The sequence below is a fragment of the Abramis brama genome, assembly GCF_963993115.1.
Source record: "Abramis brama genome assembly, chromosome: 2".
Classification (NCBI taxonomy): Eukaryota; Metazoa; Chordata; class Actinopteri; order Cypriniformes; family Leuciscidae; genus Abramis; species Abramis brama.
Genome location: NC_139964.1, coordinates 62,559,371 through 62,621,121, shown reverse-complemented (window position 1 = coordinate 62,621,121; position 61,751 = coordinate 62,559,371). Strand labels below are relative to the sequence as shown.

Below are 61,751 nucleotides of genomic sequence, written 5' to 3'. Positions count from 1 at the left end.
AGAGTATTTAGTATGGGTGTGCACTTGTCATGATTTACTCATGCTTTTACAAAACCCATATGACTATCCTTTTTTTTCCCCTGAAGAATGTATTCATTGCTGTTTGCCGTACAATTACAATATAATATGAGCTTCAAGCTTCAAAATAGACAGAAAAGCACCATAGACGTATCCTACAAGTATCCTATCACAAATGCTATATTTCAAGTCTTCTGCTGTCAATTTAAGACATTTTTCACTGAAAATCTTTCCTTACAGTGAGCTTTTAACCTCTGCAATCATTCATCAAAAAGAACTTTCAAAAGAATGATTTGTTCACGAATTACTACATCTTTCTTGAACTATGATGAATGCACCAAGGAGAGCAAACCCAGGCGTCAAAATTTCCAGTGAATAATGACAATTTTGCTCTGTTTCGCACACAAAGCTATTGTAAGACTTGGGACTTAGAATATACCAAATTCTTATATATCACACCACCTTTATGACACTGTTATGGTGTCATACTTTTATTGGTCTCATTTCGGAGCTTGACAGCACCAGTCCTCATGCGCTTTGATAATATCCTAAATGTTCTGAAATCCTTTGTGTTCCACAGAAGAAAGATAGTCTTGTGGGTTTGAAATAGCATGATGAGTAACTGATGCCATTTTTGGGGAAATATTCTTTAAGATTCTACACCAATCAAATCTAAACCTAGCCGTGTTAACAATATTTCTCTACAGATGTCATTAAAATGTGATGTTTATGATCCTTGCTTGTGTTCATATGCCGTATCTGATATATGGTTTTCATTTGTCTCTCTCTCTCTCTCTCTCTCTCTCTCTCTCTCTCTCTCTCTCTCTCTCTCTCTCTCTGTCTGTCTGTCTGCGCTGTAGTTATGCAAGTTCCACTGTACCGTCTGATCTCGATCATATTTTATCTCCCGAGTTTCATTGCTTTCTCTTCTGTTTCTTAATTTCTCCATCTGTCTTTGTTTCTTTCTCTCCATTCTCTGTATCTGATAATTGGATCCATATTAAACCATCGCACAGCAATTTAACAAAATGGCTTTACTCTGTCAAAAGCAAACCACTTGTGGTGAAATTGAAAGCATAAAATGTAAACTTATTTTAATTTTTCAAAAGTTCAAACTAAGTGATCTTTTTAAATGCAGCATCTACTGTTAATGTTCTTTTTTCAGGAAAATACAGTGGTGTGCCATGGCATTAGATGCAATGGCATAGTACATTGATATGTAGTATATAACATGAGACTGATTAATTACCACATTTATGTACTATGGTATTTACTTTAAAACGTGGTATTGTGATGGGTCAGTGTCTATTGACTGCCCTACAGACACAGCGAGACAGCTTGTGGCTGTGTACGGGATGATTTTGGCAGTGGTATAGAAAGGTCTTGTGTTTGGTCGGTGGCCAGGACGTGCTGAGGAAAGCTGGGCATGCCACATCGCTCGCTGTTTCACACCCTTATGGAAACCTGCACAGACAACTCAAGCAGAAAGAGCTAATTTAGGAGCTGCACGCTTATCTAAGCTTGAAAGGAGGGCTGACTGTGAGAGAGATGTTGTGAGGGAAAATGGGAGAAGAATGGTGATATACAGTAAGAAAGAGGTTTACAGTAGGATTACACAGTGATGCCGATGGGCAGTATTTCGATTTTTTTTTTTTTTTTTTTTGTCAATCAATATGAATCTTTTTGCTGTTACCATTGATTTTGAAATTTAACCAAATTAAAATATATTTATTGTTGGCTTGACTACAAGATTTAATATACACTACTGTTCAAAAACTTGGGGTCTGTATGATTTTTGTTTTTTGTTTTGTTTTTGAAAGTTATCTTATGCACAACAAGACCAGAAATACAATTAAAACTGTAATATTGTGAAATATTATTACAATTTCTATTTTAATATATTTTAAAATACAGTTTATTCTTGTTATGGGAGAGCTAAGTTTTCAGCATCATTACTCCAGTCTTCAGTGTCACATGATCCTTCAGAAATCATTCTAATATGCGGGTTTTCTGCTCAGGAAACATTTCTTATTAATATTATCAGTATTGAAAACAGTTGTGCTGCTTGCTTTATATTTTTTGTGGATTCTTTGATGAATAGAAAGTTTAAAATAACAGCATTCATTTGAAATAGAAATCTTTACTGTCAATTCTAATCAATTTCTGATCCCAACATTTTTAATGGTAGTGTAGGTTTTTTTGATGCTGATATTAAGAAAGCAGATTCGTTATGAATACAAATGCACCTGTCTTTTGTCCATCATAAATTGATCGGATTGTGAAAAGTGGTCTATATGTGAAAAAGGAGAGGGTTTGGCAACAGCAAGTTGTTACAATTTGGTGATAGACCATGCAACAAATTTTTAGCTTATGTTAAACTGATGAATCATTGTCCTCAACTTCATTGTGATAAATGTATAATTTATAAACACAATCTGTTTTTCTACCCATTTACCCCTCTTGCTTTTTTCCCTTTTCTTTTAGGGATCATTTGTCCTCCACTTACGGCCGCTGACGTATGTCCCATTAACCAAACCCCAACGTGGACTCGAACCCTGTCTCAATCCATCTCCTGGACCTGAAGGCAAAGCGGAGATCAGATTCCTTACATCACAAATCCAGTTCTTACTACCATCTTGACTACTACAAATGGACAGGAAAAATCCACCCTGCATTAAACGAAAGGAAGTAGTAATGCCCATAGCAGATGATTTGGATGGAAACTGCTATGATACTGAGAAATATGTTATATTCAGTTCATTTTTGTTTTTCAATGCTTTAATCCCTCTGAGACTCTAAATATGGACCTTTGAGATTCCTGACTGGTATCCGGCAGCTTTTCTTTTCTGGTTTGGATGCTTATTTTATACCTCAACGGTGTAAACTCAAGGCTGTTGGGTATTTTAGAAGTGGGTTATGTAATCGCCTTTTTAGATGCCAAAACCCAGAGAACTTGAAGAAGGAGAAAACATCATCAGCTAGTGCTGTGAGTGGGTTTGTCGGCCCATTTGGGCCTAAACCCAAACCTCAGCTTTTTTTTTTTTTAAGGCCATTTGCCACCCAGAAACAATCTCTGCATGATCTACACCATTCATTGATTGTGGACTTTTGAAAGATCTGACTGGCATTAAATGCTCTTTGAGTTGAGATTTGGAGGCCCAGCAAATCCTCAATTCTCTGGATTGGATGTGACAAGATATCTTAAGGTCGCAAACCCAAGATTGTTATGAATTTCGGAAATCAAGTTTATATAGTCATTTTAGATGCCACTGCCGCTTCTAGAGAATTTAAGGAAGAAGAGAACTTGCACTGACTAGGGCTTGTTGGTGTTTCTTGGGCCTAACCCAAATCTAACCTTGTTTTAAGGCCATTTTCCACCCAGAAACTAACTCCGTATGACCTCCACCATTCCTCAAAGACTTTGAAAATTAACTCTTGAGAGATCTGACTGGCATTAGATGCTGTTTGAGTTGAGTTTGAGGCCCAGCAAACCCTCAATCTTTTTGGATTAGATGTGCTTAAAATACCTTGAGGTCGTAACCCAAGTTTGTTATGAATATCTTAAGTTAAATTCTGTGTCTTTACTTCATATTAGATGCCACCACCACTTCCAGAGAACTTAAGGGAGGAGAAAGCTTCCACCAACTAGGGCTTGTTGGCACGTCTTGAGCCCAAACCCAATCCCACCCCCTTTCCCCCCTTTTTGGCCATTTGGCTCCTATTTCTTACCTCCATCTCATCCCGACCTCCACCATTCGCCCCTCGCTGGCCACGGCAGTCCTCCCTCCCCGTTCCCGCCCCCACCATCCCCCTCCTCATCACCCAACCTCTTCACCACACCACACTCCCCATCACCAAACCTCTTCACCACACCACACTCCCCATCACCCAACCTCTTCACCACACCACACTCCCCATCACCCAACCTCTTCACCACACCACACTCCCCACCCCTCCACCCAAGTCACCATGGCAACCGGCACTACCACCACCGCCCGTGAACATCTCCTAGTGGTGCGGAGGCGCACCCCTCACATGCGCTACACGCTGAGCCCGGAAAACCTCCGCAGCCTTTCGTCGCATGGTGGCTCTGCCAATGGGGCGAGCTCTAGAGGAGGAGCACCTGAACCGATGGGCCTGCAGCGGGCCAACAGTGACACCGACCTGGTGACGTCGGATAGTCGTTCCTCTTTAACCGCCTCTACGTACCAGTTCACACTTGGGCGAGGGCAAAACCTGGTCATCTCTTGGGACATCAAGGAGGAGGTGGATGCCACTGACTGGATTGGGCTGTACCAAATTGGTAAGATGTTTTGGGGTGTGGGGAAACTCTCTATTGAAAGTATTTAATTATATTACTTTTAAGGAAGGTAAACTCATATTTACTTACTGTTACTTCCCTTATTCCATCATTTTAGACAATCAGGTTGTTCAAAACTAACGACTTTGGTTGAGCTAATGTTGTGACGCTCAAACAAGCAGATTGCAGTTCCATTTGTTGCCACTAGAAGTGCAGAAATTGCAGAATTGCAGCTTGAAGTGAAGTGATGTGGAGAAGGCTTTGTCTCCTCAAAATAGCAGGCCTAATTTTTCATGCAGAGAATGTAGCCTGTAGACATTGTGATTGCAGTTTAGACAGTTTTGTGTCAAAAGAGACCTTAGTTTGACACATTGCACCGCTCATTTGTGTGGACTAGATGTCATGCACACTGTTAGGCCCAGCATGACTACATATAGTGTACATTTTGAAGTCAGCATGAAATGTTGTTTGCAACACATTTTACTTCCATAATCTGAAGTATTTCTGACTAAAACCAAGCACAATTGTGCTAATTTTGATTTAAAGTCACATTACATAATTTGTAATGCGTTATCCCCATAATTTGCTTTGAATGTTCTCTAGTTAATCTTATGATCTCCAAAGTTTTTTTCTTTTCTTTTCTTCATCATTTAAGATATTTGCTTCTTAGTTTTTCCATCAGGGGTTCATTTTGATTGGGTTAAAGGTCAGATTTGTCTGTGTTAAAATCCTGTTTTGACAGATGCATGAATAGGGTTTGGAAATAGCTGAGTGAAAGAAAACCATATCTGGTCTGAAAAGATGGATGAATGATGGAAAAAGATTATTCTCTCTGTTGCCGCTCCATTGAGCTGGACAGGCTGTAACCCAGAGGTGGGCGGTATGACCAAACTCTTATTGTGTCATATGAGTAATTTTATATAATAGTAGCGGTATAGTATATTGCAATATTTAAATATTTTATATTTATATAGCCCCAATTTATATGAATATTTATATGTATTTTTATATGTAATTAAATATTAAACATATGAATGCTTCTTCATATCATTTGATTTACTTTTTTTTGCTTTATTTGGACTTCATTTATTTAACTCTTATCTGTCTTACTCTTATCTGTATGACATTAAATGAGTATTTAGTTAGTTAGTTATGAGCATCCCTACTCCCATTATAATCAACAAAGCTGTGTATCACATCATAAGTAATATAGCAGAAACCAGACATTTCTATCATTGCATGGTAAATACTGTCACAAAGACTGCAAGTGAATGAGCAAATGAAAACTGCTGACTCTGTTATACACTGGCTTAATTGCACCATGTCATCAGCTACATTTTATCTCGTCTTCTCCTCCGCACTTGCACTGATGGTTGAATCTAATTACTCAGCATTATTGTAGATGCTTTTGAGAGCCCATAACCGCCGTAGTTTTGATTTGTAGAGGAGAAGTGGGAGGATTAGCGTCCCATGAGAATGATGAGATGCCAACCAACCATGAAAAAGCTCAACCCACCAGTATCCCTAGATACAGACTAGCTGAGCAACTGCAATACAATTAACCATTCACTGACTTGCAATGAACTATACCCACATTTGTTACGTTTGGAGACATTACTCTTTTATCATTTTGGATAATTGCAGGTAAAGTGGACACATTTGATTTCCCTTTTCCACTGTATAGTGTAGTGATGGTTAGCTATTTAAAATTAATTAGCTAACCATACAAATTAAATTAAATTAAATTAAATATTGTGTGAGAGGCAAATCCATTTGGCATCATATTCTTAAATAACTCCAGTGACTAAATTATCAGAAAGTGCTGTAAATTTTGAAATATTTGGATCTGTCTTTCTGGGTCTAATGCTTTTAAAGTTTCTTGCACAAGAAAGAAAAAATTATACTTCATAAAATGTTCTCAGCTAAAGAAAAGCATTAGCTTGAATCAAATGGATCAAAACCGCTTCAGTAATACTATCTCTATAGATTTGGCTTCTTGGAAGTGGGGAATTTAGTGGTGCAAGTTACAGTAATGATACCTTGAATTGTGCAGCTCGTGTGCTGTTACTTTTCTGTGATTTGTCTTTTGCTTTGAAAATAGTTAACAGCCAAAAAGTAACTTGGAGGGGCACTGGTTATCTAGGGATCGAATATTGATATCATAAAACCCCTCAAGCACCCACAAAAGCATGCAATCATTACTCGTGGATTATTTAGAAATAGTAAAAATATTGTTTATATAAGATTTCATGATTAGTTGACATATAGACACATAGATGCATATTATTATATACAAGTGTAAGTAATCTGTTATGTGGTATGAGCACAGGTCTGTTTGACAGTCATGGTCAGTGAAAGCCGATCTCTACTACAGCCGGCTTCATGGGGCCATCGATCAGGCTGGGGGAATTCCTCTGTGGCCTGCCCCAGAGAAAGGCCTCCGCTCAGGGATTGTGCCCGTCATCGATCCATTTAGATCCTCTGGAGTTTCATTCATAGTCTTATGTTCCCCACGGGACTGACCATGGCCTGATTTATGACCTGTGCTACACACTAACAGAATAACTGCCTTAATATGACATGTTTTATATGACCAAACAATGACCAAAAGTTTGATTTGTCTGATTTAATTTATTTATTTTAAAACAGTAATAAAAATATTTATCTCATGAGTTTTATATGTATTCAGTCATTTTTGTTAAAAAGATGTCCATCACAAAATCTATACCAACAACACACTTGGTCAAATCTCAGCCCAAAGTAAAAAAAAATATTTTCCATTAAGAGATTAAAGCCTGTTTTTAGTTAGTAGTTTTTTTTTTTTTTTGCATTATGACAACATTCGTGGCAAATTAAGCACATTTTCCTCACTTTTACTTAATTGGACAAAAATAAAAAGAGGTCAAGTAAATGTCAATACAAAGTAAATCTCTTTATACTGTACATAAATATGATATTAATTGTTCTACTGCCTTTTTATGCTGGTTTAAATAACTAAAAGGAACATTTGTTAATTTTTTTCTTCGTAATTGAGAATAATGGGGATTACAAAAAACTTCCTTCGTAAAAAAAAAAGGAAAAACAGCTAAGTATGGCTTTATTTTTGTGTAATCTCTACCTCATTGTTATGTATTTTTCATTGTGCCATATTTTTCAATAAAAAATATCTAAAAACTATATCTAAAACTTCCTTCGTAAAACGTCTAGGCACGTCACGTTAGTGATCATTTGAGGGCAAAATGTGCTTAATTGTCATGAAAATGTCCTGAAATAATGGAAAAGAATCATAATGGTGTTACAACATTGTATTTTCTTCATGAAACATATTATTTTATGTATATAAATGTATATATGTATATATTTAGGTACCTATAAATAAATTTGTGAATTAGAAGGTCTTTCAACACTTTCAGATGAACAAAATTCATAGACAGCTGCAAATTTTCTGTTATTTTTACTGTCACATTAGTTAAGTGTGTTAACATTTAACACATGAAATATTGCATTATTTACTGGTCTTATTGTTGATGATGTGCTCAGAATATGTCCTGATTTTACAGTAAAGCATTTAGCTGGTTTTTCTGGGAAACTGGATGATGCAAGGCACTGCTGGAGTCAGAGATGATCGATTTTTACGTGAGTCATGTGACGTAGGGTGAATTGTGGGGTTTTGTAGACGTTCAGGAACAGAGGCCCAGTGTCAGCGCTGTGATATAGTTTCAGATGAGCTGCTGCTGTAGATCACAGTAGACAAGGCTGGTCTATTCACTGAGGGTCTGACTGAATAAAGAGCCTCTCGAAATTACTGATCACAGGCTGCTATCACACCGAGAGACAAACACGAGCTGTAAACCTTTCTTCAGAGGAATCTCACTTCTGAATGTCCCTTTCTTCTTCATGATTCATTTTATGATTGTTTGGAAATGCATACCGGCAGGTCCATTCTCTGATGTACACTCAATTAGTTTTCAATTGTCTTGCTCAAAGGTTTCTATTTCATAGCTCAGGAGATTCAATGGAGTTAAAGTTAAGTATCTCTTTCCTATTGGATGTGACCTCAAGAGTCTGACACTACTATGGAAATTGTGCAAATGGATTCTGGATCAAATTGTGCTGCTTGTTAGGTTTTCTGAATGCATAGATGGATCATGCTAAAATCTTTCTTTAACCTGTATTTTACACTGACTGCATGAAATATATAGCTTGCAGCTAGAAAAGTAAAAATTAAGTTTCACAAGCACTTTTATTCTTGTAATAATAGAGAAAATATATATATTTTTTTTTTTTGTTGAAAAAAACAAAAAGTATTACTTATGTCAAATTGATTTTGTATCTTTATATTAGGTCACACTGCATTCAATGCTGCTTTGTTTGTCAAATCCAATCTTTAGATTTACTGTCTGGACTGTCATTTAGCAAGTGCTGAAATCGGATCCGGAAAGTGTATTTTTTTCTGGTACATCTTACGTTAAATGTATGCTGCATCCCGAATTAATAACTTGAAATCAAATATTTTCCAAACATCTTATTTAAAATGTTCAAATTGCATACAAAAGTGGACAGAACAAGTTTTGGCAACTGGACAGATTTGAATCACACATTTGCATCTTAATAAGGCCTAATTCCACATAATTCAGACTGATTGCTTAATTGGGACATTTGTCATTAGATGTTATTCTCTCTTTTGTTCAGAGACGGGTTGTCCTGAACCAGAGGGCAGAAAGGAGAAGATGATTGTGTCACAGAGAGATAATCAGTGGGTCATTGGGTCTCTGGTTTATGTGGCTGTATTGATTAGACAAGCTCAGACTGGAAACTGAAGCTAATGTGCTCATGGACTCATGGGTTCACCCACAGCGCTCTGAATCACAGCCAATCACTTCATTACTGCACTCTTCTTACTCTCCCACTTGAAATGAAGATTCATTATTCTACATCTTATTAAAATTTATATTTTCAAATAATTTTCTGTATTAAAATAAAATAAAGCTATAATATAATTATCTAGAGATAACACACACACACATATATATATACTGTACAGTATGTATATATACACTCACCTAAAGGATTATTAGGAACACCATACTAATACTGTGTTTGACCCCCTTTCGCCTTCAGAACTGCCTTAATTCTACGTGGCATTGATTCAACAAGGTGCTGAAAGCATTCTTTAGAAATGTTGGCCCATATTGATAGGATAGCATCTTGCAGTTGATGGAGATTTGTGGGATGCACATCCAGGGCACGAAGCTCCCGTTCCACCACATCCCAAAGATGCTCTATTGGGTTGAGATCTGGTGACTGTGGGGGCCATTTTAGTACAGTGAACTCATTGTCATGTTCAAGAAACCAATTTGAAATGATTCGAGCTTTGTGACATGGTGCATTATCCTGCTGGAAGTAGCCATCAGAGGATGGGTACATGGTGGTCATAAAGGGATGGACATGGTCAGAAACAATGCTCAGGTAGGCCGTGGCATTTAAACGATGCCCAATTGGCACTAAGGGGCCTAAAGTGTGCCAAGAAAACATCCCCCACACCATTACACCACCACCACCAGCCTGCACAGTGGTAACAAGGCATGATGGATCCATGTTCTCATTCTGTTTACGCCAAATTCTGACTCTACCATCTGAATGTCTCAACAGAAATCGAGACTCATCAGACCAGGCAACATTTTTCCAGTCTTCAACTGTCCAATTTTGGTGAACTCGTGCAAATTGTAGCCTCTTTTTCCTATTTGTAGTGGAGATGAGTGGTACCCGGTGGGGTCTTCTGCTGTTGTAGCCCCTCTGTCTCAAGGTTGTGCGTGTTGTGGCTTCACAAATGCTTTGCTGCATACCTCGGTTGTAACGAGTGGTTATTTCAGTCAAAGTTGCTCTTCTATCAGCTTGAATCAGTCGGCCCATTCTCCTCTGACCTCTAGCATCAACAAGGCATTTTCGCCCACAGGACTGTCGCATACTGGATGTTTTTCCCTTTTCACACCATTCTTTGTAAACCCTAGAAATGGTTGTGTGTGAAAATCCCAGTAACTGAGCAGATTGTGAAATACTCAGACCGGCCCGTCTGGCACCAACAACCATGCCACGCTCAAAATTGCTTAAATCACCTTTCTTTCCCATTCTGACATTCAGTTTGGAGTTCAGGAGATTGTCTTGACCAGGACCACACCCCTAAATGCATTGAAGCAACTGCCATGTGATTGGTTGATTAGATAATTGCATTAATGAGAAATTGAACAGGTATTCCTAATAATCCTTTAGGTGAGTGTATATATAATATAATATAATATAATATAATATAATATAATATAATATAATATAATATAATATAATATAATATAATATCACACACACATATAATAATAATAATAATAATATAAAAATCATAAATTATTAGAATATTTAAATTTAATCTTTTTAAAAATAATTTCAAAATTAAATTTCTTTTTTAAATAATTAACATTTTAAAGATAGATTTATATATTACTCAGTAAATATAAATACATTATGAATAATCTCTCTCTTTCTCTCTCACACTCTCTCTCTCTCTCTCTCTCTCTTTCTCTCTCTCTCTATATATCCTTGAGTATGCTGTATTTACTGTATTATGCGTGCATGATAGGGCATTAAGCTGTATTACGGCTCTCTGCATGGAGTGAGATCTATGAGAGAGGCAAACAGATGGGAGCTGGCTGGAGGTTTGTTTGATCAAGGCCATGTTGAGCTGAGGAGTTAAAGAACAGGAAACACCAACTAAGAACATGGTTCCTTACCTTCAGGACAGACACAGAGCCTTAGAAAAGACTTTAAGCTCTTGAGAGAATGTGACTGAGGTGTGGCGGCTTCATGGCACGATCGATCAGCCAATCCTGTTGTTTCACAGCCATGTGTTGATAATGAGAGCTGTTGACTCCTGGTGGAGGCCCTTCATTTTAGCCTTTTATTTATGCATAAGGCAAATATTTACACGTTTCTGTGCCGACACAGATGAGACGTGTCCCGCTAACGTTTGGGATTCGAAGAATCGCGGGGTGAACGGCACTCAGAGGGGGCAGATCGTCTGGAGGCTTGAGGCCGGACCTTACTTCATGGAGCGTAAGTGAGAGTGTTGAAAAATCATATTAAATATTTATTTAATAATTGTGCTACAGTACTGTGAAAGCATTAATTAATCAATGGATCTGGTAAAGTTTACAAGTTTACTGGCATCTAATGTTTGGTATACTACCGTTCAAAAGTCTGGGATCAGTATATAGTATTATAATATCATAAATAATTTTCTTGAGCGGCAAATCAGCATATTATAATGATTTCTGTAGGATCATGTGACTGAAGACTGGAGTAATGATGCTGAAAGTTCAGCTTTGATCACAGGAATAAATTACATTTTAAAATATATTCAAATGGAAACAGTCATTTTAAATTGTAATAATATTTCACAATTTTACTGTTTTTACTGTATAGTTGATAAAATAAATGAAGCCTTGGTGGGCATAAGAGACTTCGTTCAAAAACACAAAAATATATTACTGATTTTAACTTTTGAACGGTAGTGTAGAAACTTTTTCCCTGAGTAGCAAGTTTAGTAGCAAACTAACTAGATGTAAGAGAACAAAAGTGCATATTCTGTCAAATAAATTGTTTTCATTTATGCCTGTGATTATTAACTTGCGATAAATCTGCTCCTATTCAGTATGTAAAAACAAAACAAACAATGTTTGAGCGCTTTACATGTTGGTCAGACATGTCCTGTATAGTGTATATTTCTATATTTATCGTGTTGAATTTTTGGGATGTTTAGGACCAAGTGAAGCTGAAATGAGATGTAAATTTGAGAGACAAGCTAAATAAATATACAGATATCTGGCTCACTTACTACTTAATGGGCCCTATCTTGCACCCAGCGCAATTGACTTTGTACATCGACGCATGTATCATTCCTATTTTGCACCGGACGCACAGCGGACTTTTCCCTCCACAGACGCATGTCGGTAAATTAGGGAATGAACTTGCGCTCACGGGGGCGGTTCATTGAAAAGAGGAGGCTTGTTCCAGCTGTGTTCCTATTTTAACGGTCTGAAACGCAAGTATCAAACGCGAAACGCAAGTAACTTTGTGGGCGGATCTCGGGCGCTGTTGCTATTATACCGGCGGGATAAATGACTCTTGCGCTCGACGCAAATCTAAAATGGGTTGGTCTGAAGTAGCTACATTACTCAATCGTTCCCTGGTGCTATTTTGCAGTTTCAGAAAACAAATCCGCCACAGACCAGGAAAAACCTAGTCTAAAGTTAGTGGTGTGTTATTCAGATGCTATTTTAAGGGCGCATGCTTGGCCATAATGTAGCGTGTGCACAACGCGCATACACTTTGCTTCTCTCATCTACACAGATGTAGCAGTTGCCATTTTTGCAAACCATACATAATTACAAGGAAAAATATTACCACACGAGGGAAATCATTGTGGTGTCCATGAAGACGTGAAAAATAGGCATAAATCTAGCTTACACATTTACCCAAATTATTATACGCCTGTTTAACCGAAGCTAATTTGGGTGGGTTTCTCCATCCCCAATGTCGCTTCTCTGTGTTTTTTTACGGCCCTGATGAGAACATCGGTCTCCTCGGCTGTGAACCAATCGTGGCGCGCTCCTGGCAAATCTGCCATTATTATAGCAATCCGCCATGGAACAAACGTGCCTGCTTTTAAAGGGAATGTGAGATGACGCTCTGATTGGTTTATTTCACGTTACGCCCAAACCACACCTATGAGTAATGTAGCTACTTCAGACCAACCCATTTTCGATTTGCGTCGAGCGCAAGAGTCATTTATCCCGCCGGTATAATAGCAACAGTGCCTGAGATCCGCCCACAAAGTTACTTGCGTTTCGCGTCTGATACTTGCGTTTCAGATCGTTAAAATAGGGCCCAATGTCTCTTACAAAACTCTTGAATATCTTTTAAATATTAGATGCAATGAATCTTGCAAACTTTGACAAGATTTCTTCTTTGAAACGCTTAGTGTAGCAGCCAATCAGATTACAGCTTGCCCTTTTGAGAAAGCTCTTTCCATTTTTGTGTGCATTATGGCGGGTCAGATGGTCTGTGAGCGTCCTACCTTAGGCTGAAACAATAATCAAATATGAGAATAATAATGGAGATACCGTATGTGCTGTTTGTATTTAAAAAATGTGATCTGTCAGAAACATGATCCTGTCTTTATATTTCTCAGCTGAGACCAAAATCTGTTTCAAATATTACCATGGAGTGAGTGGAGCGTTGAGGGCCACAACCTCCTGCATCACTGTCAAGAACCCTGGAGTTACAGTAAGTGTCTGACTCTGTTGAGTGTTGGATTTAAAACATTGAGTTGCTGGCATCAGATGGGTGCCTTTGTAAATCTTTGAATTGTGGTTGAAAAGAGTATTTTCACTCATAAAGTGATTGTCACGTGTGAACTTCAGAGAAACATCTGAAAGCATCTCTCATCAAAATGGCATAACATTACATTTTCATAATATTACCCCCCCACCCCTTTAACCTTTTTTTTAATAGTTAGGTCAGTAGTTAGTTGAGCCATAGCCTAGACTAGAGATTAATGCATATACTCCAACACACTGAGCTGTGGAGCTTATTTGGGAAGCGCAGGTTCAATTGATGCCTATCATATTTCCATTATTGTCACGTCACCCCTACAAAGAACAAAAAGGGTCGAAAATGGAATTGGAGTTGTAGGGGACTTGGGGTTTCTCTTAGAAATATCAATTTATTAATTAATAAAAGAAAAATGTAAATAATTCACTTTTCATATTGACAAATCAATAGAATGTTTAAAACAAATTTTTCCATATTTAAAAATATAGTTAAATGTAACAACAAATAATACATTGATAAATCATTTTAAATGCAATATTTAAACGGCACTTTTAAAGTGTTTACACTGAGGCATTTATATTCAAAAGGATCTTAAAACAGATTTTATAATGATTTTGTAACGTTCACAGAGGCTGCCTTTTAAAGAAAATAAAAAATACAGTAAAAAACATAAAATTGTGAAACATTATTAGCATTTGGAAGAACTGTTTTCTATTTGAATATGTTTTAAAGTATAATTTATTCCTGTGATGGTTAAGCTGAATTTTCAGCATCATTACTCCAGTCTTCATCGTCACATGATCCTTCAGAAATCATTCTAATATGATGATTTGCAAACATTTCTTATTATTATCAATGTTAAAAACAGTTGTGCTGCTTAATATTTATGTGTAAAACATGATACATGTTTTCAGAATTATTTGATGAATAGAAAATTGAAAAGAACAGTATTTATTTGAAACAGAACTGTATTATGAATGTCATTAATTTAATATTAATTACGTTAAAAAAACGAATTCTTACTGACCCCAATCTTTTGAATGGTAATTTAATTCTAAGTAATATATTTCACTAGCCCAATTTAAATCTGTTATGGTTCTCAAGCAATGCATTAATTGCATTAATATGAAATGAATTAGATTTTTGTGTACATTGGCTATTGGTAAATTCGAACAGAGCTCATCCTTATGCACAAAAGCAGCAAAAGCATGTGTGATCGATCGGCTTCACATCGTCTCTGCCTGCATGTGTTTCTTGGTCTTTCTCTGCCTGTGTATCTGCAGGCTCCATTACGAGGCGCTGGAGTTTGCCTGAGCTCCACAGAGACGTATCATGTTCACAGGCATGCAGGGAATGCACAGGAAGTAGAGAGCGCTCTTTGATATGCTTAGTGCCTGGCTGCCGACACGACGCCACAGAACTCTAGTCTAAAGGGCACATTCCACCCTCTGTAACATGAGCTTGAACTTGAACCCATAGTTAACGGATTGATTCACGCGCACTGCGTCACTATTGCTGTTTGAACAAGTGTTTGAACTTATTTTTGTGCTATGGAAATTAATTAAAGGGGTGGTTGAATATGATTTCACTTTTCTAACTTTATTTAGTGTTTTAGTATTGAGCATAAACAACATCTGCAAAGTTACGACGCTCAAAGTTCAAAGCAAAGGGAGATATTTTATTTTAAAGAAATTGCTTTTTAAGGACTAAACGGCTGGTAGGAACTACACGACATTCCTCACGGGTTAGTGACATCACCAACCCTAAAATTTACATAAACCCCGCCCCTGGGAACGCGATTTATAGATTATCAAGACAGAATATGCTAATCAATGACTAGAAGATAACTACAGATAAGCTACATAAATTCACCAACTAACCATTCAGAAATGTTGTCTACATGTTATCACTTCTTCTTGAGTCTCTCCATCTTTCTGACTTCGGTTTTAACATAAAAGGCTAAAGGTTTTTGAAATTTTCAGTGTGTGTGTGAGGTAAAATGACACAAGCTCTTGAAGCTCCGCCCCCTGTGCTGGGAGCAGCAGCTCATTTGCATTTAAAGGAACAGACACAAAAACGGTGCGTTTTCACTCACCCTCAAAAAGTGACAACTTTAACATGCTAAATAAAAATATCTGTGGGGTATTTTGAGCTACAACTTCACATATACACTCTGGGGACATCAAAGACTTATTTTACATCTTGTGAAAAGGGCATTATACCACCCCTTTAATACATCTGATCATGTGACTGTGATCTAAGGTCTGAGGTCTGCATACTTTAAGCTTATGGAATATTTTCTGGATTCAATCTGAACTGAACTTTTTTATAAAAGTGATGTTTTGATATAATTACTGTTTCCTCTTGCTATTTTATATGGTTTAGATTGATGCAGGACATGTTTTGAACGAATACACACCACAAATTTGACCAAAATGTGAGTTAAATGTGCATCGGTTTGACATATGGAAATGTATATTATATTATATAGGCCTATTACATCTCACCGTCATTCAAAAGCCATCATTTTGGGGCTCTGCCACTGAACAAGTATCTATAATCATAAATCACGCTGCCACATTAATGAGCAGGAACATTATAATGTGATTGAATTATTCATAACCATGATCCTGATCCTGAATGAAAACTCCTGTCTGAACATCTCTTCTGCTAAAGTCATTATAACCACCCTAGTTTTACCAAAATACTGCTGTAAAATATATTAAATTGAATAAATATATGGCATAAATATTTAATAAATATGTTGAATATGTTGAGGATATATTGAATAATTAATAAAAAATGGGATCTCATTCAAGAAATATGATTCACTCGCATAGCGTCGCTATTGCTGTTTGAACAACTTATTTCTGTGATATTGAATATATATATATATATATATATATATATATATATATAGTATACTATATGATATACACATTAAAAGAAATTACCTGCCTGCAGTTTAGAAATGAATATATAATTTGATGTTTGTGTATATTGGTTATTGGTATATTTGAACAGAGCTTATCCTATCACCTATCAGTTTCTAAATTAAAATGTTTTTGGTTCTCTGTCCATTGCTTCAGCTCAGGCATTCAGTCGTGCTTGTTATGTTTGTGTAGGGATATTAATTATGCAGGCTGCTAGGGACTCTATATCTCTATATCATAATGTGTAATTGTGTGTTATGGTGTCCTCTGCAGGTCGGGACAGAGGGACAGGTGGATGGACAGTCTGTCACAGAACACTGCAGGAAATTGGTCAGCTTTACTCTATCAGGTAAGAATAGTGGATATTTACCAAATATTTCATTATGAAATAAAATGAAATGATTTCTATATAATGTTAGAAGCTGTATGAGAGGCCATACACCCAAACCTTCCTTAACCAGATAATAAAACTATAGTAAAACAATGGATTGTTCTGAAAAACGCCAATGTTCAGTAAATAGTTAAAACAAATTATTTATTTTTTTAACTAACAATAGCCACAATATACAATTTGTGCACAAAATAATATACTGTAGTTAATTTGGCTTAAATGTATAGTCCATCCAAAAATAACAATTCTGTCATCATTTACTCATCCTCGTGTTGTTCTAAACGTTTATGACTTTTTTTTGTGTGTGTGTGTGGAACATTAAAGAAGATATTTTGAAGAATGTTGCTAACCAAACATTTTTGGTTCCCATTGATTTCCATTGTATTTTTTGTCCATACAGTGGAAGTCAATGGGAACCGAAACTGTTTGATTACCAACATATCTTCTTTTAAGTTCCAGAGAAGAAAGTCATACAGGTTTGGATCGACATGAGGGTGAGTAAATGATGACAGATTTTTTTATTTTAAGGTGAACAATCTGTTTAATGAATTTGACATTGCTGAATAATTTACAATGATTTCAAATATCTCATCCTAACCCGAATATACAATCTCACAAATAAATTGTTGTGTTGCCTTCTTAAGTAAAACTGCCCTCTTGTGGTAATGAGCTGCTAGTGCAGATAGATAGATTGATAGATAGATGGATAGATAAAAAAATTATATTTAGAGGTAGCTCAATCATGTGGAAGACTGCCTATGTTAAGCTGTGCGGCGTTACTGTGATATGCAAGTAATATTAAAAGTTGCTGCAAATGAACTACATTTTATTGAAATCAGAGCAACACTGACATGACAACAATGACAACAATCTCAAAAAAAGCACAACGTTTTCAACAATCCCTCATTTCTGATGCTCAGCAGCCAGTGTTGACTTTTTGCAGTCTGGATAGATCCGTCTGTGATCTTCCACCACATGAAGGAGAAACTGCAATTGTTCTTCAGAGTGTGTGAGAGAGCCATTGTATGTATGGTTGCCTGTGCCTCCTGATAATCTGCTTGATTCGGCCAAAGTTCTGCGTCAATTTTAAGGAACGTAATGTAATTTTTTAAACCAAAAAATTCTAAACCCAAACAGTAACCAAGGTGATCATCAATAGAAATATGTATTGATTCCACCAGGAAAGGTAAATCTGCTAAACCGGGTCATGGATGGATTAATTTGGATTTAGTTTCTACAATAAGTAAACTGAGATATGTATCTAAAATACATATTTAGGAATATATGGTGCATTAGATGCTTTTATGGAGATTTTTTTGGAATTTTACTAGCCAGGTACAATACCAATTCAAATGATCTGTTTTTACGAAAATCATCAAAATCTCAGAAAGTTTAAAGCTATTGAGCTACCAGTAATTATTATGTTACTGCCATACAAATTGGCATGCTGTATTTTCTTATATAAAGGAACAATTTGAAGGGTTAAGAGCATGACAATTGGAGACTTTAAAAATAAGGACCACCCTAATAGATAGATAGATAGATAGATAGATAGATAGATAGATAGATAGATAGATAGATAGATAGATAGATAAAAAAAAAAATTATGCTGCTAGCTCACACTGGGATAGTAATATATGTGTGTATATTGCAGATATCAGGGCTCAGGGTCTGAAAAAGGGCATGTTTTTTAATCCGGACCCCTATCTGAAGATGAGTATCCAACCAGGCAAGAGACACGGCTACCCTACGTTCACCCACCACGGCCAAGAGAGACGAAGCTCCATCATATCCAACACCACTAACCCTGTGTGGCACGGAGAGGTAAATCATATTCGGACTGGGGCAGTTAATGAGGTAACCAAGTAGTAGTGACCAGTTTCAAACTAGTTTTCAGTGATTGCTTTGTGTCTTTGAGCAAGGCTTTAACCTCAGATTTTCCAAGAAACTACTGAACTAGAAGTTGGTAATATTTCTCAAACTTAAATATTTTTCTTAATTTTAAAAAACCTAGTGAATTATATAAATGATAAGCCATATCAATGTATTTACATGGTACTCCAACACACTGTATTTCAAAGAACGTCATGATATTACAGTGCCATGGTAAGTAAATAAGAGTAAAGTTTTCTTACCATATATGAGATTGAACATAAGAATTAATATTATTTCACTTCCTCAGCACAGAATTTTAATACTTCTATTCGTTTCCCCCTGCAGAAGTACACTTTTGTTGCACTGATGACGGACGTTTTGGAAATTGAGGTCAAGGACAAATTTGCAAAAAGTCGCCCGATCATCAAACGCTTTTTAGGTCAGCTGACGATGCCGGTGCAGAGACTGCTGGAGAGACATACAGCGGGGTCAGTATTCACTATTAAATATGCCTGAGAGGATCTATTATACATGAGCTTCCATTAACAACAGAGTCATTTCCTCCAGGAACTTTGCAGTTCATTTCTGTCCTCTGACATTTATGGAAACATAAGTTGTGCAATAATTCAGAACTACTATTGTAAGAATAAAATAAAATGGGGAAAAAAAATTATTAGATAAATTATAAATGATATTACAAATTATTTTTTTTTAACTTGCTTGCTTTAAACTTATTGTTTTCTGTATGACTGTTTTTGGAAAAAAGTGATCTACATGTGAGCTACACGCTTTGTCGGCGTCTACCGACAGACCATGTGAGTGGACAGCTTCTCTTCAGGGTGGAGATCACCTCTAACGGACATGAAGGTAACAATTACAGTATCTTTATCAATACATACACTACCGTTCAAAAGCCATTAAGATTTTCTCTTAAGAACTCTCTTTTGCTCACAGTAAAAACAGTTATATTGTGAAAAATTATTACAATTTATAAGAACTTGTTTTCTATTTGAATATATTTTAAAATGTAATTTATTCCTGTGATTCAAAGCTGAATTTTCAGCATCATTACTCCAGTCTTCAGTGTCACATGATCCTTCAGAAATCATTCTGATATGCTGATTTGCTGCTCAAGAAACATTTCTTATAACATTTCGTTTTAGTGGGTTTTTTGGGCCATGCCTTGCAAGATCCATTAATCGTGGTAAAATCACTTGTGGCTTAATATGCAGTGTCATGTGATTTTGTAGATGCAATGGGCTCTCTGCTGGGAGCCTCCTCTATGAACGGAGATCCTGGGAGCCCATCAGACGACGAGGACGTTTTGCATCCTTCCTCCCGCATGGCCCGGGGCCCCTCGCCCACTGGCTCCGAAGGGTCCCTGCACGGTGACGCCTTTAGGACTGACGAGTGCGTGATGGACCCTGATGAGGATCTGCTCTTGAGAGAAGGAGCTCCAGATATGGCTGAAGTAACCCCGGCCCATACTCATCGCCAGGCCTCGCTTAACGACTACCTGGATGCCATTGAGGCCTCGAAGGGCCCCGGGGACAGACTGCTTGGGGCCGCCTCACCTAAACTACGCTCTAGTTTCCCCACTGACACGCGGCTCAATGCTATGTTACATATAGACTCTGATGAAGACGAAGAGGGACACGCCTCCCGGGATACGGCATTGACCAATGGCGCTCCTCGGCCTGATGGACACACCTCCTCTGCACAGGACAAAGGGAAGGGTCCCGTGAAAGCCAGGGAGAGGCTCGAGTCGGAAGCTGTGAGCAGCGCCACAGATACTGAAGCCACAGCGTCAGGGTCAAGCAGTGGCACCATAAAGAGCCAAAATGGAGGTGCTGATGGTGGCCAAGAAGAAGCTTCTGCCTCTGGAGACTCAACACAAGACACGGGAAGCTCTCACCAGCCAGCTTTCAAAATACAGGTCTGAAGGTTTTGCCGTTTTTGTTTGTTTTTACCTGTTATGGAAATATGTTGTATTACCACAGTTTGCATGCAGGTTTCAAGTAGTTAGCAGTACAGTTTTATAGTTATGTAGTTAAATTTAATGTAAACTTTAAAAAATTGGTTACACTTTATTTATAAGGTGTCCGTGTTACAGTGTAATTATACATTTAAGTACTGAGTAATATTAATTAACTACATGTACTTACTATAGGGTTAGGTTTAGGGTTAGTTACATTTAATTAAGCACAATTTATAGTAATTTATAGTAATTAATTAACATATAAACTTGTAAATGTAAAAAAAAACTATTAATAATAATATTTTTTATTAATATTATTTGTAGTATATATAAAATAATATGAATAAAAAATATATATTATTAATATACATATAAATGTGTTGTCAGCTACAGTTAGGCAATTAAACTATGTTATAAATAATATTTTATGATATACTCATAATTTTATGCATAATAACAAAAATAATAATGATAGTAATGAATTAATATAAATAATTTGCACAAATTTGTTTTATTTTATTTTATTTTATTTAACCTTTGTTTAACCAGGTAAAATCAGTTGAGAACAAGTTCTCATTTACAACTGCGACCTGGCCAAGACAAAGCAAAACAGTGCGACGAAAACAACAACACAGAGTTACACATAGAAATAAATAAACATACAATCAATAAACCAATCCATATACAAAGAGCAAATATAGTACAAAATACAATATAATTAAGAAAGTAAGACAATAAATTAAGAAAGTAGTTTTATGTAGTCCTTCCTTTGTATCATTTTACCTAAAACATTTCTCACAGGATGAGGAAGGAGTTGCATTGAAGGCGGATGAAGGATCAACAGAGGCTGCTGCGGTCACAGAGCCCTCGGCTTCTGGCAGTGATGAAGCTGGTGAAGGGGGCGGAGCCACAGCAGAGCAGGGGAACTCCAGTGAGGCAGCCAATGAGGAGGAAGAAGATGCTGAAATCTGGCAGAGGAGGCGGAGTCTGCAAGCATCAGGGAACGCATCACAGGCTGAAGGGATGGAATTAACCAATGAAGCGAGGAGGCCAGCTGATGCAGCACAGGCTGCCACGGTAACAGATGGAGAGACAGGTAACTGTGACGATACATGTTATTTACAAAGTAAATCAGCATCGGGAAACTTTTATGAGAGAGATGAGATCAAACTTCATTCAGGTTTCCCATCAGTTTGAACTTTTCTGCACATTAATAAAAAAAAAAAAAATCATAAATAATATTATATTATGATTTAATTCATTTAAATAATAAATATTAACTGTTAAGAACATGAATAATAATAACAATAATATTTGATTATAATAAATACTATTTTAATATTAAATAGTATATCACATTTGTTGATAGGAATGATAATAATAAAAACAGATTTAACAAAAAATTACTAAATAAAAACAATAATTCATTATGTTAGTAATAAAGTATAATATTATATAAATATTAAGAACATGAATGATATTGCAAATAATATTTTATTATTTCAAAAATATAACATACTTTATCTGATTTTCATTTGTTGCTGATAATATAAAAATAATTATATTACAATAAATAAAATCATTATTCGTTGTTATTATTAAAATAAAATGTATTATATAAATATTTAAAAACATGAATAATGATCTTAAAATAATATTGATAATATTAAAATATAAAATAGTATAACACAACATCAATTATAAAAATATAAAACGAAAAAGAAATGTATTGCATCAATTAAAAATAATAATTCAATATGTTTTTGAATTATTATATGTTTTATATAATATATAATTAATTAATTTCCTGTTTGGCTTTACAGAATAAATCTACCAGAGTAATAGAGGACTTTATGTATCTTTATGAATGATCTGTGTATAGTATATTGATGTTTACATTGATTTGATTATATTCACAATGCAACTTTAAACTCATTTTGCCCTTCTGAAGGAGCCAGTGCTCAAGTGAACGGCCTCCAGCCAATGCGTTCCCTTCACTCAGCGCGTCACGACATCAGCCGCTATCAGAGAGTGGACGAGCCTCTTCCGCCAAGTGAGAGAGCATTTTTGTCTTTGTGTGAGATTCACCCAACCACTGTCCTACGTAGTCATACTATAATGAGCATAACACAAAGCCTTTGACTAACATTATAATTGCCCATGGTCATTATAACATGTATGTTGTAGACTGGGAAGCCCGTATTGACAGCCACGGCAGGATTTTCTATGTGGATCACGTGAACAGAACCACCACCTGGCAGCGGCCCACTGCTCCAGCTGCACCTCAGATCCTACAGAGATCCAACTCCATTCAACAGATGGAGCAGCTTAACCGAAGGTCAGTCACACGTGCATGCTATACTCACATCAGCAGAGATCTAACAAGATGGCATGAAGTCATCTGTGATTAGAGTGAGTGTTTTGTGCACACAGTGACCTTAAGTTCTAATATCTTGGGATTTATCCGAGCCAATAAATGCCATTTATTAATCCTCACTCGTATGCTCTTTAAAAATGTCACCACTGCAGCCTAATCTGTTCTGCCATTATCATGCTCTATCAAAACATCTCTCGTGCTTTCTCTCCCTCGGCGTGATTTCCTTTATTGGTTTATTGGCATGCATTTTAATTGCAAAAGCATTTGTGCCATAGATGTGCGCAGCATCTAAAATTAAAAGATCGTGAAGCACAAAATGTCAGTAAAAACGATAGTCAAGTTTATTTAGGATGCTTTTTTACTCCTAAAGTTGTTATTTTTTGCCTTTTGAACTCTATGTCCCATCACATATGCGGAATATTCCCTTCATTACTAAAAATAATGCAAAATACAGTTTTATGGCTTGCAATAAGTATTTGTGGCATACACATTTTCCTAATTCACAGGTATGGTACAAATATAAAGTAAAATAGTAAGTGCAAATCAAGTATTACTAAATAAAATAAATGATTCATAATTTAATTTTTATTTATTTTTTTATTATTATTTTTTTATTGCAAGTTAAAACATTGTAGCTTATACAAGGTAAAAGATCAATGACATATATACACATACAGAAGAGAGAGGGACATACAGAACACCCACAAAAAAATAAAAATAATTTAATTTAATTTAATGCCGCATCATTCATTTGATTTGTTTACACCATTTGAATTAAATTAAAATAATAATATAATATGCAGATTTTTATGCTCAAGAAACAATGTTGTTTCAGTTGTGCTGCTTAATATTTTAATATTATGTATAATTTATATAATTTATAAAAAATTGAATTAAAAATAACATTTATGATTACTTAATATTTATTATTAAGTAAACATGCATTTATATTATATGTATAATTTATTAAAAATAAAATGTAAAATTACAATTATGATTACTTAATATTAATTATTATTTAACATTTATATTTATTTAAAACTGTGCAGAGTTAGCTAATATATAACCAACTAATTTAACAATAATATTTGTAAAAATATTATTTTATTATATCTATGAAGGATAAAGTATAATTATCCTTGTACAAAATTATTAATGAAAAATATGCCATATTTGTTCAGGTATCAGAGTATTCGTAGGACAATAACCAATGAGAGGACAGACGAACAGGCTGCAGAGATGCCAACAGACGACGCTGACCTTCTGCATCACTCCATACCTGGTACTCTCTCACAATAGAAATGCACTGCTTGTACAGTATATGAGTCTCGTAAAAAATATCTTTTGTTTTAACCCAACAGACACACCACACTTATAAGCTGTCCTCTGTTTCAGAGTACCGTCGGGACGGTGTGGTTGGGCCCACTAGCTCTCGCTCCCGGTTGTCTCTGCTGCTTCAGTCCCCCAGCGCCAAGTTTCTCACCAGCCCAGATTTCTTCACCGTACTGCATTCCAACCCTGTTAGTCTCCAAACACATTAATTATTCACACTTTTTTTACCCACAGGTATGGATGTCATGGTGAGAAAATTTTCAAACCGCTATACTGAATTTACAAGACAAGATATTTGTCAATGACGCTCAGGATCTATTGCGTGCCAAATCCTCCACCATCATCTTGTCAGTCATTTCTCCTTATTCTCGTCACATAATTAGTGCAGTCTTGTTCGGAATCGCTCCCTATACCCTCAATCACTATTCCCTACATTAGTCCATTAATATAGTCCATTAATATAGTCCACTTGAAGGAGTGAATGAAAACGAGTGAGTGAATTCGGACACTGAGTGCAGCGCTTTTGCATAGTTTGTGGTTGCTGTCATCTGAATCTTAGCAAACTGGCTCCAGTAGTAATGAAAACACTTATCTTAAACTCCGTCATGGAAACTATATATAACCCTTAATTAAACAATGTAATTATCAATTAAAAAGGAATTTATACTTACCGGTATATGATCCCACTTTGGCAAAAAAATTAATTATAACTATCTCGTGGCCTCAAGATAGTAACTCGTGGCCTCAAGATACTAACTCGTGGCCTCAAGATACTATCTCGTGGCCTCAAGATAGTAACTCGTGGCCTCAAGATAGTAACTCGTGGCCTCAAGATAGTAACTCGTGGCCTCAAGATACTAACTCGTGGCCTCAAGATACTATCTCGTGGCCTCAAGATAGTAACTCGTGGCCTCAAGATAGTAACTCGTGGCCTCAAGATACTAACTCGTGGCCTCAAGATACTATCTCGTGGCCTCAAGATACTAACTCGTGGCCTCAAGATACTATCTCGTGGCCTCAAGATACTAACTCGTGGCCTCAAGATACTATCTCGTGGCCTCAAGATAGTAACTCGTGGCCTCAAGATACTAACTCGTGGCCTCAAGATACTAACTCGTGGCCTCAAGATACTAACTCTTGGCCTCAAGATACTAACTCGTGGCCTCAACATACTAACTCGTGGCCTCAAGATACTAACTCGTTGCCTCAAGATAGTAACTCGTGGCCTCAAGATAGTAACTCGTGGCCTCAAGATACTATCTCATGGCCTCAAGATACTAACTCGTGGCCTCAAGATAGTAACTCGTGGCCTCAAGATAGTAACTCGTGGCCTCAAGATAGTAACTCGTGGCCTCAAGATAGTAACTTGTGGCCTCAAGATAGTATCTCGTGGCCTCAAGATAGTAAAGTGTCTGACTCATGGACCCTTTGTTATTAAACTGGACCCTGTAGTGCAAAACTTCACATTCTGTGCAATATTCTCTGTTTTAATATTCAGTGTGCAATATAGTTTGCTGCAGTTCTGCTTCTATTTATTTACTAGTACTGTAAATCTTGTAAATCTTGTAGGCTGCATATCCATAGTCCTTTATAATTCTTCTTCATATTTTATAGCCTATATTTATACTTTTTACATGCATATACTTGTTTATTGTTGTTGTTTAGTGTAGTTTTCGTCCCGGTCGTGGAACACTGGACCAGCTCTATACCCTCTACAGGGTGCTGGAGGGCTCATGGGAGTTTGCCCAACCAATCCACATGTGCTTTGTGGATTTGGAGAAGGCATTCGACTGTGTCCCTCGTGGCATCTTGTGGAGGGTGCTCTGGGAGTATGGGGTCCGGGGCCCTTTGCTAAGGGCTATCCGGTCCCTGTACGACCGGAGTAGGAGCTTGGTTCGTATTGCCAGCAGTAAGTCAGACTTGTTCCCGGTGCGTGTTGGACTCCGGCAGGGCTGCCCTTTGTCGCCGGTTCTGTTCATAATTTTTATGGACAGAATTTCTAGGCGCAGCCAGGAGCCGGAGGGGGTCAGGTTTGGGGACCACACGATTTCATCTCTGCTCTTTGCGGATGATGTGGTCGTGTTGGCCTCATCAAACCAGGACCTCCAGCATGCACTGGGACGGTTTGCAGCCGAGTGTGAAGCGGCTGGGATGAGAATCAGCACCTCCAAATCCGAGGCCATGGTCCTCAGTCGGAAAAGGGTGGCTTGCCCGCTTCAGGTTGGTGGAGAGTTCCTGCCTCAAGTGGAGGAGTTCAAGTATCTCGGGGTCTTGTTCACGAGTGAGGGAAGGATGGAACGGGAGATTGACAGACGGATCGGTGCAGCTTCTGCAGTAATGCGGTCGCTGTACCGGTCTGTCGTGGTGAAGAAGGAGCTGAGCCGCAAGGCGAAGCTCTCGATTTACCGGTCAATCTACGTTCCTACTCTCACCTATGGTCATGAGCTTTGGGTCATGACCGAAAGGACAAGATCCCGGATACAAGCGGCCGAAATGAGCTTTCTCCGCAGGGTGGCTGGGCGCTCCCTTAGAGATAGGGTGAGAAGCTCGGTCACTCGGGAGGAGCTCAGAGTAGAGCCGCTGCTCCTCCACATTGAGAGGGGTCAGTTGAGGTGGCTCGGGCATCTTTTCCGGATGCCTCCTGGACGCCTTCCTGGGAAGGTGTTCCGGGCATGTCCCACCGGGAGGAGACCCCGGGGAAGACCTAGGACACGCTGGAGAGACTATGTCTCCCGGCTGGCCTGGGAACGCCTCGGTGTCCCCCCGGAAGAGCTGGAGGAAGTGTCGAGGGAGAGGGAAGTCTGGGCATCCCTGCTTAGACTGCTGCCCCCGCGACCCGGCCCCGGATAAGCGGTAGAAGATGGATGGATGGATGGATACTTGTTTATTTACCAGCTTCTATTATTATTTATATTTCTTTAAATGTCTTGATGTGCACATCAACTGTGACACAAGAATTGTCCCCCGGGTTATCTATAGCATCAATAAAGATCAATAAAATATTTCTGATTCTGATTTTAAGTTAGCCTATAGTGGAGTGTGCAGACCAGGGCCGCGGGAAGTGTTTTCACAGAATTGTAAATGCAACGCATATGTTTGTTCATTAAAATTTATTAATTTTTTAGCATTTAGTCATTTATTTGTAATTAACACTTTAAGTGGGCTATTTAAAAATTGTTATTTATATGTTAAATTATCTTTTTAAAACATAAGCGCAGAGTGTTAGGCCTATGTAATATTGTGTGTGTGTGTGTGTGTGTCGAAAGAATTCTGAGGGCAGCTGCTCAAAAAAAAAAAAAACCCAGTCAAAAACCCCACTTGTCAGTGTTTTGTAAGGAACAGGCAAATATGTAAAATATAGTAGGAGACATTTTAATTGTTTACTAATAAAACAGTTATTTTTATGTCAGTGTCTGTCGGCTAGACAGATGAAGTTGACGACTCGCGATCTTCGCAGCGCCATCAGAGAGAAATGCACATTTCATACGAATTAGCCTACATAAGCAGCGCAGTCTGTTTTCTTTCGTTTTGAATTGTTCTGCTTAAAAGTAGACATTTCAAGCTATCTATATGTCTCAGGTCTGTGAGGCAATAGGCTACATTATAGGCCTACGCTGAGTTTCGGTTCATTTATGAGACGAGCTCCAGGTTCGCCAGCGCCTCCGTGTCCTGATTATCTATTTTCTAATAGCCTATATTTACTTCTTATTTATTAAATCCAGACAATTTGTTGATGAAACATCGATTAAAATTAAGATACAATTAATACAAAACGAAATTAAATTTAAAGACAGGCATTGTGCTTTCAGTTTGAGGTCTCTGTGAAAGTTTTAAAACATTCTTTTAGTGCCGCTTTAGAGCGCTCACGTCCGGAGAACTGTCTGTAACTTTTTTTTTTGTGTGAAATAAATTTCTAAAAAAAGCGACTTAGTCCAGTGCGACTTAGGCTATATATGTTTTTTTCTTCCTCGTGGCGCATTTTTTGACTGATATGCGACTCCGGAGCGACTTATAAAATAGGCTACGGTAAGTTATTTATTCTTTTTGTGCAAATGTCCCATAAAGTCCCATTCTTTAAGGATTAATTTATGTCCCGTTGACTGGTCCATTGCATTACGAATAAAAGCAGAATCAATAAAGTCAAAAATGTGATGTGCAGTCAGGTGGTTTGAGTGTATGACGCTACAGCTCCTTGCCGTCAACTGGGAAATACTGGGAAATACACATAATAATGAAATACAGCCAGACGGAGGTACCGTGACCTAAGCCTAGAACGCCCTCTGCTGACGTTTTTTCGTAGGCTACACGGACACATGCTTTTCTTACATTCAAAACTACCAAAATGTGAAACACTTCAATAATTAATGAACCAGTCTGCACACTCCACTATAGGCTAACTTAAAATCAGAATCAGAAATACTTTATTGATCTTTATTGATGCTATTGATAACCCGGGGGACAATTCTTGTGTCACAGTTGATGTGCACATCAAGACATTTAAAGAAATATAAATAATAATAGAAGCTGGTAAATAAACAAGTATATGCATGTAAAAAGTATAAATATAGGCTATAAAATATGAAGAAGAATTATAAAGGACTATGGATATGCAGCCTACAAGATTTACAAGATTTACAGTACTAGTAAATAAATAGAAGCAGAACTGCAGCAAACTATATTGTACACTGAATATTAAAACAGAGAATATTGCACAGAATGTGAAGTATTGCACTACAGGGTCCAGTTTAATAACAAAGGGTCCATGAGTCAGACACTTTACTATCTTGAGGCCATGAGATACTATCTTGAGGCCACGAGATACTATCTTTTAGGCCACGAGATGGTATCTTGAGGCCACGAGTTACTATCTTGAGGCCACGAGTTAGTATCTTGAGGCCACAAGATAGTATCTTGAGGCTACGAGATAGTATCTTGAGGCCACGAGTTAGTATCTTGAGGCCACGAGTTACTATCTTGAGGCCACGAGTTACTATCTTGAGGCCACGAGTTACTATCTTGAGGCCACGAGATAGTATCTACAAATGGCTGTTCCCTAAAATAGGGCCCTGTTTAAGGATATAGGGGGCGATTTTGGAGCAGAGCAGATGCTTTCAGTTTATTGTTTTAGTATTCGTTGTTTAATTCAACTAAATAGTTTTTATTTCTATATAAAAAAATATTGTGGGTGCAGTCCCGCAGTGGCCAAATAATGTAATCAATGTAAGGCCGAACATCGTGTAACACCGACTACCGCAGCAAGCCTACCCACAATCCCATTTCCAGTCCCTTGAAGGGAATTTGTGGTTAATCATGCCATAAAAACAAGTGTGTTTTACTAACTAGTCATCTGGTTTTGTCATTAATTTTGGGGAAATGCTGTGTTGTTGTAAAATTAATTTTGTTACATATTTAGCATTGCTTAAACACGGTTTGAGACACTCTTGACTGTTTGCCTTTGCTTTCTCAGAGTGCCTACCGCATGTTTACAAGTAACACATGTCTAAAACACATGATCAGCAAAGTGCGCCGGGACACGCACCACTTTGAGCGCTACCAGCACAATCGAGACCTGGTTGCCTTCCTCAACATGTTCGCCAACAAACAGCTGGATCTTCCGCGAGGCTGGGAAATGAAACACGACCACACAGGAAAGGTCTGGAAACATCTCTCCTGTGTTCTGTGTTCACATTCTGGATATCTATCCCCTGCTTTTAACTTGTAATTTCTAAATAAAATAAAATATGGCCAAAAAAACTAATAAATTATAATCATATATATATATATATATATATATATACACCTTTCAAAGTTTGGAATAATTAAGATTTTTTAAGGTTGCTGATAGCAAATGCTCACCAATGAGTGTATTTGATTAAAAAATACAGTAGAAACAGTAATATTTTGAAATATTATATCTATTGAATATTATATCTATTAAATTATAATTATAATATTAAAATATTATATATGTCAGCATCATTTCTCCAGTCTTCAGTGTCACAGTGTTAAAATCATTCTAATATGCTGATTCGATGCTTAAGAAACATTTCTTGTGTTGAATGTTGAAAATAGTTGTGCTTTTTTCCCCTGAATACTTTGTTGAGTAGAAAGTTCAAAAGAACAGCATTTTTTTTTAAAACAGAAATATATATATATATATGTATATATATATGTATATATATGTATATATATGTGTATATATATATATATATATATATATATATATATATATATATATATATATATATATGTATATATATATGTATATATATATATATATATGTATATATGTATATATATATGTATGTATGTATGTATATGTATTGTATGTATGTATGTATGTATGTATCTATGTATCATTCACTGTCCATCTTTCTCTTCTATATTTGATTATTTTTACATTTAGTCCCTTATATTTTTACATTCAAAAATTCAGCATATTTACTAATATGTACCATAAGTGAATTCATATTTGATTCATCAGTGGCTTGTTGTCAATTACCACATAACACAATTTTGATGTATCAGGAAGAGCTTTACAGTAATATGCTTATAATGGAAGCTTAGCAGGAAAGCAGGTGGTACTGCAAATGAATGCTTAAAATATACTTTGAAAGTACAACCGTAACATTTACTGTAAATATTTCATGTGTTAGTGTTTTTACTGGCGCATTCATCTAAAGTGCTTTAACATGAATATGAGCTTCACATTTGTGCTTTTAAACCCTTCGGCCTACTTGCTGCTGGCAAAGCTTGACATGATTGTGTTACTCCCTCAGCCTTTCTTCGTGGACCATAACTGCAGGGCCACCACCTTCATAGACCCACGCCTGCCACTGCAGAGCGCTCGACCCAGCATCCTCCTGGCCCACCGCCAGCACCTCAGCCGCCAGCGCAGCCACAGCGCAGGGGAGGTGAGCCGCCAATCACACGCTGCACGCTACACAGTTCAAGCTCCGCCCATGTGGCTTGCACCAAGCATCATTGCAAACCTGACTTCATTCATTAATTAAATTAAACTTTGAGACTTTTGATTTGGGCAGCTACACACAACACTCTAGCCACCACCTGGAGATTTCTGCAAAAATGTACAGATGTAGTTCATATACACTACTGTTCAAAGATTTGGGGTCAGTAAGCTTATTTGTTTTTGAAGGAATTAATGCATTAAATTGATTTCATATGAATTCTATCACTAGCCGCGTTTCCATTACCCTTCAAATTGCGCAAATTGAAATTGCGAATTGAAAGTACGCCTAATGGAAACACGTCAATTACGCAAAAACTCGCATTTATCGCAAAAAAGTTTTTACGCTCGCATGAGGGGGTTTTTCAGGCAATTCGAAAAAGGAATATTTCGCAAAACTGCAATGGAAACAATGCAATGGCATTTACAGGTCACCTGACGTAGATGATGTGGTGTGTTTGGAAAGAATACGAGACAGAGTTCTTTATTAAACTCATATAAGACAAAAGAATTACAGGAATAATGGATTCTAAACCTCAAATAAATGCCACAATCAAGACCTCGAAGCAGATATGAGGGAGAAACACCCAGAAACACCTCATATGTGCCGCTCACGAGTATAATAAGGGTCGTTCCTTACCATTAATGCTTGGAAAACACACATACATCTCCTTCGATTAATAATAATGGCTAGTGCAGTGGCTGGGATATAGTACATAAACCCACCAACGTCTGTTGCCATGGTTTTTGGAATGATTTTACTTATCGCGAGAGGAAAAAATGAAGTTTTAGCAGAGAATTTAGTCGCATAACATCGGTTAATGGAAACGCTGTCATGTCGCAATAGTTTTTTGTCAACATTTAGAAACAAATCTGTAATGTAACTATTGACACTAAATGTACACTACTGTTCAAAAGTTTAGGGTAAGATTTATAAAAAAATGTTTAAAGAAATTAATATTTTTTTAGTTTGGAGTTTGATCAAAAGTGAGTAGTAAAAGTACAGATTTCTATCTCAAATAAATGCTGTTCTTTAAGCTTTCTAGTCATCAAAGAATCCAAAAAAATTAAATATATCTCAGTTTCCACAAAAATATTTAGCAGCACAACTGTTTTCAACATTAATAATAAGAAGAAATGTTTCTTGAGCAGCAAATCAGCATATTAGAACGATTTCTGAAGGATTATGGGACAATAAAGACTTGGAGTAATGATACTGAAAATTCAGCTTTACCAACACAGAATAAATACATTTTAAAAATACATTACAATTATTTGAAATTGTAAAAACATTTCACAATATTACAGTTTTTACTGTATGTTTGATCAAATAAATGCAGTCTTGGTGAGCATAAGCATAATAACTTTTGAATGGTAGTGTATCATGACACAAGCCTTTATTTAACCAATAATGAAATGCTTAAAATGCATGTGACAGTGATCAGATATTCTAATGAAAATATCTTTAGTTTTACATGATAAAACACTCTCAGCAGGTTTCTCATTAGGGAATCTGATGTTCTGTCACGTCGGGGCGTGTGGAGAACAGATCACCCTCTCAGGCCTCTTTAGATATGCTTATTAATTTCACAGCATCGGCCTCCGCTGTGTCCCAGCATGCACAGTGTCATTTTCACATCAGTCCACCCACAATCCCTTGTGTGAGTGCGTTTGTCAGTGGACCATATGTGTATGCATGTAAACATATTGTGTCTAAATATTATTCCACTAATCGTTAAATCCTCTGTGTCTTCATAACATAAAATGCAAATGAGCTCACTTAATTAAAAAGTCCCTCTGCTTATATAAACACCTGGGGAATAAAGGCCAGGGAAAGTTTTACAATCCACTCAGCTTTAGCAAAAGAGCTGTCAGATCTTTAGTCACAGGGCCCTTAATGAAGCTTTCATCTTTAAAGAACACTCACTAGGGAGCACATATCCGGTGAATTATACAAAAGCAACTGAAGCCTATTATTTTATATATATGTTGAAAAGCGTTTTACAAATAAAATTGACTTGACAATGTGTGTGTGTGTATATATATTATACATATACACATTTAAATGTACAGTGTATATATATATGCATACATGTGTGTGTATAAACAAATACACACATACTGTGTGTGTGTGTGTGTGTGTGTGTGTATATATATATATATATATATATATATATATATAATATATATATTATGTATGTATATATTATGTATGTATATATATATGTACACACACATATATTATATAATAAACACAAACTTTTATGTTAGATGCTACAATATTCACATACATTGTGTGTATATACTGTATATATATATATATATATATATATATATATATATATATATATATATATATATATATATATACACATATACATATAATATACACAGGTATACATTTGTACACACACATATATTATATAATAAACACAAACTTTTATGTTGGATGCTACAATATTCACATACAGTATACAGTGACATATAGTCACTGCAGTAAACTAATGTTTTCTTGTGGAACGTCCTGTGGATGTGAGGACATAGTGGTCACTTCCTATTTTGTTTGTGCTGCAGGTGGGCGATGACCCTCGGCATGCTGGACCCGCTGTACTGCCACGCCCCTCCAACACCTTCTCAGCCAATCGCAACCAGTGTCCAGATGTAGTTCCTGTTGGTGAGCCGGTTCAAGCCAAGCTTCATCAGGAAGCTTTTAGACAGAACTAGATTTGTTCATCTTGTTAAATCCTTCATAAAGCATAGTTTTATCAAAATGTGGAGTTCTATCTTTTGAAGCATCTTCATCTGACATTTCACCAATGGCTTTGCTCCTCTCTTTATAGCCTACAATGATAAAATAGTGGCATTTTTGCGGCAGCCGAACGTATATGAGATCCTTCAGGAAAGGCAGCCTGAGCTCATTAGGAATCACTCACTCAGGTGAGACTCAGAGAAATATTACAAATCCAACCTCAGTTCTGAGCTATTGGTTATGAAAATGTTGACGTTTCTAATCCACAGGGAGAAGGTGCAGTTTATTCGTAATGAGGGAGCTTCGGGTTTAGCTCGCCTCTCCAGCGATGCAGACTTGGTGATTTTACTCAGGTACTCTTCCAGTGATTAATGTGAATTTACCCTGCAAAAATGGATGTAAGAAAATATGGAATAATACATTTTGTAAGGTTTAACCTTATAAAGCCTACTGTATCATATACTGTATCATATTTAATATGCAAATTTCTTATCAACTTAATCAAAACTTTGCCAAGAAACCTGTTCTACACAATCGACTACATGTGTTTTGTCATCTGATTGGTAGATTATACTTTGTAGCACATATAATAATTTTGTATAATTGTAAAAACGAGGCGGCACGGTGGCTCAACTTTTTATATTCTTAGCAAAATTTCAAGATGAACCCTTAAGAAGCAACTTTAGTTGATCCATTTAGTTCAGTTTATCCATTTTTATTTTTATTTTATAGAAAAATCAAGTTAAAATGTATCAAATATGATCCATCAGGCTTTTGATGAATGTTTATTTGTTAATCTCTTATATTTGCAGTGTTATAGTTATATACTTATACATACTTATAGTTACATCATTATTATATTGCATTACATTATATGTTTTGAGCTTTGATCATAAAACTAAGCATTTAAACATCATTTTACTGGGAGATATAAACTGATTTTTATCTCAAATCTCATTGATTTATTTACATTACAGGCTATCAGCATTTTATCTTTTTGGCTATTTAAATGCACCAAATTTCATATCTTTCTCAGTTTGTGCCTCTGAATAAAACGTTCCCCCTCAAAATATTCACATAAAGCTCCATATTCTCCCATATCATACTAAATGAGCCATAAAACCCTGATGTATCAAATATCATACCATACAAAAAACACATTTTAGATTTGGACTAAATGTTCAATAAACTGTTATATTATATCATATGTCAGGGTTAAGCTCAAAACAAAACTGCAATTCACAATATATTCTTTGAAAAAACAAAATTATTAAATGAGTAATTGATATCTTATGCAATTTGGCTTTTCAGGGAAATGTATTTTAGAAATCTTGAGTTTGCCTCCAAACACAAACAATCTTTGTCTCTTTTTCTCGCTGTAGCTTGTTTGAAGAGGAAGTGATGTCGTATGTGCCACCTCATGCCTTACTGCACCCCAGCTACTGTCAATCACCTCGAGGGTCTCCGGTCTCCTCCCCTCAGAACTCCCCTGGTCAGTTCCTCACGGTCTCATCTACAAAACTTCAAGAAACATTTATTATTAATACTATTACGATAGTAAAAAAAGGATTTAATATCTTTCATTTGATAACTGCAAATCTGTGTTTCTGGTCCTACCCATCCTTCCACAGCATAGCTTTGGTTTGGTTGTGGAGCTTGACTTCAGTCGGCCAGATTTCCTGGGTATTTTTTGAGTTGGCTGCCAAATCCATCAGATCCGCTATTTGGGATTTGGTGTGTGTTTGGAGTCTAGGGTTTTTGGATAATCCCTACAGGCTGCTTTTAAACCGTGATACTGACACTCTGATTTTCAAAACTCTGTTTGGAGTGTGGCGGACATCACGGTGCCAGAGGGAATCATGCTCTAACAAACCCTGAACTGACTTTAGTCACCGCTGACACTCAGGGATTACACTGTCCGCTGGTTACAGGTTCTGTAATAGAGGTTCTATAGTGCTTTTTTTGCTCGCTTGCAAACCATTCTGATTACTTTTACCCTTTAAAATCTCCATCCATCCATCCTCTCCGTCTATCTATCCATTCATCCATTCAACCAGTCTGTCTGTCTGACCGTCCGTCTGTCCATCCATCCATTCATCCTCCCTTCCATCCATCCTCTCCATCCATCCATCCATCCATCCATCCATCCATCCATCCATCCTCTCCGTCTATCCATCCATCCATCCATCCATCCATCCATCCATCCTCCCATCCATCCATCCATCCATCCATCCATCCATCCTCTCCGTCCATCCATCCATCCATCCTCTCCGTCTATCCATCCATCCATCCATCCATCCTCCCATCCATCCATCCATCCTCTCCGTCCATCCATCCATCCATCCATCCATCCATCCATCCATCCTCTCCGTCCATCCATCCATCCATCCATCCATCCATCCTCTCCGTCTATCCATCCATCCATCCATCCATCCAATCTGTCTGTCTGACCATCCATCCATCCATCCATCCATCCATCCTCTCCATCCATCCATCCATCCATCCATCCATCCATCCATCCATCCTCCCAGCCATCCATCCATCCATCCATCCTCTCCGTCTATCCATCCATCCATCCATCCATCCATCCATCCATCCATCCATCCAATCTGTCCGTCTGACCATCCATCCATCCATCCATCCATCCATCCATCCATCCATCCATCGGTTGTTCATTTATATCTAAACTGATATAATGGAGATCTCAGTTATGTTTAATTTATTTTATCTTTAATTTAAATTGTCTAGGAGAATAGAGTAATTTTGCACCATATCCTTTATGTACAACTGCTACTATTTATTTATTTATTGACAGTGGAAGTTTTTATTGCTCAGAGATTGCTCTTTTTTTATTTCAGGAGATATAATGGGAGATCTCAGTTATATTTTATTTATTTACGTTCAAATTTTATGACTCGAGGAGAAATGATAATAAATATGTTGAATATGTTGAGTATATTGAATAATTAATAAAAAATGGGATCTCTTTCAAGAAATATGATTCACTCGCATATTGCTGTATCGCTATTGCTGTTTGAACAACTTATTCTTGTGATATTGAAATATATATATACACACATACATATACATATATTTAAGTTCAGTAGTTTCACTTAAATGACAATTAATAGGTCATTTTCATTGCTATTTAAGTGAAATTAAATATAACTTAAATATACAAGCTTGATAAAAATGATCATTCAAGAAGAAAATTTCAGATGGCACTAAGAGGCTTTTGCATCTGAACTCTTCATATATATATATATATATATATATATATATATATATATATATATAGATATAGATATATAAATTAAGTCTCATTTGTAAAGAGCCATCGAATTTGACTAATAAAGCCTGAATTGTTCCACATAATCTATACATTTTATACACATTTATCTATGTTTAATAAAAGTCACTTTTCTCAGCAAACTCTCTTGTAACTATGATCTCTTCCTCTCAGGTACACAACGAGCCAACGCTCGGGCCCCTGCGCCGTACAAACGGGACTTTGAAGCCAAACTTCGGAATTTCTATCGCAAACTGGAGACTAAAGGCTACGGACAGGGTCCAGGCAAAGTCAAGTGAGCATCTGTAGGGTACTCCGAGGTCTTGCTTTATAACACATTCTCACACTCATGCTAACCTGTGCTTGTTTTAGGTTGATAATCCGCAGAGATCATCTACTGGAGGACGCCTTCAATCAGATCATGTGTTACTCGCGCAAAGATCTACAGAGAAGTAAACTCTACGTCAGCTTTGTTGGAGAAGAGGGGTCAGTGTTACCACTTTGTTTTAAAGATAACCAGACTTTACACTATATGACATGTATTAATATATATCATTGTCATTGTAAAAAATCTATTTTAACAAATAATCCAATATACCACAGTATGATTTATTGAAGCAGAAGTTAAAGTCTGTTGTTGTATACACACATATATAGATTTTTTCATTGATTCTCAACACGTTTGTTTATGTTTTGCTCCCGTTCAGACTGGACTACAGTGGCCCATCACGAGAGTTTTTCTTTCTGGTGTCACGGGAGCTTTTTAACCCATACTACGGCCTGTTCGAGTATTCAGCCAATGACACCTACACCGTCCAGATCAGCCCCATGTCTGCCTTCGTCGACAACCATCATGAGTGGTGAGTGCACATTTCACAGTTTCATGGCGCATGTGAAGCTTCAATGCACATCCAATATTAAAACCAATATTTAGAATGTACTTGGCTCGGTCTGTGTCTACAAGATGACTTTTGATAGACCAAACTAACAGAAATATATCCCGATGTTTTTTAAACACATCCTGTTGTCAGGTTTCGGTTTAGTGGGCGTATTCTGGGTCTCGCTCTTATCCATCAATACCTGCTGGATGCCTTCTTCACGCGACCCTTCTACAAAGGCCTACTGCGAATGTGAGTGGCAAAGCACATTTCTGATATGTTTTTTGGTAAATATTTTAGGAAATAGAAAATTGTAAAAATCCCCCAAAATCTGGTTAAAATTGAATAAAATCGTAAAAATTTTTTTGCTATAAATAACATGTTATGTGAATGTGATCTCATGAGTATTTGTAAATTAAAAAGTACTAACACAAAAATAAAAATATAAAAAATGGCCCTTCACAAATATATATATATATATATATATATATATATATATACATTTAAAATATATATTTTATAATCATTTACTATAAAATCATTTCTACCTTAAAACTACTTGTATTCAAATATTTTTTATCAATATATATATATATATATATATATATATATATATATTTTTTTTTTTTATTAGTAATTAATGTGGTTATATATATATATATATATATATATATATATATACATACATACATACATACATACATACACATATATATATATATATATATATATATATATATACATACATACATACATACATACATACATACACACACACACACACACACACACACACACACACACACACACACACACACACACACACACACACACACATATATATATATATATATACATATATAGTAATGACAGGATTCAGGATTCAAATTTGAACATATATTTGAAATTTCTTTAATAAATGTACTTGTGCTTGAACTAGACTTGAACTACTTCTGTGTGATTACATAAATCACGACCTTGATTTCATGTTTGTTGATATCTGTGTATGCAGTCCGTGTGACCTGAGTGATCTGGAGTATCTTGATGAGGAGTTTCATCAGAGTCTTCAGTGGATGAAGGACAATGACATAGAGGACATGCTGGACCTGACCTTCACCGTCAACGAGGAGGTGTTCGGACAGGTCAGTGTGTGACTATAAACTGTTGTTTGTGTGCACAACCTCTCGCCATTGTCTCACAGAAGCATGTGTGTGTGTGTTAGATCACAGAGCGTGAGCTGAAGACTGGCGGTGCCAATATCCCTGTGTCAGAGAAGAATAAGAAGGAGTACATCGAGCGCATGGTGAAGTGGCGTATAGAGCGTGGTGTCGTGCAACAGACGGAGAGTCTCGTGCGAGGATTTTATGAGGTACTGAAATCGAATCAACACTCCGGATGCTTTCCCTCACTGATCGTTATTTAAGAACATGACATAAACATGCCACTTCTGCCATGTAGAGTTGCCCAGAGATTTTCCAGAATGCGCTTTTATTGAATTTCTGTTTCATAGATATGGGTCATTGTACAATTTTGGTTGCAAATGCTTTCGCTCACTTAAATATAGCAAGAAGTCTTGCTAGTACATTAACGTTCAGTAGTAAGACTTACATTGTTACAAAAAGTTCAAATTGTTGTTTTGAACTTTCTATTCATCAGAAAATACTGAAATTTTGTTATCAAGGTTTCCTCAAAAATATATCTGCATTTAACGTTATAATAGAAAATGCTTCTTGAGCAGCATATCAGCATATTACAATGAATCCTGAAGGATCATGTGACACCGAAGACTGGAGGAATGATAATGGAAGAAATTACATTTTAAGATATATTAAAATAGAAAACAGTTATTTTAATATTGTAATAATATTTCACAATATTACTGGTTTTACTGTATTATTAACCAAATAAATGCAGATTTGGTGAGCATAAAAGCCTTAATTCAAAAACATTAATAAAAAAAAAAATCGTATCCACATATTCATATATGTCATAATATTAATATAATATTAAAAACCTTGTGATTTTTAAATGGTCAAATTTTAAATGTCAGTGTTGTTAGTCAAATTATGTTAGCTTTTCATTCATTTCTTCAGTTAGCCTAGTCATTATATGATTATAATGTCTGCTCCCATTATGAAAATCAACTTAAAAGAGCAGATACAGAAATATATTTCAAAATATATGAAAAAGTAATTTTAAAAGACTCTTCTTATATAGATTTTTCAGTTCTGCTGTTAATGTTTTTGTTACCTTAAATTAGAACAAGTCGGCCAATGAGGAATGAAAATTTATTTTTAAAATCCTAAATTATTTAGTGTGTCCTTGAATGAAATGAGAAAGAAGATGAATTAATTAATATAGCTCAGTTGGCTTAATGTATGATTGATGAGTTTCATCTCTGAATCTTCAGGTGTAACTGTACAGTGACCCATTTACTCTAGTCTTAATGCCCCATCACACCAAGAATGATAACTATAACAGTAACTGTATTAGCATCCACATCAGATATCATCCTGTTTATTCTGAGTTTAGTCATAATGCTCAAGCTCTTTAAAGCAGGGTGGATTCTGATTGTCTGTCAACATTTTTATCATTTATCAGCTGGAAAAAAATCATTCTGAAAGTGAATCAAGCGATATTGCTTCGCTGTACTGTTATCATTATAGTTCTATAGTTATGGTTATAGATTTTTAGAACTATATTTTTTATAGCTATCGTCCTTTGTGCGAACAGGCCTTTGCCCAATGCCAGTGTTTCAGCAGATCTAGAACTTCACGTCATATTTGATAAAGCAGATGTGCAGCAGATGTTTCGTGATCTGTATGACTGATGTGATTGATGCAGGTTGTGGACGCGCGGCTGGTGTCGGTGTTCGATGCGCGCGAGCTGGAGCTGGTGATCGCAGGAACCGCAGAGATTGATCTGGGAGACTGGAGGAACAACACAGAGTACAGAGGAGGTAACAACACGCTGACAGGTTCACTACAGCAGTAATAAATGATGACTGTATTTATGATGTGTCCAAAACTGTGGGAAAACATAGGAAGATCATGGTATCAAGATGTGTGAAGTTTCTGATTTATGGGTGAAATTTTATCCGCATGGTAGACTGTGGGCTTTCACAGTGTTTGTCATCCACACAGGTCACATTTTGAGTTTATTGGAACAAGTTTATTGGTTTTTCCTCCAGGTTACCATGACAACCACATCGTGATTCGCTGGTTCTGGGCGGCAGTGGAGCGATTCAACAATGAGCAGAGACTCAGATTGCTCCAGGTGAGTGTTGAAAGAGAAATGTGAGCTCTTTTTATAAGACTGTGTACAATTGTGTGTACTCAGACCCGTGGCTGAAATGTCTCTGTTGTCTCAGTTCGTGACCGGGACGTCCAGTATCCCGTACGAAGGCTTTGCCTCCCTCAGGGGCAGCAACGGACCTCGACGCTTCTGTGTAGAGAAATGGGGGAAAATCACATCTCTGCCCAGGTGATGTCTCTTTCTGCCTCTCGATGCAAGATCCTGTATATGAAAGTTGAGATGCATTTCAGAAGCCTTTAATACCCCATGAAATCATATCTAGTCCGTCTGTCAGTTTAAAGGCCGTCTATAAACTCATTAAACTTTGCTAAATTAATTTGTTTAACTTCAGTCATCATCGTAATGCATTTCATTATGTATTATGCCCACTATAAAAAAATTAAATGCAATAATTAAATAAAATGAATATATGCATTCTACTAAGATATATTTAGTGGTCTTTTTAGAAATATATACATGGTAAATAAATATGTATAATAAAATGTAACCAATAAATATGGTTTGGGATCAGTAAGATTTTTTAAATATTTTTGAAAGAAGTCTCTTATGCTAAACCAAGGCAGCATTTATTTAATCACAAATACAGTAAAAACAGTAATATTGTAAAATATTATTACGATTTAAAATAACTGTTTTCTATTTGAATATATCTTAAAATTTAATTTATTCCTGTGATCAAAGCTGAATTTTTCTTCAGAGTCACATGATCCTTCAGAAATCATTCTAATATGCTGATCACTGAACAAAATCTTTGATGTATTTCAGAAAAACAATAAATAAAAGCTTGATGTGTCCAGTGTTATATATGAAACTCAAAACAAATTATTAAGCTTCTACTAAAATTAAATATAAATATTACTGTAAATATTTAACATTAATTGCCAGTTCAAAGCAAAAATTTAGGTTAGAATTGTTTTACAATTTACAACAATCTACCCAGAAAAATCAAAGTTAGTGGATGAAGTCCAATAATTATTTTTTTTGCCACAGATGTAATGTAATTTCAGTCATTGCTAATGTGATCCACAAGATGGCACAATCTGGCAATTCATAATACAGTCACATAAAATGTGGATGGAAATGTATACATGGTCAGAAAATGAAAGGTGTCTTTATTTGTCTTTGTAGGGCTCACACATGTTTCAATCGTCTGGATCTGCCCCCGTATCCCTCCTTCTCCATGCTGTACGAGAAGATGCTGACGGCAGTGGAGGAGACCAGCACTTTCGGTTTGGAGTGAATGTTGACCTTTGCACTTTGAGCTGATCAAATACATTTCCTCAACACGTCTAGAAGAGCAAAGGAAGTAACCATTTAAACAGACACCAGAAGCACGTATATTTTGTACACCGTATCACTTAAACTTACTTCCTCGGAAATGAGCCGAACAGAACAGAAAACAACCAATCACGTTCTCTGAATGTGATTTTTTTCGTCTGCTGGCTCTGGATGCATTGAGGAGGAGGACGACGTGACCAGCCAAAATGCAAAGCTGAGTTACTTCCTAACGGATTAAAACGAGGAACAAAACAAACCCAAAGGACTTTGATATTCTCACTCTTTTTATCTGTAAAAAGACTTTTTACGAAGCATCACAATGCAGCGTAAACGAACAAATGTTGTGTTGTGAGCTTTTTCAGACGTCTCAGATCGCCTCAAGCACTATCACGCACGACAGCGCCGCCTTGTATATCCAATCGAAATGCGTGTTCTTTCTTCTTTTCGTCACATTTATACACAAGTCCGTCTCATATGCTTTCTGTCCGGCTGTCATGTCAGATTTGTGACACTTTTGAATGAATCTGGTTGTGCATATACTTTTACACGCGACGTTTTCAAAGGGCATGTTACACTTAAGTGCACTACATCATCATGAATGTGAGCACTAAGTGCAAATGATAAAAGACGAACAATAGAAGATGATTTTATGACCTTCTAATCCAACCCTGGCCTTTCTGTTGTCCTCAGATTTATTTCTGATGACCTTTTGAAAGAGAATGGTCACATATACCCACTAAATAAGTCAACGTGAAATTAAAACGGACCCTATTTGCATTATGATCCAAAATGACTTATTTATTATTATTTCCATATCCTCATATAGAGGACTTGAATGTTTGCTGATGTGAACGCAGCTTTCTTAATGTTTTCTTTTTCCCTCCGTTCTCAAGTCTGACCGTGTTTTCTTGTATGATTTGAAACTGGATTATCAAGCCCACAAAAAAACCATATCAATACATTCCAGACCTTTCCGTTCGCGTTAACTCAACCCAGCCTTTTATGAAACACTGCCGTGGCTGAGGAACGCTGGATTGTACTCTAGTTCTGAATGTTTTGTATAACCTGATTTTTGTGTAAGAAATTAATATCGCTTCCAGGGAAAACTAGTGTAGTTGAAACTGCCATGGGGCTTCATGAGGTCCATCAAATTTTGGAATAGCAACAGAAGAAAAATACAAGCATATCCTCTTTGTCGACTCTATTTTGGCTGGCTAGGTCATTAATACAAACCACATAGATCTTTGTTTTTTGTATTAAGGCTTTTGCAGTGCCGTGCTGATATTTGTGCTGAATGTACCAAAGGTTTAGGGCTGCCGTAGACTGTCCCAACCACTCTTTTGTCCATGTTTTATTTGATTTAAAAAAAGAGAAAATGTATTTAAAAAAAAGTTAAAAGGCATATCTTTTTAATCACCCAATTTTTCCTCCCAATTTAACTTTTTAGATAGAGTAGTTTTTTCACAATGCTGTTTTACACTGGCTGTTTAAAACCTAAATATAAAATAGTTATAAAATGTGTCCACATTTATGCTTTTTGCTTTATGCTTTTTGCTTATATGCTTTATCTTCATACAACAAGAAGATGAAAATGCATTGCGGATGCAGTATGTCTAATATGTTTGGTTTATCAGGCGATTTAATGGAATAGTTCAGCCAAAAATGTAATTCCTGTCTTTTATTCACCCTCATGTCTTTCCAAACCTGTATGTCTTTTTTTTTGTGTGGAATAGCAAAGTGATTTCGCAGATTGTCCAGGCCGCTTTTCTCCATAGAGTGAACGTTATTGAAGCCTGGGAATGTAGAAAAGTCCAGCGAACATCATGTGGATTAAGACTTGAGGGTGAGTAAATGATTTTTCAGCGAACTGTTCCCTTAAGGGTGTTCACACTTGTAGTTCGGTTCTATTGGTTTGTTTTGGTCCGAACCAAACAACTAAATTATACATTTAGTCCTGGTTCGCTTAGCGTTCACACTGTCATTTTAACACTGAACCTAAAGGTTCAAAACGAAAGGCATAAGGATAAAGTCACAACATGATTAAACAGCTTTTTTGATGTAGCCTATATTTTGTGACGAAACTTACCGAACATCCAAAGCAATGCTGTGTGCTGGGATAATGCGTTCGTTGAATGTGTCACAGTGGTATTTTAGTGGTCAAAACGGTGCCTCCGTTGCACACAAACAAAGATCTGCTGTGAGGAGACACGTTCTGATTCCTGTACTGGACTGTGATGGGAAACATCATCATATGATGAGAAAAAAACGGGTATCCTTGAGCATTCTGTCCTTCTTAGGGTTGCATGTCTTTGGTCCGCACCAAGGTTCGGATGGCAGTGTTCACACATTTATACAAATGATTCGCATTAACAGAGCAATCGCACCAGAGTTTGTTTTAATCCAACCAATTCTGCCAAGTGTGAACACTCGCCTGCCTTTCTAAAGACCAGAGGCTTCAGACTGAGATCTGCTGGTGTTCACTACAAGAAAGCTGCTGCTGCTTTTGACTTTCTGTACAACTTCAATTTTGCACCGTTCACTTGCTCTGAAATGGGTGACTGTTGATTGGATAACAGTTTTCAGAGCTCCACATGGGTTTTTCTGTTTTGTTTCAGCAAAGATGATTGTATAAAGCTGTTTGTCTCACGGAAAATGACTCAAGAGTCTTCATTTCATATTTCAGTGGGCTATTTCTGTTTGTGTTTGGGTTAGAGTTTTTGATTGCATATTCAGTAATGTTTTCAGTAAAATGCAATAATTTAACTGAAACCAAAGTATAAACCATATAAAAATCTTATGCCTTTTATTAACATGCATTTTATTTTATTTATTTATTTGGAAAATTCTGTCAGCCTTTTCCTAGCTAAGATGACATTTATATGTAAGGTAAAACAACAGTGTGGGAAAAATGGCTCAGTTGGTCTTAAAAATATAATAATATAAATACAATAAAGTAACAGGCAATTGTGAGAAAGGGAGAATTTCAAAGTTTTGTTATCCAAGTTTTTGAATCAGCTAATTAATGACATGTGACATGTTTGTTTTCTGTGAACATGAGCCTATACAATCTTGTTATTAATGAATCAACAATAGACCATTTAAATATTAAATATGGTACTTGCATCTGCATTATGGTCTATGATAAATAATTGTAACTTGTTTTCCAGAAAGGCAAACTGGAATTAAACGCATACAGCAGCCATGCTAAAATATTCATGAAAACAAAACAACACTTAAAAGTAAATGCAGCATGAACCTTATTCTTTCAGATCTATAATCAGTTTAAAGAAACTAAAATTCATAACGCATCTCTCAAAATAATGCATGCATGTCTATTTGTGAACAGCAGATGGCAGACCACATTTACGGTTTACTTTCAGAGGCTCTCCCACCAGAACATCATTAGAGACTGTCAAATGTCCATCTAATCTGATTAGATGTTTATTAACCTCTGAATCTTGCGGAGAGACCTCAGAACCGTGTTATAATACACGGCACAAAAGATGCACAATAATGTCAGATTTCAGTCGGTCTGACAATATGGCAGTCAGTCGGAAGAATGAAAATAGATGCTAATTATCACCTTCCACTGTAAAGCGCACACATCCACATCTGGGAGAGATGCGCGTCTTTGCTGCATCAAAGAGTGTGTTGATGCGGGGTGCAAGAAAGAAATCACACAGGCCTTGATTGCCGGTTGTGTGAACTCCAGGCCCACCGCCTCTGTTCAATGAGGCAGTATTTTCAGGGTCCCTTAGAAACCTATTTCAGCTGTTTTATCTGTTCAGTAGTGCTTTGCTGACACTACCCATAAACCCTTGTGCTTTTAGTGTGACATGGACCATGCACTGTTTGTGTGTGTGTGTGGCCTGGTAAACCCTACATTATGGGGCCAAAATATCCCCACAAAGATGGCGATATCTGAAATCCTTGTCCTTTTGGGGACATTTTTTGGTCCCCATGAGGAAAACAGCTTATAAATCATACTAAGTTATGTTTTTTGATGTAAAATGTAAAAACGCAGAAAGTGTTCTATGATGGGTAGGAGTAGGGTTGGTGCAAGGAGACAGAATATGCAGTTTGTACAGTATAAAAATGGTCTAGTCCCTATAAAACATGAAAAAACAATGTTTGTGTGTGTGTGTGTGTGTAAAGTGAGTGGGGGTGACCCTGCTGTAACAGCTGGTGTGTACGCTCCCATGGGATGTGATAAACTCATCCAATATATAATAATAAATCAGGAAGGTTACTCTTTTCTTTCCTTTTTTACAAATTTTTACAAAATACTAAATGCAAAATAGTAAATGCAATCACTGGTATTGATGCATCAGATGTGTGAGCAACAATTCACAATAATGGACAATTTTTTTGACTTGTCATTCCGCGCACTTCAATATCTCACAAATGTGCACATACAGATGCGCATGCACAGACACACAGACATATTGAGTTATTGACCTTGAGGGAGTAAAAAAAAGCTCATAGTGCCTTTTGAAAGATTCCCTGCGAATCATTTTGGTCACGAGAAGAATGTGCATATGGCATCTTCCCCTGGGTTGAGGAAATGAGAAATCGAGTTATTGAAAATCAAGATATTGAAGAGGATCAAATGTATATTTAAAAAAAAAAATCAGCCATTGAAAAACCTAAATTGTTCAACTTCAGCTCAAAGTGCAAATTTCTTTTTAAATGCCTATGCTGGTTAAAGTCAAACTAGATCTTGTCGTACTTGTACAATGTATTAACATTAAAAGACCAGAAGGTACTGTGTTATTACTATATTTATGGATGCCTTGCAAATGAGTACTATGGCAGTATCATACTATTACTAAAGCCTACTGTAATACTATGGCAGTAAAATCTATGTACTATGAGTATTTTCTCCAAAGAATAGCCTACATGGTGGTATACTGTGGTACATGTTCAAAAAACTGTGGTAGTACCATGGTACAGTAGTATACAAGTGACAATGTATCACGGTAATACTCTGGACAAGGAGGCCTATAACATTTAAAAATAGCAATCTTATTAATGAGAGTGCAAAGAACATAATCTAAACTCTTCTCTTTACCTTACCCAGATATACTTTTATAAACCTATAATAATGATTTATATTTATAGCTTCGGGACGGATTTCGCGGTAAAATGCATATGGCATTCTGCCATGTGTCACGTCATTACCGAACAGAGAAAAGTAGCTCCTATTTTTTTTTTTTTACCACTAGAGGGCCTTACATTGTTTAGCTGTAGGTATCTTGTACCTAGTACAAGTATCAGATACCATTAAATGTGGTAACCAATACATTACAAAAAAGCAGCCTACCAAGAAGTTTCATAGTATTTTGGATATGTAGGCTACTATTGTTAAACATTATTTTAGAACCATGCCTAGTCAAAGTAGCACAGTATCTTACACCATCACTGTAGGCTACCATGATACCTTTTGAGTGTTTGTAAGGGGAATACCATGTTTGTTTTTTACAGTTACCATGGTAATGCCACTTTCTGAAGTATGTAAATGCAATAGTAGGCTACAGTGTGCCTGCTTTTGCTAAGTAACATGATCTTGTATCAACAACTTTGTTGGTCTAAGAACATTTTATTAACCAGTCAGATTTTAGGATTAGGATTATGGTTTATCTTAGGGCTTCAATAACATGATCATTCCTTTCAGTTTTAATAGTAGCTCATGCTTGTGGTTAAAGGGATAGTTCACCCAAAATGAAACTTCTGTCATCATTTACTCACTCTTATGTTGTTCCATATCCAAACCAAACACAAAAGATATTTTGAAGAACGTTGGAAACCAGACAGTTGACGGTCGGTAGCCATTGACTTAGTATTTTCTATGACGATGGCTATACCGTCAACTGTCTGGAGGTTTGGAACAACATAAAGGTGAGTAAATGATGATTTTCATCTCTTTAATGTGGTGCTCCAGAACCAAGGAAATATCTCGAATCGTTCTCCTTGCCAATATGACTTTTCACAGTGGTGACGATAAACGCCTTGAATCTTGAATATTCCTTGTCGCTCCTTCCCAAATAGATGTTGCATGCTTACATATCTATTCAATCATGAGATTTATCTTGACGTGGATAAACGTTTCTCTGAAAAATACCCACTAAATGTGAACCGTGGAAACAGATGGACATCAATTTCTCCACGTGACAATTTAGCAGCCACAGCTCACCAGACACCTTATCATCACACATTTACAAAACACATCTGTCGTGAAGTTGACGTATAGCTCTGATGTGATTGGTTGCTTGTGGTGGACAGGAGTATGCATGATAAAATAGCGAAGCAGGAACAGCGTGGTCCTCCATGGGTCTATTTTTACAGGCATGGCAGGAGGAAGTGGAATGGAAAGACTATCTTGCATTATGCATGGCCCGAGAGAAAAAGAGAAGCAGAAGACAGAAAGAAAACAGCACTTCCTCTAGTGGGACCACAGACAAATGAATGCTTTTATAGTTAGTGTGTATGTAAATGTGCATTTTATGATCTGTACTATAGTAGCTGAGAAACAAATACAGTACAAATATTACATGTGCAATTGTATGGACAAACATTATTATTAATAATTGAACAGTTTTATTGTGAACGTGAAGGATTTTGTCCATGCAAAATTTTAGTCAGTGCCAATAATAAACCACAACCAAATTCTTTGCATGTACAGAGAAGTTCAGGGAATTTAAAACTGTGACACCAGGATAAAAGTAATGCATATTTTGTTTAGTCAAATGGAGGCTGATTTGAATGAAAGCTCAGTGTGAAGTGCGTCTCTCATGAGCAAAGCGGCGGGTCTGGATCTCTGGAGACAGGTGTTGACTAATGAGGAGCTTTTTTCTGAATCCAGCCATGATGATTAAGTGTTAATTACAACAGGTCAGCTTGACACATTTCCAATAATTGGAAATATTTTGGGGACTTTTTGATTTGCAGCACAACACAAAAGAATGCATTAGTGTGTCTAATGAGATGTCTATTTAGCTCGCCACTGACACTCTTGACTTTCTGGTGTCTCTTTCAAGGACTATTGAGAATTTAGAGAAAGAGCTGAAAGCTTCATCGACCAGCTGAATGTCAAAATGTATTTTTTTCCTGTTTTCACAGCTCGTGTTCAATACATCAACTGAACTTATATCTATGGAAGCCTCAGCCTCGCGTTTCCACCTCGAAATAAAACAACTCTGTCTCACAGTGTCTTCTGAAAAAAAAAAAAGTTAATGTTTTTTATACAGTTTTATATACCTAAAGGTATTTTATTAACATTACAAAAATATTCATTCATGATTCATGAAAATAAACATTAACTGAAAAAATATATATCTATATTTTTTTCAGTTAATGTTTATTTTATTTCAAGTAATGAATTAATGTTTTTTAATGGTTAACTATAGCTATAACTAATAAAATAACATTTGTCACGATAAATGAAAATCTGACATTTGGTTTCAAGAGCATTTTGTGATTGATCTTGTTTCATGTTTTTTCTTTTCTTTTTTTTTGGCGCTGTGTTTTTGTATAGCATTTTTGTTTAATCTGTTTTTATTATTATTTATTATTTAATTACAGATTTGAATATATATATAAAAAATATATGTAAAAAATATTTTTTACTTTAAATCTACAACATTTGCACACAATTCGATAGTAAAATCACAATATATATATATATATATATATATATATATATATAGTATATATATATATACAATATATATATATATATAATAGTGATTTTACTATCGAATTGTGTGCAAATGTTGTAGATTTAAAGTAAAAAATATCTAACAAAATGCAAAATGTACCAAACCAAAGTGGCCTTACCTTGGTACAACGATATTCTTTTGAAGTGGAGTTACATGTATACAATGTGGCACATGGAAATGGTAAAAATTCATGGTGCATATCAAATAACCATAGTATATGATACCATCATTGTACCATAGTACTACCATGGTTAGTTATTTCTAAATGTCTGAATATTAATAGTTTTTTTTTCATAACAAGTAAAAAAAACAAAAAACATGTAGCTAACCTGTTAATCTCTGGTTTTATCCGTGGTCTGGCTATACAGTTAAATCATGGTCACCATGCAAAAAACACAAATCCAATGCTTTAGTTACAGTCAAAGTGCTCCTTTAGTAATCATGTGACAGTAATGAAACAACACGATTGAATTATGCTCTTGTGTGAGAGAATCGAATGAATGAGGTATGAATTCACTGAGGGCGGTAAATTCGAGTCTAAAGCAGAGTACCGTAGTAAACCCTCTCAACCACGCCAGGCTTGTTTATAATAAAGCTGTAGCGAGGAGAAAGATAAGCGGAGACGCTGAACTCTATTTCTAACTTGGCAGGCTTGTAAACACTGCCAAATGTGACAATAATGTCCCGTAACCACTGCCAGCTGCCTGCCAGATACCTGACAGCTCTCAATGATTCTGCTGTTTCTCTGCCAATAGGGTTTGTAAGGGCTGTCCCGCTGCATTAAGAGCTCTGAAGCTTCCAGATTCTTCTCCCGCTTTGAAAACGCACCCTTAACGCTCGACTGACGACATCCAAGCATTTCCAAAGGAGCTTGTTTTGGTATTACCAAGAGGCAGGAGCTAAATCTCACAGCGTTTACATGTGGGGAAGTTTCTCAGAGTTTGATGCTTCATAATCGTGAATATCCACTTCAAAGAAAGAATGGGAAACCAAACGGTCAAATTCTATATATGTATGCTTGGTCGGACAAGTAGTTGACACCTGAAAAATGTGGTGTATATGAAGAATAGGCCTATATTTTATTCCAATCACACTGAGTTTCTCAGTTAAAGGACTAATTCAATTAGGCTGGAGAAGAATTCACCCCTTTGTCTTGGTGCCTGGGTGAATTAAGGTTTAAACAGACTTGATACGGACTGTCAGACCCCATTAGAAAACAGCAATCTGACAAAAAAAGAGAGGGAAAAGAGCTGAGAGCTATGGCACAAAGCTACTAGTGCCAACGTTATTCAGGCTGTTGGTATAAATTAAACATTGACTGTACTCATACGACTGCCAGGACAAAACGCTCCACTGATTATATGCTGTCAGCGTGCGGCAAACACAGCCAGCGAAAGTGAAGGTCAAACATGTCGGGTTTTTACATGAGAGAGAGAGAGACTTCACTCTACTGTTTGATTGATGGCACTCTTTCATCCCACATCACCTCGCTCCTTTTCACGCAGCTTTCAAAATATGAAACGCTGAAAGAGTTGAGGACTGTATGACAAATTTGCCTACCTCAAATCATTTTGAGGTTAGATCTAAGGGTGTGTTCGCACTTGTAGTTCGGTTCGCTTAGTTTGGAAAAGAACGGAACTTAGACGGAAAAAAAACCACAAAACATTTAGTCCTGGATCGCTTAGTGTTCACATTGGCATTTTAACACCGAACCTAAAGATACTGAACCTTAAAGCAACACTAAAATAATGTTCCCAAAATCGTATCAGTGGTTCATCAAGTCGTAACAGGGTGAAAGGCACTTCTGGATTTGCTTTGCAGCCCTGTATCTGCTATAACCACACTATGCAAGTTTGCCAAACCGGGTCGCGTTTCTGTAGTTCGAATGAGACATAAGAAAACGACAAATTTGACTTGCTTTACGTCAAGCGTTATAATAGTCATTATTTAGTTTTTCTTTGTTTCTGATGTCGCAATACATCATACTTTCATGAAATCATGCAACATACTCTACCTTGTCAGTGGACATCATTCATTCCAAAGTCGGTGCTGGATAAACAGCGAGTGTGCGTGCGACGAAATTATTTACTACAGTGGTAATGGACAATTCCGCTTCCAACCTGTAGGGGGACCGAAGAGGAAAAGTTCCTTAGTGTTGCTTTAAGGCATAGGGATATGTTTACAACCTGATTGGTCGGCTTTTATTACGTATATCTGGTGACGGAACTTAACGAACATCTGAAACAATGCTGTGTTCTGGGCTAAATGCGCTTGTTGTACGTGCAAAGCTACATATGATGGTATTTTGACCAGCTGAGAACTCGTGAAGAGCTTATCAAATGTGTAAAGGAGTCAAAACAGCGACAGGAATGGCAGCGTGTTTATATTGAAAATATTCAATTTAAAGTGTCACACACACAAACAAAGACCTGCTGTGAGGAGACGCGTGGTTCTGATGATTGTACTGAACTGTGAAGGGCAACATCACGACTATGACGAGAGAAAAAAAGCATTCTGTTCTTTTTAGAATCACATCTTGTGACATCATGTCCTGTTTTTGGTTTGTTTACATGTCTTTGGTGGGGATCGAATGAAATATGAACTCAACACGAACCAGAGTTCGTTTGGAAGCGGACTGAGACCCATTTTTTCAGCGTCTCTGTCCACTTGTTTGGTGGCACCAGGATTCGGATGGCAGCGTTCACACTTATTCAAATGAACCGCACTAACAGAGCAATCGCACCAGGGTTCGTTTTAATCGAACCAAACATGCCAATTTGTAAACACACCCTAAATTTGAGTAAAATGGCAAACGAAAAAAAAAAACCCAGAAAATTCATTTTGGAGACTGTTAGCACAATATAAATTACACACTATAGATTATTAAATATGATAATAAACCCAATATAGATTATAAAACCCATGGCAAATGTTGAAAACACATTGTGATGAGGAGTTACTGTATGACAAATTTAACTACTTCAATTAATTTCAAGGTCTGCAGACTCTGAAAAGAAACAATTGGCTGCTAAAATGAAGCATTTAGAAGCCTTTTTTAGTCCACAAATTGCTTGATAAAATGGTTGTTGCAAAGCTCTTCAGGGAAAACGTGTTTCCTTTATAACAACAGTCAGTGTTGCAGTGAGCATGTCCTGTGATGAAGGGACATTTTATAGTATTTTTTATTAGACAGGCCTACCTGATCTATCTATCTTCAAACTGTTTCTATCTATATATATATATATATCCTTAATAACTAATCAATCTTTCTTTCTTTTTTACTAATCCATCTTTCTTTCTTTCTTTCTTTCTTTCTTTCTTTCTTTCTTTCTTTCTTTCTTTCTTTCTTTCTTTCTTTCTTTCTTTCTTTCTTTCTTTCAAACTAATATTTCTTTCTTTCTAAATATCTATCTTTCTTTCAAACTAATCCACCTTTCTTTCTTTCTTTCTTTCTTTCTTTCTTTCTTTCTTTCTTTCTTTCTTTCTTTCTTTCTAAATATCTATCTTTCTTTCTAACTAATCTATTTTTCTTTCTTTCTTTCTTTCTTTCTTTCTTATATATCTTTATTTCTAACTAATCTATCTTTCTTTCTTTCATTCTTTCTTTCTTTCTTTCTTTCTTTCTTTTTTTCAAACTAATATTTCTTTCTTTCTAAATATCTATCTTTCTTTCAAACTAATCCACCTTTCTTTCTTTCTTTCCATCTTTCTTTCTTTCTAACTAATCCATCTTTCTTTCTAACTAATCTATTTTTCTTTCTTTCTTTCTTTCTTATATATCTTTATTTCTAACTAATCTATCTTTCTTTCTTTCATTCTTTCTTTCTTTCTTTCTTTCTTTCTTTCTTTTTTTCAAACTAATATTTCTTTCTTTCTAAATATCTATCTTTCTTTCAAACTAATCCACCTTTCTTTCTTTCTTTCCATCTTTCTTTCTTTCTAACTAATCCATCTTTCTTTCTAACTAATCCATATTTCTTTCTTTCTAACTAATCCATCTTTCTTTCTTTCTAACTAATCCATCTTTCTTTCTTTCTTTCTTTCTTTCTTTCTTTCTTACTAATCCATCTTTCTTTCTTTCTTTCTTTCTTTCTTTCTAACTAATCTATCTTTCTTTCTAACTAATCCATCTTTCTATCTTTCTAACTAATCTATCTTTCTTTCTAATTAATCCATCTTTCATTTTTTAAAATGTTTCAGAGCACAGAGGGGGTGGAAAGGGATGAAAACATAACTTTCATGATGTTACACAATATTTTGTATGTTTAAATCTACTAAATGAACCGTTTTTAATGTATGCAAGATGTTTCCTAAATGTTTTTACAGTACAGAGGAGTGGGGTGTAGTATGTGAAGAAAACATTTTTTGTTTAGCTGTAATTTTTCTATGTCCATGTTCTTTGAAAATAAAAATAACATTTTTTCTTACAAACTTGCTTGGCTTTGATGTATACTATACTATTATATATTATATTATATACTACAAGCTGTGTGCTTGTATTATAAATATATAAATTGATTAAAATCAATGGTTATATACATTTATTCTTTGAAATGTGGGGTTTTATTTGTAAAAGTGGAGATAGAACCTTATAATTCCAAACAGAATCAGAGCTCTCAGAATTATAAGGTTCTATCTCCATTTGGGCCATCTTTAAAAATCCCATTTCCAAATGTGCCAGGATTTTGATATTCTATCCTCAAAGTACCTGTAGGGTGATGGTCTTGTTGAGCTATAATAGTAGATTATACTACATAACAGTTTTGCCAGCTGGGATGTAAAAACTTTGATGCTCAATATCTCAGAACTACCCTAAACGGAGATAGAACCTTATAATTCTAAGCTCACGATGTGTATTGGACAATTGGACTTACTTAAAAATATAATTAGTCAAATATTTGAGAAATTTTAAGAATACTTGATACTTGAGATTACAGATGACAAAGTTTACAGATTTACATTACACTGTTTTCAACTAAAAACAGAAAACGTTTTATTTCGTTCATTTACACGAAAACTGTTTTTGGGGCCTGAAAACGCAAACTTTTGAAAATGGGTTTGAAATCGCAAGTTTTTGAAAACTATAGCCTACCATTATCGTCTCCATGTAGCTAAACATAATACAGTGTAATACAGCATTTTTAGTCGTTTTCGTGGATCCGTGAACGAGGACCATTTTGACAACATTGTTGTCTATATGTGAAAAACACAAAGGACAACTTTTCCATTTTTAGTACATCGATGTTGTGTAAGCGTAGCCTTAGATGTCACAAACCTGCTTCCGGTTCACCTCGAATCAGAAGTAACCCACAAATGACTCGTGGTTCAGTGTCAGTGTCAGTGTCAGGGAGTCAGTTCATTGTGTGACTGAATTTAGATGCGTTCACGCCATATGTAATTACCGTAGTGCGAGATTACGAGAATCGTAATAACAGCTCCTAAGATGGACATTTTCTGAGAGCTCCTACTTGTACTCAGGGGGGTAATCGAGCTCTCGATTTCCGTACCACCCCCGGCGGCCGCCATTGGCTATCAAGCCTTCACCTGCTATTAGCATTCCATTGACTCCAATTCATTTTGGTGTCACTTTGACAGCGAATAACTTTACATCTGAGGCGTTTAAAGACTCCATTTGTCCATTATTTATCTCTAAAGAAACACGACAATGTATAAAATGCTCCATTACCTTGTATCTTACGTTATGGCCCCGTAGAAGCAGTTTTTGTAAAAACAGGCTAACGATTGCGTCATAACCACGCGACTCTCTGGAAATTACCGTAGAGACAGGAGGAGAAGCTCGCAGTCAATCGTGGGGACGTGGAGGCATAAAGTCCGATAAAGTCAAGGGAGAAGCCCATAGAGAATCATAAAGTTGCTCCTGCTCCTAGCTTATGGACAGATCCTACTCACACTCTCCGTCTCTGCAAGATTCGGAAGGGAATGATTCAGATTTTTCTTGGCACAGCTCCTAGAAGACTTACAACTGTCAGACAGGTTGCTCACGTCACATCCACGTAGTCAAGCTCAGTTTGAGTCTGCGCAGTTCGCTCGGCAATCAGGAAGTGAGTGCTTCTAATTTGCTTCACTTTTCTCCGTTGAAACCTATGGGGTCGCTGTGTCCAGTTTATATACTGTCTATGCTTGTACTGACTGCTGCAGATTCATAAGGCGTTGCCTTAGAAACGCATGTCTAAAGGATGTGAACAGCTCCGAATAGAAAGTCACATGTTGTCATACCGAGACCACGGTAGTTAGGACATGGCGTGAACAAGCATAATGGCCAACTCAAGTGCGCGTTTCGTGAATCTCGTGACTGACTCGTTAAAAGCTCCATATGAGTCATATTGGTCGTGGATCGCACATCACGGCTCACGCTGTGTTCGTTGTTGCAATAAAGTGTTAGTTCACCTGAAAAAAAATAAAATAATAATTCTATCATTAAATACTCACCCTCATGTCGTTCCAAACCCGTAAGACCTTCGTTCATCTTTGGAACACAAATGAAGGTATATTTGATGAAATCCGAGAGCTTTCTGTCGCTCCACAGACAGCAACGCAACCACCACTTTCAAGACCCATGAAAGGTAGTAAAGACATTGTTAAAATATTCCATGTGACTTCAGTGGTTCAACCTTAATGTTATGAAGTGACGGGAATACTTTTTGTGCACTTTTTTACAATACCTTTTCTGGGGGTTTGTGCACAAAAAGTATTCTCGACACTTTATAACATTAAGGTTGAACCACTGTAGTCACATGGACTATTTTGAACGATGTCTTCACTACCTTTCTGGGGCTTGAAAGTGGTGGTTGCGTAGCTGTCAATGGAGGGACAGAAAGCTCTCAGATTTCATGAAAAATACCTTCATTTGTGTTCCAAAAATGAACAAAGGTCTTGCAGGTTTGGAACGACATGAGGGCGAGTAAGTAATGAGAGTCATTTTTGGGTGAACGAACCCTTTTTGTCATAGGTTGGTCCCCTAAACATGTAGTTTGTTTCATTGTGAGGTCAGATTTCCTCTATGCTAGAAAAGCATTACGCCACCACTGTATATGTGTGATATGATGAGAAGTGAAATCGGAGAACAGGTCAGTGCAGATATAGGGCAATGTGTGTATTTCTCCGTGGGTGTGTGAGTGCTGACATTTGATCGTGATGAATTTTAAAGCAGGATCAAGGGGTAGTGACAGTCTAGGGCAGTTCATGAAGACAGCAGTGGGAGGTATTGGTGCTTTATATGTATGTGCAGGACCGCACTGAATCACAGAGCAGTCCTCAGAAGACCTTGGGGTTGAAGGGCTGTGTGTTTAGTCTATGCAGTCAGCGTGGGGTATGTTTTTATGTATGTGTGATAATCAAAGCAGTGGTTATGAATCCCTACCCCCTCTCAGCCATTATATTGTGAGTATTCGGTAAGAAAGAACTACCGTGGGATTAAAGGGATAGTTCACCCAAAAATGAAAATTCTGTCATTAATTACTCACCCTCATGTCGTTCCAAACCTGTAAGACTTTCGTTCATCTTCAGAACACAAATGAAGATCTTCTTCATGAAATCTGAATGCTCCATTGACAGCCTACGCAACTACCACTTTCAAGCCCCAGGAAGGATAGTAAAGTGCTTTGTTTGCACAAATCTTATTTTTTACTACTTTATTTACATAATATTAATCTCATGTCACAAGAGCACCACGCCCGCATGCGTGTTGTGTTGGTTTGAGAGCAGACATTGTTGTGTGAATGCGCGTTTGAGATTCATATTTTGTAAATAAAGTGATAAACTGTTTTTTTAAAGCACCAACATTTTTAAGTGCATATTACAAGACATGAATGAATTAAACAGAGCCCAAGCGTCTCAAATCAAACATGTTCAGATTACAATAAAAGCAAACTCCTCGACTGGGTTGTCTCATGTTATCTCTCCAGTCACTGTCTTTTACCAGCGCATCCCCCAGTAAAGCCCCAGAGCTGCTCTCCTCTGTCATTTTCTCCCCTTACACATCCACCAACCCCCTCTCCCCCTGCTTCGAGGAAATATTTCTCCTGGGACTGTCTTTGTTTAAAGCAAATAGGCAGAATCCAAGCCAAAAGCAGAATGTGAGCGCTTCCATTCATATACACGCTCTGCTCCTGGTTCTGAGGCCAGGAGCTGACTAAGCCAAGGCAGTGCTGAGTAAATCTTTTACATCCAACCTGTTGCTATTTTGCTCTGGTTATATATAAACATATATTTTATATGCAATTTTGTGGCATGATCTTCATGAAAATAAAGCACATTACCCCATTAAATTCTCATTACCATAAATAATTATAGATTGTATGCAACATGCAGCGACATCTCTTCTCTTCTCTGATGATGTGTTTACTGGCGTGTGGGCGGGACAACCTGTCACTCACATGAGATCGACCAATAGCAAACCACAACCATTCCCGATAGACAAAATCAAGTCCTACATTTTTTTTTTCTTGTTCGAAAAGCCGTTTCACTCGGATATAAATCACAATAGGGAAGAAAAGACTATCACAACCTTCGTTTCATGCCGACTTTAAATCTTTTCTTTCTAGTTTATTTCTTATAGTAATGAGAATGAGATTGTTTTGCACTATGGTAATGAGAACTGGGATTTAAAATGTGCTTAATGAATCGAATGCTGTAATGGTCCTCGAAACATAGTCTTAATTTAGTCTATGAAGCAAAATATGACTTATTATTCTCTTTCTCTTGATTTTGGGGTGAAATATGACCTGGACGTAATCTTTGTGTGATTCACCCTTTAAGTGAAAGGAATGTCATATTCAGAGATTTTTCTGTATTGCAAATGGATTCCCAGTCCCCAAAGCACTCTAGACATGAACCATCATGTCAGTATAATTGTAAAATGATAGGCAATAAGTCAGACAGATACAAGTGAATGAATCGTAAGATGAGGGTGCCCGTTTCAATTATGTACATTAGTTATAGATGAGGAACCTTTTGGGAATAACCCATACCGAATACATTTGCAGAATTAATACACTGTGCAAGGCCATTTTCTTGTACGTAATTGCACCCTAATTATCCATTAGTTATTGAATTACCCCTTTATCTGTTTGTCATGGGCAAAGGCTTAATAAATGGAAGCGAAATCATCAACTTGGTTATCAACGCTCCAAATTTGCAACACAGAGAGTGAGGGGAAATACAGAGAGAGAGAGAGATGGAGAGAGACTACACTACAGTAGCAGAAACAGATGGAGACAGATGGGGAGAGATAGTGAGGCATAGATGGAGAGACAGAGAAAAAGAGACATACATATATTCATGAGCATCTTCGGGTTGTAATTAAGAATCAAATAGCTACAAGGAAGCCATTAGTTTAGTAAGTGCAAGAGACTGCGCAAGTAACTCAAAAGATTTTTGCTTTTCTTTCTCTCTGCCGATGCACAACAATCTGGGAAATGATTTTGCAAATTATTCTGTTTTTATCATTTCTATTGTAGTGTGAATTGTGGATGTGGATTGAGTCGAAAGCCAAGTCCAGAATCCAAAACCATTTGGAATATAGACTTGGATAGAAGCATTATATTCATTAAGCTCATTTTAAACCCCAGTTTTCATTACCATGGTGCAAAACAATCTCATTCTCATATATATTCTCTTATATATATATATGTAGATGAGCCAAAACATTATGACCAGTCACAGGTGAAGTGAACATCATTGATCATCTCCTAACAAGGCCACATATTAAAGTCTACAATGGGCACGCAAGTGTCTGACCTGGACCTTGGAGCAGTGGAAGAAGGGTCTCGTTTTCTTTTACATCACGTGGACGGCCGTGTGCGTGTGTGCCATTTACCTGGGGGAGTGATGGCACCAAGATGCCCAACGTTGTTGCAGACCATGATCATGACAATGGTGTTCCCTGGTGGAAGTGGCCTCTTTCAACAGGATAATGAACACTGCACATATTGTTCAGGAATGGCTTGAGGAATATGATGAAGAGTTCAAGGTGTTGCCCTGGCCCCCAAATTCCCCACATCTTAATTATCCAGTTGAACATCTGTGGGATGTGCAGGACCAACAAGTTCGATCCACTGCATATATGTGTGTGTGTGTACATATACTTTTTGTTTTAAACAGTATTGTGGCTTAATGCTGTATTTCATCAAAAGTTGCACTGTAAACAGGGATAAGTTGGTAAAACTCAAAAAATGTCAGTTACATCATTTTTTTTTTTTTTTAAGTATGCAGAACTGGCAGTTTATTTATTTTGTACTCATGCATTTTAATTGCACTTAACTTAAAATATTCGTTTTAACTAGCTAATTGGTAACTGTGATAGCGTTAGCATAGCATAGTTATTGCTGAATGAGTACAGCAATATAGAACATTCAACATATACCTGTTCTCAAACCAAGCTCATGCTCCACTCGTCACCATGATAGAACCCCCCCAAAACCCACCATAACAGAAACTCTTCTAAATTAGCATATAGCAAAACATTAAACACCACTAAATCTCCCACTTAACATTAATCTTGCTTAAAAAATCCATTATATAACACTTGATTTGAGCATTTACTTTTCCTTTCAGGTGTGATGGCAAAGCATGCTGGGAAATAGAAATCCCAGCCCAGTTTCAGTTCAATTTAAGTTTGTCTAAATTAAAATAAGTTCATAAAACTTAAAACAATGAAACAATTCTGATCACTTTAAATGTGTCAGTTTTGTGAACTCAAAAGAAAAAGAAAGTTCTAAATACTCATACAAGTTAATTTGATTGAACTCATTTAATTTGAGTTTACAACACTCAAACCAGTTAATTATTTTGAGCATTAGGGTTTATGCAGGATATACATGCTTGATATCTATCCACTGCTGACCATATCATGTTTCATTGTGTTGAAGAAACAATGCTAGCATTTGATTTGCAGGTATACTGTATGAATATCATCAAGGTAATACTGCATTTTACATGCACATCCAAC

General features: G+C 36.6%; 1 protein-coding gene across 1 annotated transcript; it reads left to right on the top strand.

The window, feature by feature from the left end:
* The first annotated feature begins 3,687 nt into the window (after positions 1–3,687).
* On the top strand, positions 3,688–45,717 carry hecw2b (HECT, C2 and WW domain containing E3 ubiquitin protein ligase 2b). The gene is made up of 29 exons (XM_084095247.1): positions 3,688–4,321; positions 11,315–11,422; positions 13,560–13,654; positions 16,909–16,984; positions 18,681–18,850; positions 19,247–19,389; positions 19,668–19,768; positions 20,152–20,837; positions 21,681–21,975; positions 22,831–22,932; positions 23,067–23,217; positions 24,438–24,538; positions 24,652–24,776; positions 30,056–30,241; positions 31,368–31,502; positions 34,130–34,229; positions 34,396–34,492; positions 34,574–34,657; positions 35,687–35,796; positions 37,768–37,888; positions 37,966–38,079; positions 38,301–38,453; positions 38,625–38,723; positions 39,484–39,613; positions 39,694–39,840; positions 41,316–41,430; positions 41,662–41,747; positions 41,842–41,954; positions 42,915–45,717. The coding sequence occupies exons 1-29, from the start codon at positions 3,988–3,990 to the stop codon at positions 43,024–43,026; spliced, it is 4,389 nt and encodes a 1,462-aa protein (XP_083951373.1). The 5' UTR covers positions 3,688–3,987; the 3' UTR covers positions 43,027–45,717.
* The last annotated feature ends 16,034 nt before the right edge of the window (positions 45,718–61,751 follow it).

Coding starts and splice junctions, on each gene's coding strand:
- hecw2b (XM_084095247.1), top strand. CDS start 3,988: ATGGCAACCGGCACTACCACCACCGCCCGTGAACATCTCCTAGTGGTG. Junction 16,985..18,680: donor GGTCAGCTTTACTCTATCAG/GTAAGAATAGTG, acceptor TGTATATTGCAG/ATATCAGGGCTCAGGGTCTG. Junction 31,503..34,129: donor GCAGCCACAGCGCAGGGGAG/GTGAGCCGCCAA, acceptor TTTGTGCTGCAG/GTGGGCGATGACCCTCGGCA.